Source organism: Capricornis sumatraensis, chromosome 4 (genome assembly GCF_032405125.1).
Source record: "Capricornis sumatraensis isolate serow.1 chromosome 4, serow.2, whole genome shotgun sequence".
Lineage (NCBI taxonomy): Eukaryota > Metazoa > Chordata > Mammalia > Artiodactyla > Bovidae > Capricornis > Capricornis sumatraensis.
The window spans coordinates 72317074-72373569 of record NC_091072.1 but is presented as its reverse complement, the minus strand read 5'-3'; the positions used below and the strand labels follow the sequence as shown (position 1 = coordinate 72373569).

General features: G+C 49.7%; 3 protein-coding genes across 3 annotated transcripts; 1 reads left to right on the top strand and 2 right to left on the bottom strand.

Moving 5' to 3' along the window:
* Positions 1-6570: 6570 nt before the first annotated feature.
* Positions 6571-23814, top strand: LOC138078342 (keratin, type II cuticular Hb5-like). The gene is made up of 9 exons (XM_068971040.1): positions 6571-6993; positions 9589-9797; positions 11476-11536; positions 12444-12539; positions 13449-13613; positions 13844-13969; positions 19678-19898; positions 22938-22969; positions 23663-23814. The coding sequence occupies exons 1-9, from the start codon at positions 6571-6573 to the stop codon at positions 23812-23814; spliced, it is 1485 nt and encodes a 494-aa protein (XP_068827141.1).
* A 6383-nt stretch (positions 23815-30197) lies between these two features.
* On the bottom strand, positions 30198-36913 carry LOC138077948 (keratin, type II microfibrillar, component 5). Its single transcript, XM_068970362.1, has 9 exons — positions 36494-36913; positions 34556-34764; positions 33925-33985; positions 33685-33780; positions 32881-33045; positions 32493-32618; positions 31881-32101; positions 31122-31153; positions 30198-30391 (listed from the first exon to the last, which is right to left on the bottom strand). Exons 1-9 carry the CDS (start codon positions 36911-36913, stop codon positions 30198-30200), a joined length of 1524 nt encoding a protein of 507 aa, XP_068826463.1.
* Positions 36914-48742: 11829 nt separating this feature from the next.
* On the bottom strand, positions 48743-56092 carry KRT84 (keratin 84). The gene is made up of 9 exons (XM_068971418.1): positions 55571-56092; positions 54142-54350; positions 53477-53537; positions 52924-53019; positions 51839-52003; positions 51596-51721; positions 50887-51107; positions 50432-50463; positions 48743-49092 (listed from the first exon to the last, which is right to left on the bottom strand). Exons 1-9 carry the CDS (start codon positions 56090-56092, stop codon positions 48743-48745), a joined length of 1782 nt encoding a protein of 593 aa, XP_068827519.1.
* Positions 56093-56496: the final 404 nt, after the last annotated feature.

Below are 56496 nucleotides of genomic sequence, written 5' to 3'. Positions count from 1 at the left end.
CAAGACTGTGATCCTTCCACCTCAGCTTTCTCCCAGAACATCTCTGGGGCCTATGACCATGAGGAGTAACGGGCAGGTTCAATATGTGGCTCTCTTAGACCTTGGGGACTAACATCCTTTGGTGCTGAGCTTTGGGACTTGGCTGCTATTCTGGGGTCTCTGGAAAAATCTCCTGAATCTCCATTCCTCATGCAAAACCGTAATGGATAACTCAGGTTTTTGTACATCTGAATCATAGTTTTTTAGCAGCTATTTCACCCCAGAAATCAGAACAACCTCTTTCTCCCTCTGGCATCCGATACAGGAGACTCAAAGCTGTTCCCCCAGGTCCGCTCCTGTTTTCCCCAGTGATATGATGTTCTCCTGATAACCCCGCACCTCAGAAATCCTGCTTCTGCCTTCCACCTGCCTAGGGCACAAGCGGGCCTTGCCCTTCTTGTCCTGGCTCCAGGCTCTTATTCCGTGCCCGTCTGCCTGTCATTGCCCCATCTCAGCACATCTCACTTAGCTTGAAAGCCTCTTAGAAATAGGGATCTAATCCGCAGGCAGGAACCTTCTGCTGATCTGGGATTGTGAGGGGAGGAGGTGTTACGCTTAGCAAAACTCTAAATACTTGAGGGTTGACCCAAAGCTTCTGCATGTATGGAAGGATTTCTAAGTCTGTTACATTAAAGTCTGTCTAAGGTGATGTGAGGTTGACCCAGCCCAAGGCCAAGATGGAACTGGAAATGCCAGCCCCCTCCAGGCTGTGAGGTCAGGCCACCTCATTTCACATCGGGCAGCAGGAGTGACTAGTGACTGTATTCCTTGGTGATTAATCCAGCATCCAACACCTACATGTCTCAGCCAGGCGAGAACTACAACACTGATCAGAGCCTGGGTCTCTGAATTCCTGTGTGGATGGCTATACTACTGACCGGTTTATACCCTCAATTGTTCTAAGCGATCAAGGAATCAACTCTTACTGTATTTGAGCCACTTGGTGATGTATGGGGTGGGGTAAAGGATACAATGAGACTGATGTCCCCTGGGTGTAGGCCATAGGGGTGCATTTTTTGGTAAGGATATTAAAAACCAATAGTAAAACTGAGTAAAAATCAGTTTGTTCTTATTATCACCAAGCGCGAGCAATTCTAAACAATGTCAGTGACAAAATACTCTTCCCCACCAGAGTACACTGCTGCCACTCACCGCCCCCCATCCCCCACCTTGGGGACACATCACTGGCATGATTATACACATTTCCCTTCAGCCCCGGAAGCTAACCTTCTTTACAATACAGGAATACAGGAATGCACCCAGTAATCCTGCAAGTTCTGCCTTCCCTGCCCTCAGGTCCTTCTGGGGCTAGAAGGCTCATCTCTGTGTCCTTTGGCTGCAAGATTAACAAGATTAGGTCAGAATTTGTAATTGGGCCAAAGGTATCATATATCAGGGAGCAAGCCAGGCTCCACAAGAAACTCCACCCAAGGGATGCTGCATGTGAGATGCTGATGAATTAGCCTAATCTTCTCTACCTTTGAGAGTAAACGCATGAGGCCCCCTGAGAGAAGGCAGCAGGGACCACTTCTGAGATGCCATCACGCCTGGGTCACCACTTATCCTGAACAGTGGGATGCCTTCTGCTCCAAGTCCCTGCACACCCCGGAGCGACTCGGTGCCACTGCTGATGTGCAGCCTGTCCCCCTCTAATGTCCTCCTAGGAAGCCACCATTGCCCAGACCGCCAGGACACGCATTTTCCTTAAATCCTGAACAAGCACAACAGATACAGATAGATGGAATGTTAACAAAAGGAGATAATTGTGAGTTCACCAATTGTTGGGATGGAATTCAGGACTTAAAGGGCAGTTGACTTTATATGGAAGAAACAGCTTTAATGTAAAGGGACGAAGTCACACTGTGCATAAAGCATTAAAAAACTCCTTGGAGTTAAGGAAGGATGTATTTCAGTGAAAAGGAAAGAGGAGAAGAAGCAAAGCTGGATGGAACCAGCCATTTCCCCAGATGGTGGAGATGATGCTTTAAAAACACAGATGGTAAGACTTGAATATTGTTGAGTGAAGAATTTCATGTGTTGGACACCAGCCAGGTGCATGAACACAGACGCTAAGATCAGAGCGTCTGTGAATTTGGGGTCCTTCCTCAACAGTTCTGTCTCCAGAGGATAGAGGAAACCATAAGGCTTAGTTTTCTTGGTCTGGGAAGCCCTGGTTTGTGTGTGAACAAAGCTAGCAGGAAGAGATCTTGTCCCTTGCCATTCCATGATAGCAATGGAAGGACTTTATTTTTTTTTTAAAAAACACACTCATCATTTAACAAGGCTCTAGAAAAGTATATTGTAAAATTAAATTTCAAGAAATTATTGGTATGAATACATACTCAGAGTCCTAAAAAGGAATAGAAAATGATATTCTGACAATATTGTCACAAATAATGTCAATGAAAAGAGACAGAGCTAGGCATTCAAAGAAATCAGTGTCGCTAAAGAGAGAGGTATTTTAACTCAGATTTTTTCATGTTTGTATTATTTATTTTGTGCATGAGATCAGCTGTTTTTCAAAGAAACACTTTTTATTTTGTATTGAGGTATAGCCGATTAACAAACAATACTGTGATCATTTCAGGTGAAACTTAGAATTTAAAAGATTAACTTCATAAGGGTTTAAGGGCAGGTCACATGGCTTCAGTTCCAAAGACAACAAAGCAGGTTTGCTCTTGTTTCTCCCAAGCAACGCTTGGGACCAGAAGCAGCTCATGTTCACACAGGTAAGGGATGGGACACAGCGAGAAATAGGCCTGTTGGCTGGAGAAGAGAGTTCAGCATCTGTCTATCTATCTGTCTATCATCTACCTATCTCTAAGTATTCATTATCCACCTATTTATCTATCATCTATCCAGTGTACTTAGCACGGGCCCTGTGGAATGATGAACTCTAATGGATTCCCACCAAAACTGAGATCCCATGGCTTCCCTAGGAAATGTGGACGGCCATCCAGTCTGACCCTGGCATGCTCTTGGGAACAGGGGGGACCAGATAGGGTGGGTGACTTGTGCCAGGCTATAGCGTCAGCAGAGCCAGGCTGAGTGTCTGGGGCACTGATCTTGGCATTTTTCTCACTGCTTCACTGCTTTTCTTTGTTGTGGAGACAGGTTTGCGTGCACATGAGCTCAGTCACCTCAGTCGTGTCCGACTCTTTGCGAACCTATAGACTGTAGCCCACCTGGTTCCTCTGTCCTTGGGATTCTCCAGGCAAGAATATAGGAGTGGGATGCCATGCCCTCCTCCACGGGCTCTTCCTGACCGAGGAATCAAATCCATGCCTTCTACCCTGTGGGCGGATTCTTTACTGCTTAGCCACAGGGGAAGACCAGGGACAGGTTTACCCCACCCGAAAACATGGAGACATCCTTGACTCTTCCCTTTCTCTCACATCCTGAATCCAATCTGTCAAGAAATGTGGTTGGCTCTTTCTTCAGATCCCACCGAAAGCTGGCCACTTGCACACCCTCTGGGGCTTCCTCCCTGGCACGAGGCTCTGCTGTCTCCCGGGGTTCCCACTGATCCTTCCCCCTGCTTCCTCCGTTGCCTCCCCCTGCAGTCTGCTTTCCAGGCTGCTGACATGTCATGGAGGTCATCTAACACTTCAACTCATGCCATCGAGCCCCCTGGCCCCACACTGCCCTCAGTGGGAGCCTACCGGCTCCATGATTGGAGCGGAACCCTCCGCTCCCTGTGTCTACTAGACTTGCCCACACTCAGAACTTGCTCCTGCCCCTCAAACCACACTGGCCTCCTTGTTCCTGGAGGGAACCAGCCAGGCCTGTTTGCACCTTGAGCAGCTGCCCTGGCTCTTCCTCTGCCCTCGTGGCTCATCCCCTTACCTCCTCAAAACCCTGGCTCAAAGTCACCTTCTCAGTGCAGCCCACTCAGACCACCCTGCTACGAACAGCTCTATCTTTCTCCCTACTCTCCTGATTCCTCTTGTCTTGTTCTGTTTATTCTTTCCATAAGACTTATCATCATCTAGGGTAGTTATTCAGTCGTGTCCGACTCTGCAACCCTATGAACTGTGCCCCACCAGGCTCCTCTGTTCGTGGAATTCTTCAGGTAAGAATACTGAAGTGGGTTGCTATTCCCTTCTCTGGGGGATCTTTCCGACCCAAGGATTCAGCCTGGGTCTCCCACATTATAGGCAGATTCTTTACCAGCTGAGCCACCAAGTTTATTGTCAATCTCTTTCCACGGAATGGAAACTTTAAAAAAATACACGTTGTTGTGTGCTTTATTCACGGCTGTAACCCAAGTTCAAAGAATGGTGACTGGCACTGGTGCTCAATAAATTCTTGTTGAATGTGAGAAACATACAGAGACCAGCATGAGACCCTTCCAGAGCATCCGTGTTGTATTGCAGTTTCTATTTTGTTTCCCTTAATCAGCGAGTCCACGTGGAGAAGCAGCCTGGCCTTCTGGCCCAGGCAAGTCTCCTCCCACCAGTCAGGGTTGGTGTGGGAACTGTGCCAGCAAGGGGGGATGGGGAGGCAGTCTTGTGACCACAAGAGCGAAAGACTGGAGTCGGTTGTTTCTGTAGGAATTCAGTTTGCAGGGTCTCCTTATCCCCTCACTGACTGGGTTCACCTGGGGACTCTGCACCTTTGCTCCTGGGGCACGAACTGCTTCCTCTGGATAGATCCCTGTGCTCCCCACAAAGAGTAGGACTCTACTTCCTGCTGTGGGCGGCGGGGCGTGTGTGTGTGTGTGTGTGTGTGTGTGTGTGTGTGTGAGAGAGAGAGAGAGAGAGAGAGAGAGGGAGAGAAGGAGAGAAAGAGAGCACAGAGGACTCCCCGCTTATTCTCCTTGTCCTGTTTCTCTTATGCCCCTTCCCCAAGCCTGCTTCCTGCAGAGGGCGTTCTGGAAGGTTAGCCCTTGTTCTCGGCTTTGTGCATAGAGATTCTTGTAATGAGTGCTTTACTCAAGGCCCTGGCGAGCTGAGGGCTTTGGCATCATAGCAGTCAGGGCCGCCGTTGGCACTTGATCCAAGAGGCAGGCACTTCCCCACTGGGTCCATTTCCCCACTGTTCTTCTGGGAGGTGGCATCTTATGAGGTGGGGGCGGGAGGCCAGGGCTGAGGGCCTTGGTTTGTCGAGGGGCCTCAAGTACTGGGCAATTTCTCTGGGTGTCTGGCTTGCCCAGTGCCTCTGCCTGGCACCCCCGCCTCTGTTCTCTCTGCCAAATCTTATTGTCTTCCAGGACCTGCCTTGGCTCCCACCTCCTTTGTGATCCCCCCACCCGACCCCAGCCTACCATAAGTAAATGGTCCTCCTCAGAACGCCAGGAGCACCCCCTTTGCCTGATTGGTCATCTTTCCCTCTCTTGCCATCGGTCTTTCCTGCCTCTGTCTGGTCTTCCCATGGGAACGAGGTTCCTCAAGGCAAACTCTGTCTACTCTCATTTCCCACAGCATCTAGGCCAGGGTCCTGCTCGGGTGGGACATCAGCACTCACCCCCAAGAATGAAGGCACTTCCTCCAGGCTGGCTCCCAGGCGAGGCACACAGTGGAGGGCCAGCCAGTGTCTGTGGACTAGATGGAGGAGCTCTCCACACATGGGCACTTCCCTCTTGTGTCCGGGCTATTCAAGCAGTGCTTCCTGAGGAGCTAGTATGTGCTGGTTGCCATGAGGGCTATAAAAGTGGGTAAGGCATGTTTCTGAATCGAGAGGCCACTGCTAGCGTCAGTAGCCCTACTGTAAGACCGGATGTGCACTGGATGACCTGCATGACCCCGCAGTCGTCTTCCTTGTGCCAATGGAAGGGATTAGTGGCTGGCCAGCCAGCAGCATGTAAGAACAGAGGCCAGCACCTTCATCCATGCCGGCTTCCCTGGTGGCTTAGCTGGTAAAGAATCCACCTGCAATGCAGGAGACCTGAGTTCGATCTTGCTAGGTTGGGAAGATCTGGAGAAGGGAATGGCTACCCACTCCAGTATTCTGGCCTGGAGGATTCCATGCACTGTATAGTCCATGGGGTCACAAAGATTCGGACCTGACTGAGAGACTTTCATTTTCATCCATGCCAGGGAAAAGCTCGAGGATGACCCCTCACCCACGCTCACCCGGAAGGATGCTCCAGGCATCACGTGCTCTGCTGGGAAGGACAGGCCCAGGGACCTTAGTGGGACATGGCACCCTTTGAGTCTCAAGAATGCACTGGTACAGGCCTCCACTAGCCCCATGTGGGATCATGATGTCAGGTCTGATCTCAGGGCTGCAGGGGAATTAGGGGCTTCATGGATGTGTCTAGGCCTGTGGGGCTGAAAAGGCAGGGGCAGGTTTACTGTGATGCAGGGTCTCCTTGATACATCTATTAAGGGAGGCAAGTTTCAGCTTTCCTCTCAGCCTGCCTAGCGGGAGATTCCCACACTCATAAATGATGTTAATGACTTTCTCCTGACTATTACATTGTCTGGAGGCCTGCTGTCCGCCTGATAAAAGGCAGGAGAGCTAGCGGGTCCTGGCATCCTTGGATTCTCCCCACCTCCCCCTCCTGGCTCTGGCCTGGCGAGCAGAGGCATGGCGAGCCATTCCTACCGCAACAGCTCCAGCTCCAGGGTCAGGGACTTCAGCTCCTGCTCAGCCGTTATGCCCAAGCCTGGGGTGCATGGCTTTGCCAACGGCCTGGCCTTCCACGGGGGCAGCCCCAGGGGCCCTGGCTACCGGCGTCTTGGGGGCTTTGGCAGCCGGAGCCTGTGTGCAGTGGGGTCCCCGCGGATCGCAGTGAGTTACGCGTGGCCCCTCCGAGGAGGGGGCAGCTTTGGCTACCGGGTAGGGGGCCTCTGTGGGCCTACCCCACCCTGTATCACCACCGTGTCGGTCAACGAGAGCCTCCTCACGCCCCTCAACCTGGAGATCGACCCCAAGGCGCAGTGCGTGAAGCAAGAGGAGAAGGAGCAGATCAAGTGTCTCAACAACAGGTTCGCTGCCTTCATCGACAAGGTGGGTGTCTGGGTTGTGGGCTGCTGCTTAGGAAGGGAAAGGTACTTGGAACCTGGTGACAGACTGGGTTCAAATACCTGGGGACTGCCCTGTTCCGAATTAGCACATGGCCCTGAGAACATGACTGAATCAGGGTCTCAGTTTTCAAACGTTGCCATGAGACTCCAGTGTAATCATGGATATGAAACCACCAGTCAGAAAAGGATGGTTTATTGCTGCTGCTCAACTTGCCCAGCAGGAGCTGACTGTGTGTCTGCGGTCCCATATTCTGGATCTCAGCCATCAAGGGGGTTGGGTGGGGTGGGCCTCTCTACTGAGGCTGGTGTCTCACCCTCTCCTAGAGGAGATGCTGCCATCCCCCTCATGGACAGGGGAGCTATGACAGAGAGAGAGGCCAGAAGCTCCTGTCCTGCTCCTGTCTGGTGGGCACCTTGTGGGAAGGCTGGGAATTTCTAGGACTGCAGGCCCCTACTCAAAACATACACGGATTAAAGACAGTGAGGAGAGGAACAGGAGATCGATGGGGGCCGGCTTGGGGGATGCAGCACGGTGCTGTTCTGATGTTGCAGTCTCCAAGCCGGCCCTCTGGCTGGGTATATAGCTCTGGTTTCCCGTGTTCCAGTGAAGCTCTCTCTGTGAGTCTGATGGCTCTGGGAAGGACAGCCACCCATGTCCACTGGGGGAAAGCCTCCCTTTCCAGGGTGATTCCTGTGCACATCTGCACCTTGGAGTTTGTAGTAAGGTGCATTCCAAGGGGATGGGGGCGGGAGGGGTGGAAACTTTGTTCTTAGACAAATGCTCTCATCAGGAATAGGCATGCCAGTAAGCAAAAGTGCGGGACACCCCCCCCTCCTTTTTTTTTTTTTTTTACTTTATTTTGCTTTACAACAATGTATTGGTTTTGCCATACATTGACATAAATCGGCCACGGGTGTTCATGAGTTCCCAATCTTGAACCCCCCTCCCACCTCCCTGGACACCCATTCTTAACATGCTGTTGGCTGTCCAAACCATTCTTCCCTCACATCGGCAAAATAAAGGTGACTTTGGATCATGCAGGTCACTCCTTGCTCAAGGCCACCCACCAGGGGTTGGGCGAGGTTGAAATCCAGCTCATACCCAGCATCATCCAAGTTTCAGTCTTGTTAAGGTGAGGGAAAGCCAGATTCTTGACCCAAATCACTTTCTTATTAGATGCTGGCGATGAATCGAATTTTTATAAAACAGTGTGAAGGCCAAATAAAACATGCCTCTGGGCCAGATCGCACCTGGGGGCTGCCAGTATGCCATTGCTGATGTGTTCTCACTGCCTCAGTTTAAAATGAGGCTCAGAGGACTTCCCTGGTGATCCAGTGGTTAAGAACCCGCCTGCCAGTCCTGGGGACAGAGGTTCGATCCCTGGTCCAGGAAAATTTCACATGCCTCGGCACAACTAAGCCCGTGTGCCATAACTACTGAGCTCAGACTGTGGAGCCCACGCTTTGCAACAAGAGAAGCCACCACAAGGAGAAACCCACACACTGCAATTAGAAAGGAGCCTCTGCTCACCACAGCTAGAGAAAGTCCTCAAGTGGCAGCAAAGACTGAAGGCAGCCATAAATAAATAAATAAAAATAAAAAAATAAATTGAGGCTCAGGAAAAATGAGGCACAATGACATGGTGAGTGGCAGAGTTAGGCAATGAGAAATCTTCAAATTCCTGGTCCAGTCCCTCTGGACCCCTTGCCTTGGGGTCAGAGTGAAGGAGAGTCATGGTGGGTGCAATTTTGAATCACTGCCATAAAACTGCCCACAAACTTAGCAGCTTAAAAGAACACAAACCTATTACCTAATGAGGCCAAAATCAAGGGGTCAGCAGGGTTCTACTTCCTCTGGAGGTCCTGGGAAAACTTACTTTCAGGCCATGCAGACGTTGTACAGAATTGAGGTCTGTGACTGGAGGACTGGAGTCCCTGTTCCTTGCTGGCTGACTGCCAGAGGTTGGTCTCAGTGTCTAGGGGCCGCCATATTCCTTGACTCAAGGCCTGATCTCGATCACTATCATCATTCTCGATGATAGTGGTCCAGAGCTTCTCATGGTTCAAATCTCTTCTCTGCTTCCTTCTTTTGAGGGTATCTTTTACTCTTCTGCCTTCTAGTTTAAAAGGCCTGTGTGGCTATCTTGGGGCCACCTGGATAATTCAGGCTAATCTCTTGATCTTCAGTTTCATAACCTTAACTCCACCTGCAAGGTCCTCTTGCACGTAATGTGACCTATTTACAGGTTCTGAGGATTGAGACATAAACATCTTTGAGGGGCCATTTTTGTCTTGCCACATGAGGTCTGGGATATTTTTGCAGGATTAGAAGTTATTTCATTCTGTGCAGAATAAATGTCACAAATAAATTCTGTATTCTTTCTGGAAGGAGGGATGGAGTGAAGGGAAGTTTTTTGGGGAAACAATTGTGTCTTGCATTTTCAGATCATTTGGCCTCTGGGGGAAGGTCATGGGCTGCTGCGGGTCAGGGATCATGCCCAAGGGCAGAGGGAGCTCTAGGGGACCAGTCATCTCCTGGGGCTCCTCCTGAGTCTCTTTCTACCGCTCTGGACGGCAGGTGCGCTTCCTGGAGCAGCAGAACAAGCTGCTGGAGACCAAGCTGCAGTTCTACCAGAACCGCCAGTGCTGCGAGAGCAACCTCGAGCCCCTGTTCAACGGCTACATTGAGACACTGAGGCGGGAGGCCGAGCACGTGGAGGCTGACAGTGGGAGGCTGGCCTCAGAGCTCAGCCACGTGGAGGAAGTTCTGGAGGCCTACAAGAAGAAGTGAGTGTGGCCAGGCTGGGAGTGGTTATAGGTGTGCAGTGGGTCTTGACTGAGCTCATACAACCTTCCCGGAGATGGAGGTGGCTGGAGATTGGGGTCATCCCAGCCTACTTACCAAGATGGTTCTGCTTTATTAGTCTGCTCTGTCTTGTCTCAGCTCTCAACACTTGCAGCCCCATTCTGGGAAAGGGGGAAAGCTTTGCAGGGAAGAAGAGCTCCCAGCCTGGGAGAGGTGGGCACACATCCAGAGCACAGACTGACCCAGAGGTGGAGAAAGTGACAGTGAAAGGGTTAGTCACTCAGTCGTGTCCAATTCTGTGTGACCCCTGGGCTGTAGCCCTCCAGGATTCTCTGTCCATGGAATTCTTCAAGCAAGAATCCTGGACTGCGTAGCCATTCCTTTCTCCAGGGGATCTTCCTGACCCAGGGATTGAACCCTGGCCTTCTGCGCTGCAGACAGATTCCTTACCATCTGAGCCACCAGGGAAGCCCAAGAGAGATGGAGAGTGAGGAAAAAAGGAAGCAGGAGGATGGAGAACAGACACTTGGGAGCAATCAGCACCAGAGTGGAGAAAAGGAGAGGTCTCTGGGGAGTTACCTTGACAATTACTTGGCAGATACCATCCAAGTGTCTGATGAACTAGGATCATTCTTCTATTTACTCAGCAGATAAGTTATCAGGCTCTTGTTCTGCCAGGCTCCACAATTCAAAGGTCCATGTACATCTTTTGTTTTAATTCGATTTATTTAGTCTGGCCATTACCTTGTTTAAACTTACTGGGTCACTGTTAACTTGCTCTTCTTTACTTGGTAGATATGGACAGAGTGATGGGTGATTTTGACATAATCAGTGCTGGTAATTTCACTGGGAAGTAGTAGAAATTCTGGTCTTGGAAGATCAGGCTCTACCATCCAGATGGATCCAGCAATGGGGTTTTAAACTTTGCCTGGGGGGATGCAAAGGCAGACACAATTGTGTTTGCAGGTGTCAGGGTCTGTCTCCCCTCTGGGTGTGAGGGCTGGTAATTATAGGGCTCAGAGTTTATAGCAGTCCCAATTACCCTGTTATTAAAAAGTTGTGAAAACCATGTTCTGGGAACTCTGGTGCTCCTTGTCAGGTTGGGGCAGGACTGCTCCAGTGATAAACCTCACAGGCAAGAGAGAGAGACTAGACCAAGCTGGCAGAGGAAGGCTGTGGAAAAGCTCCCAGCAATCTGGGCACCATAGGTGGCTTCTCTGATTTCAAGGTCTTGGATGTTGGGGGAGAGGGGAGAGAATGGTTTCCTGGGTCGCTACATTTTTTACAGTTTTAGAGTTGAAAGGCCCCCCTGGAGCATCTTTCATTCATTTGAAATGAACAAATAATTACTGAGTACCTGATCACACACCGGGCAATTTAACCCAAGATGCAGAGAGATTCAGTGACTTGCCTGAGGTTTTGCAGCGACTTCAGCTCAAACTTGGACCAGAAATCAGGTATCTGGACTCCATATCCGGTGTCCTTTGGTGGGTTCTTTGTGGCTGAGAAACTGAAGTATAGAGGCCAAGACGCTTCTCCTAAGGCACACAGAAAGTCCAGGGCAGGACCAGGGAGTTTTGATAACCTAGGACACGGCTGGCTAGCCCAAGGCCCTTACCCCTTGGGTGGGGCCTCTCCAACTGTGCTGTCTCTCCTCAGGTATGAAGAAGAGGTGGCTCTCAAGACTACGGCCGAGAATGAGTTTGTGGTGCTGAAGAAGGTGAGTGACTCGTTGCGCGTGGAGAGGAATTAAATATTGGATGCTGCATGCTCGGAGACTGGGCATCTTGCTAATTTCGAGTCAGTCCAGTTGTGGTGGTCAGACCAGGTTCCTTGGCAAACGGAGGCTTGTCGGTGGGTCAGGCTGCCAAAGCTATCTTGGTGCCGTGCAGGAACCCAGTCTGTGCTGATGGAAGCTTCTTAAAAAGAGACCTCATCATGCTGCTGTTTGGCTTTTTGTAAACTTCCCGAAAGCTGAAATGATCGCTTTCAAATCAGTTTCACTCTCCTATGGCCTTTGCTTCCCAGATTGGGAGGTATTAGTTCTCAGCTTGCTAGTGACTATGGGAGCTGTGGATCTTATTCAGTGCAAGTGGAGACGGTGGAAAAACTGGGGGAGAAAACTATTAGTGATTTCTCTTTGATTTCAAATTGGTGAGTTGCAGTGTATGCTAATGCTCTTCATAAATACTGTGCTTACCGTATACACCTCATTTGTTAGCAATCAGGGAATGGAGAGAGGGCTGGTATAAAATCTGCCAGGACAGGTGTGGCCTTGGTTTTCAGATGGAGAGCCAGCTGCTCGGGTGTTGAGTGGTGCCTGGACCACCCCTGGCTCTGTGCTCACCACACGACCATGCTCTATGGACCGGTTTGCCTTGGCGGCTGCAGCCTGGCACGTTGGGTTGCCATCTTAGGCTACCTGCTTCTGCGGGATCCCTAGTTCCGGAGGAAGTGGAAAGAAGGCTCTAGGAGTCTAATTCCTCCCTACTTCTATCCCAGGGGGTCCCACTGATGTTTATGTGATGGGCAAGGGGTGGGCTGGGAGATGGCCTCAGGGCCTCCGCAGAGGCTGAAGGCTCCCCCGGCCCACTCTCCTGTCCCACCCTCCTGTGCGTCTCCACCAGGACACTGACTGTGCCTATCTGCGCAAGGCTGACCTGGAGGCCAACGCGGAGGCCCTGCGGGAGGAGCTGAGCTTCCTGCAGTCCCTGTACGACGAGGTGAGCCTCTTCCCATCTCCAGAAGGGCAAGGGAAGCAGAGGGTGGAGGAGGGCTTTCTAGGTTTTCTGTCGCGGTTCCTCGGTTCTAGGAAAAGTTACGCATTCCTTATTCTTCTAGGGCCTCAACATCCTTTCCTTTTATGACAAGAGATTTTTCTCTTGCTCAGATCTTTCAAAATAGAAATGAGTAATGCCCTTCCTTTTTGGAGTGAACAGGTATACACTACTATATCTAAAATAGATAACCAACAAAGACCTACCATAGAGCGCAGGGAACTAAACTCAACATTTTGTAATAACCTATAAGAAAAAAAAATCTGAAAAAAGATATATGTGTATGTATAACTGAATCAGTTTGCTATACATATGAAGCGATCATAACATTATAGATGAACTATACTGCAATTAAAAAAGATAAGAAGCAAAAAATAATTTGAAAGACTGTGATTCATTGCCTATCTACACAGCATAACATGGAGATTTGACACTGTAAGTTTAGGTATATGAATATAATAATCATATTTTATTAATTCAAATAGTGTGAAAGCCCAGTTAGAAAATTCAGGACTCTGAACCTATTTGTTATCTGGTGGATTAGGTTTGTTCAGTCACAGCTGATCTGGGTAGTTGAGGACCCAAGTGGAGTGACCCAATTTGACTCTATCCACAGAAATCTACCTCTTTGATCCAGGCATTAATGAAATTCCACCTTACTCACTGCCTTGATATTATGATACAAATTCTAGCCTTTTATTCTTAAAGCAGCACTTAAAAATTTCCTGACTTGTCAGAAGTTTTCTAATTAATTTTCTAAAATTTCAGAGTTGGGGTTTGTGTTTTGAATTACCTGCAGAGAGGAGAATTGGAGAGGGCTTTGGAGATGAGGGCACTGGTTGTTGTCTCCTACAGGAAATCTATCTTCTTCAGTCACAAATCTCTGACACCTCGGTGGTGGTCAAGATGGACAACAGCCGGGAGCTCAACATGGACTCGGTTGTGGCTGAGATCAAGGCTCAGTATGATGGCATCGCCAGCCGCAGCCGGGCAGAGGTTGAGTCCTGGTACCAAACCAAGGTGAGCTGGAGGGCAGACTGCCCCACTGGGCAGAGAGGACCACTGGAGCTGCACCTTCCCTGGAAAATGCATCCATCCACTCAGAGGGGCTATGGTGGAGGTCCATGCAGAGCAGGGCAGGAGGTGGGACAATCCAAGAAGAAATGTGGGTTGACTCTGCATGACAACATCTCAGTACCTGCAGCCACCTTGCAGTCATTGGTCCTTTCCTCCTGTCTTCCAACCTGCAGTGCGAGGAGATAAAGGTCATGGTAACACAGCAGGGTGAGAACCTCCGCAGAACCAAGGAGGAGATCAATGAGCTGAACCGCGTGATCCAGAGGCTGACAGCCGAGGTGGAGAATGCCAAGCAGCAGGTCGGTGGGCTGCTGCTGGGGTCTGCTCTCTGCTTTCCTCCCGCTGCTGCTAACTTTGGAGGGGCATAAGCATATATATAGGCTTTCCACATGGCGCTAGTGGTAAAGAACTCACCTGCCCAAGCAGGAGACATAAGGGATATGGGCTCGATCCCTGGGTTGTTAAGATCCCCTGGAGGAGGGCATGGAAACCCACTCCAGTATCCTCGCCTGGAGAGTCCCATGGACAGAGGAGCCTGGCAGGCTATAGTCCATAGGGTCGCAAAAGAGTTGAACTGAAGCAATTTAGCTCACATGCACAAGCATATATATTTCATTTCCATTATGGTTTATTAAAGAATATTGAGTTTCCTGCAGTATATGGTAGGACCTTGGTGTTTATCTATTTTATATATAGTTATTTATATCTGCTAATCCCAAACTCCTAATTTATCCCCTTCTCCATCCTCTTCCTTTTTTGGTGACCATAGTTTGTTCTCTATGTCTGTGACTCTTTTGTAGATAATTTCACTTGTGCTGTATCTTAGATTCCACATGTAAGGGATATCATATGGTATTTGTTTTTGTCTGACTGACTTCACTCAGTACATAGCCTCTAAGTCCATTCATGTTGCTACAGGTATTATTTTACTCTTTTTTATGGCTGAGTACTATTCCTCTCTCTCTCTCTCTCTCTCTCTCTCTCTCTCTCTGTGCCACATCTTTATCCACTCATCTGTCGATGGACATTGAGGTTGCTTCCACGTCTCGGCAATTGTAAATAGTGCTGCAGTGAACACTGGGGTGCATGTATCTTTTCAGATTAGGGTTTTCTCCAGATATATACCCAGGACTGGGATTGCTGGATCGTATGGTAACTCTATGTTTAGTTTTTTAAAGGAATCTGCATACTATTTTGGGCTTCCCTGATGGCTCAGCTGGTAAAGAATCTGCCTGCAATGCAGGGGACCTGGGTTTGATCCCTGGGTTGGGAAGATCCCCTGGAGAAGGGAATGGCTACCCACTCCAGTATTCTGGCCAGGAGGATTCCATGGACTGTTTAGTCCATGGGTTGCAAAGAGTTGGACACAACTGAGCAACTTTCACTTTGCATACTGTTTTCCATAATGGCTGCACCAGTTTATATTCCCACCAACAGTGTAGGAGTGTTCCCTTTTGAAGAGGCTTGTGTTTTAACAACCTGCATCTGAATGACCAAGAGTGCACAAGACATCCAAAGAGAGGATGCTGGGTCTCCCTCCTCCGAATTCTGTTCTCATTGCCCTCTGTATCCCTTCACAGTTCCTCTCCTCGAAACACACCTCAGACAACACAGTCCAGTGCTGTGCTTGTCTCCTGCTTTCTCTCTCTCTCCCCGCTTCTCTTGTTGGACTTGGGGTGCACAGGCCTGAACTAGTGACACACCACTCTGTTCAAACAGAGCACTACCACCCTCTGTGCATTCCTCTCATTTAAACTGTCCATCCTTCATCTTCAGTTCCATTCCCCTTCATCCCAGCACTCACTCTCATGCATTTAAAATAGTTCTTTATAGTCTCTCTTTCATCGATCTATTTCGTATGTATATTAGATTCATTTAAACCTCTTAGTGTTTTAAGTTTACAAAATGTTATTATACCATAAAGCTCATTCAAATTCTGCCCCTTGCCAGTTGGAAGTCTTTGAAATCCATGCTGCTGCTGCTGCTGCTAAGTCGTTTCAGTCGTGTCCGACTCTAAATTGTCTGTTTCATTATTTCTGTCCTATTTATAAACCATGGTTTCCTATCCATTCCCTTATGATGGATGCTTGCTTAGTTTGCCTCCAAGACTTTGCTGTTACAATCAGTTGTATCATGAACATTTAATACATATCTCTACAGGTTTCCATGTGTAACCACATGAGGGATGTTTTGAAGATATAAAGCAAGAAATGGAATTGTTGAGTTGTAAGATATTCACTAATTTACTTTCCATAAGTGCCCTCGGAGCTCTGGGCTAGAGTGTGCTCCCAGCATGGGCAAGCGAAGACTTCTGTTCCAGCATTTGCTGTTACCAGACTTTGGAACTCTTGTGGACCTAATAACGTGTAAATGGCATCTAACTGTTACTATAATTTTCATTTCTGTTGTTAACTAGAATGACTGTCTCTTCATTCACTTACTACTCATTTGCATTTTCCTTTCTGAGAGCTGCCTGTTCAGATCGTCTGCCCATTTTCTGATTGTGATTCTTTTTTTTCTCTGTGACTTCCAGTATTTCCTTGCCCATTCTGTGTAGGCGTTAACCCTTTATATTTATACATCTTGCAGTTAATCTTCTCTCAACCTGTCACTTGTCTGTTTTGCTCTGATTTCCTTCACTGAATAGAAATCTTTAAACTGGATGTAGCCAAATCCATCAATTTTGCTTCAACAGTTAAGACTTACAAAGGTCTGAGGTCATAGAGATCTGCTGTTCCAATTTTGTCTTCTACTGATGTTATACTTTTACCTCCCAGATTTAGGTCTTTAATCCATCTGGCCTTTATTTTTGGTATATACAAGGAGTAGGTTTTTAATTAAATTTCTCTACATATAGTAAGAACATGTTATGTAATCCATTGCTTTACTCACTGATTTGTGATATCACCTCTATCATAATACTGAGTTTCCATATATACCTGGTTTAAAGTCTGTCCTTTCCCCTCGCTTTAGCTGTTCTCAGCCACTGTGTAAGAGGTATCAGAAGTAATTTGTTACTATTAGTAGCCAAATAATGGAATATGAGAATGATTTACTTTCCAGAAGTGAAGTTAGAGAAAGTTAGAAGTTTTCCTCACTTGCATTCTGATATGCTTTGAAAGAAAATTTATTTTAATGTGGTTAGAATAAAAACTTATAGGTTTCCTGAAGGCTCAGATGGTAAAGAATCACCTGAAATGCGGGAGACCCTATCTTGACTCCTGGGTGGGGAAAATGCCCTGGAGAAGGGAATGGCCAGCCGCTCCAGTATTCCTGCCTGGAGAGTTCCATGGACAGAGGAGCCTGGTGAGCTACAGTCCAAGGGGTCGCAAGAATTGGACATGGCTGAGTGACTAACAACGAGAACACTTAACATGAGATATATCCTCTTCGCAACATTTTAAAGTGTATAACACACTATTGTTGATTCTAGGGACAATGTTTTGTAATGGATCTCTAGAGCTTATCTGTCCTGCTTTATGCCCTGCTGCTGCTAAGTCACTTCAGTCGTGTCCGACTCTGTGCGACCCCAAAGACGGCAGCCCACCGGGCTCCCCCATCCCTGGGATTCTCCAGGCAAGAACACTGGAGTGGGTTGCCATTTCCTTCTCCAATGCGTGAAAGTGAAAAGTGAACGTGAAGTCGTTCAGTCGTGTCCGACCCTCAGCGACCCCATGGACTGCAGCCTTCCAGGCTCCTCCGTCCGTGGGATTTTCCAGGCAAGAGTACTGGAGTGGGGTGTGATTGCCTTCTATGCCCACTGATTTGTAACTCCCTGTTTCCTCCTCCTCCTAGCCCCTGGCAACCATCACTCCACTCTCTTTTCTTTTCTTTTTTTTTAATATGTATTTATTTGACTGCTTCAGGCCTTAGTTGCCACATGTGGAATCTCCGTTGCCTCATTCAGCGTCTTTACTTGCGCTGCATGGACTCTCTAGTGTGTTTTGCAGGCTTAGTTGCTCGAGACAGCTGGGATCTTAGTTCCCCGCCGAGGGATTGGACTCGCTCCCCTTGCATTATAAGGCGGATTCTTAACCCCTAGACCACCAGGGAAATCCCCACTCCACTCTAATTCTATGATTTTGACTATTTTAGATACGTCATATAAGCTGAATTGTGCAGTGTTTGTCTTTCTGTGTCTGGCTTATTCAGTTTAGTTCAGTTCAGTCACTCAGTTGCATCCGACTCTTTGTGACCCCATGAACCGCAGCACACCAGGCCTCCCTGTCCATCACCAACTCCCAGAGTCCATCCAAACTCATGTCCATTGAGTCAGTGATACCATCCAGCCATCTCATCCTCTATCGTCCCTTTCTCCTCCTGCCTTCAATCTTTCCCAGCATCAGGGTCTTTGCAAATGAGTTAGTTCTTCGCATCAGGTGGCCAAAGTATTGGAGTTTCAGCCTCAACATCAGTCCTTCCAATGAACACCCAGGACTGATCTCCTTTAGGATGGACTGGTTGGATCTCCTTGCAGTCCAAGGGACTCTCAAGAGTCTTCTCCACAGTTCAAAAGCATCAATTCTTCGGGGCTCATTACACTTAGCATAATGTCCTCAGGGTTCATCCACATTGTCACACATTGGAGAATTTCCTTCTTTTAAAAGGCTCAAAAATATCCCATTGTATGTATATACCGTGATTTCTTTATCCATTCACCTGTTGATGGACATTACACTGTTTTCATTCTTGGCTATTGTGAATAATACAAACATGGGAGAGCTAATATCTTTTTGAGATTCTGCTTTAGATTCTTTGGGATAAAATACCCAGAAGCGCAATTGCTGGATCATATGATAATCCTAGTTTTTAAAGTTTTTGAGAAACCTTTAAACTGTTTTCCAGAGCAGCTACACTATTTTGCATTCCCACCTAAAGTGTACCAGAGGTTCGATTTCTCCGCATCCTCATTAACACTTGTCTTGCTTTTCTGATAATAGCCAAACTGACAGGTGTGAGGTGATTCTCACTATGGAGTGGTTTGCATTTCCTTAATGATGGGTGATGTTGAATGTCTTTTTCATGTATCTATTAGTTATTTATTAGTCTTGTCTGGAGAGATGTCTCTTTATGTCCTTAGCCCATTTAAAAAATTGGACTAATTTTGTTTTCTGCTGTTGAGTTGTAGAAGTTCCTTATACCTTCTCAAGCTGGACAAAAGGAAGGTGCTATAGTTAGTGGACAAAAGCACTGGAACAGGAGCTTCTTCCAGCATGCTGATCTCAGGGCACCAAAGAATGAGATATCCACACAGCAGCCTCTGAAAATCTGGGCTGCTGCTTCAGTTGTGTCCAACTCTGTGCAACCCCAAAGACGGCAGCCCACCAGGCTCCGCCATCCCTGGGATTCTCCGGGCAAGAACACTGGAGTGGGTTGCCATTTCCTTCTCCAATGCGTGAAAGTGAAAAGTGAAAGGGAAGTCGCTCAGTCGTGTCCCACTCGTAGCGACCCCATGAACTGCAGCCCAGCAGGCTCCTCCGTCCATGGGATTTTCTAGGCAAGAGTACCGGAGTGGGTTGCCATTGCATTCTCCGGAAAATCTGGGCTTGGCCCTCACTAATTGGGTAGCTCAGAGCAAGTCACAGCCTCTCCAACTGAGGTTCAATGTCTTCATCTGAATAATGGAAATAACCACACCTGTTCTGACAAGCTCAGGAGTAACTTCAAGGTCAAATTAGATACCATCTGTGAAAGTGACTTGTGAACTAACAGCAGTATAAAAATGTGAGATAATTATCTAATATTAGCATTAGTCTGATTCTAGTGCTAACATTTCCTTCCCCCAGCAGCTCACCATGGACTTGAGTCTTACAAGTTAGTTTTAAAAAACGAAGGGAGAAAGCTCCAAATGGCTGTGATTTCCCTGCCTAGTTAATTTAAAAATTGACCATTTTGAATGGAGGTAAACTAGGATGACCAAGGCCATGTGAGACCTTAGTCCCCACAGAGACCCAGAGTCCCCACAGCCTGCACTCTTCTTAGCCCCTTTCCTCCTTTCCTCCCCCAGCGCTGCAAGCTGGAGGCCGCCCTGGCCGAGGCGGAGCAGCAGGGCGAGGCGGCCCAGAACGACGCCAAGTGCAAGCTGGCGGGGCTGGAGGAGGCCCTGCAGAAGGCCAAGCAGGACATGGCCTGCCTGCTCAAGGAGTACCAGGAGGTGATGAACTCCAAGCTGGGCCTGGACGTGGAGATTGCCACTTATCGCAAACTGCTGGAGGGCGAGGAGAGCCGGTGAGGACGGGCCCAGGGCCACTTCATATCCCCACGTCAGGCTAGAAGAGTGTCTCACTGACTCACCTCCAGGCAGAGAGCGTTCAAACTGGCCAAGTCTCTAGAGACCTAGAGAGGCCAGCCATTGCCCTATTCCCAGATAGGGAAACTGAAGCTCAGAGAGGAGAATGGCTTGTCCAAGACCACAGTTTGTTGTTGTTGAGTTTCTCAGTCGTGTCTGACTCTTTGTGACCCCATGGACTGCAGTACACCAGGCTTCCCTGTCCTTTACCATCTCCCGGAGTTTGCTCAGACTCATGTCCATTGAGTCGGTGACGTCATCCAACCGTCTCATCCTCCATCATCCCCTCTCCTCCTGCCTTCAATCTTTCCCAGCATCAGGGTTTTCTCTAATGACTCGGCTCTTTGCATCAAGTGACCAAAGTATTGGAGCTTCAGCTTCAGCATCAGATTGCAGCTAGTTAATGGCTAAGCTAGAACTACACCAGCCTCCTGGCTAGCACTTCCAGTGACCTCCCTCCCTTCCTGTGCTCTCCCTCCAGGGCACCTGCAGCTCGTTCCCGGGCAACTACTTTACCCTGTTGTCTGAAGCATGTTTTTGCAGTCATATCTCTGCTGCTGCTGCTGCTGCTAAGTCGCTTCAGTCGTGTCCGACTCTGTGCGACCCCATAGATGGCAGCCCACCAGGCTCCTCTGTCCCTGGGATTCTCCAGGCAAGAATACTGGAGCAGGTTGCCATTCCCTTCTCCAAGTCATATATCAGTGGGTTGTGAAAGCTGGAATCATTCAGAAGCTTTGTTAAAGGCCATTCCATTCAATTTGGGATTCACAGGATGCAAGGAATTCTCTTAGCCCAGAGAGTCTGGTGTTTAGAACAGCGTATAGACAGAAGCAGCACTGTATCCTTGCCCAGCAGAGAAGACAAGCGCAGGCATGGATCCACCCATCCTCTAGGTGACCGGGCTGAGTGTCCTGGGAAGACTGTCACAGGCTTCTCAGGGGAGGAGGCAGAGGAGCCGAGGGGGGCGGGAAAAGGATAGGTCACCTCAGGCAGTGCTGACAGTTTGAGCCAAGAATTGAGGCCAGGGGATGTCAACATGGGAGAAAGCAATGCAGGTTTACTTCTCGGGTGGTACAAGGGTCTCTAGCTTTAAGATGGCCACCATTGCCTCTGAGCGGGGTCCCATCGTGGGGAGCAGGCCAGACTGGGGAATAGAGTGTAGAGATTACGATAGGCTGTGAGCCAGTTCACCCGGGTTTGGATCCCAGCACTACACGCACTAGCTTCAAAGTAATGTCCTAACCTGTAAAACAGATAATCATAAAATCCACTGCTTCAGGCTATTGCAAAGATTCAACAGGTAATGGAATGTAGTAAGTTTGTGCAGGAAGAAGTTATTATCAGAATTAGAATAACTCTATGGTGGGGTGGCCCGACAGGGCTGCACCCACGGAGAGACTCCATATTAACACTGCTAGTGTTAGAAATCTGACAAGAGTGGCACCCAAGGCATCTGGCCATGCCTGACCAAAGCTGGTAAATTTCCTGTCCATTTCTCAGGCCTTTGGGTGAAGCCAAATGTGCTATCACCTCCTGCAGTCCCTAGCCCACTTGCTAGCACTCAACGTGCAATGTGAAACTTACTTTCATTATGGTAACCATCAACCATCATTAGTGTGTTGATAACTCAGTCATAATAAATGATGCACTTTTCCCTACAAGTGAGCTTTTAAAAGGTTGTTTAGTGTATTTGCATATGGTGGCCATTGCCCTTTTGATAGACTTTCTTCCCTTACATATGGGGCTGCCTTGATAGCTCAGATGGTAAAGAATCCGCCTGCAACGTGAGAGGCCCGGGTTCAATCCCTGGGTTGGAAAGATCCTCTGGAGAAGGGAATGGCAACCCATTCCAGTATTCTTGCCTGGAGAATTCCCAGGACAGAAGGGCCTGATGAGGTACAGTTCATGGGGTTGCAAAGAGTTAGACATGACTGACCGACTAGCACTTTCACTTTCCTCTTACATATAACATATGTAATTAGATTATATGCTCATTTATTGTAGAAAGCACAGAAAATAAGAAAATAAAAGCAGGCCTAATTACTCAACTTGGAGATAGCTGCTGATGGGCACTGGCTAGAATCTTCTGGAAGGGCACAATTTTGAGACTATAGCAAAGCCAGGTTCATGTAGCAGGAAGGTGAGCTGGAAGCATATATCCCCTGAGAAGACGAGGAGTCAGGCAGAATGAATCAGAGTAGAACATTCCTGGAGAAAAAGTTTTGAAGTTGGGAGTTTAAAAAAAGTGAGGGAGACACAGAACAGAAAGTACAGGTGTTTATGAAGCATGCAAGGTCCTGGTATAATGACTCATCATAACGAGTTGTTTATAGTGTTCAGCAAAGGGTACCGAAAACCCTTACCTCAGGTTTACTATGTGCCAGGCTCTGTCTGCAGACACTTTACACACAGAACTTATAGCAGTCTTGTTAGAGCTGAGGAAACAGGCTTGGAAAGGGGAGGTGACTTGCCCAAGGTCATCCAGCTAGTAGCTGGTTCAGCCGGCTCTAGGGTCCAGGCTCTTAACTACATACCCTCCAGCCTCTCTCTGAGTTTGTCAAGTCAGGTGCGTGTCTGGGGTAGCTTTTAAGAGTGTGAGATGAAAGTGGGTCCATCCGGATGCTAGGCAAGCTTTTTCCCACCCAGAGGTGTCCAGTTAGGCAGTAGCTGCTCCCATCACCTATTTTTTGGCTTTGCTGGAATTTTAGCACAGGGACAAGAAGGGTCACCCCACCCCTACTTTTCAGTATCCCAAGTTTCCATAGCCTAGAAGCAAACAGGGAATAAAAGTGGCCTTTTGGATCCTGCAAAGTAACCTCCCCCTGTCCTTTCGGGAACCCAGGGAACAGTGCTAGCACGGATGCCTCTGCAGAAGGCCCCGCCCCTCATCTCTCCTCCCTACCTTCAGGATGGAGAGCAGGCATGCCGCAAGAGCAGAGCAACCAGGTTCTAACTGCCTCCTCTCCTCTCCCCTGCAGGTTGTGTGAAGGTGTGGGCTCCATCAACATCTGTGAGTTTGAGGGTATGGGTGGGCATGCTTCTTTGGGTATCTATGGTCTTCATGGATTGCTTCGTAGGTTGCTTGTGATGGGGGACTGAGCCTCTGTCCATTGTACACTGAGTGAGAGGGAGATAGGAGCTGAGAGACATGGATAGCCCCAGACAGCCGACCACCACCCAAACATGGACCCGTCTGGAGCATCCACAAAGCTGAAGCTTACGCCTGTGGCAGATTCGGACCTGCTAATTGGTTCTTTAAAAATCACCCAAGTCTTTCAGCCACACAGAATACTCCTCAGGTGGTACAATGTTTTATGAGAAAACAAACCAACCAACCATGGGATTACTGAAAACATCTCTTAAATCTGCATCTTTAACAATTCGACGTGTATGCCGCCTCTAGCCTAGGTGTCATCCGTTCCCCTCACCTTTCCAGCAGCATTATTTCTAGATGACTCTGTGCTCAATCAGTTTTTGCCTAAAGATTTCAACATTGCAATGTAGTCAAGTAGAGTTCGGTGTCCAACTTACTAACCATACTCCTTCAGGAAGATGGCAATGGGTTTAGATTTTCCTGTAGTTTAAAAGGATTCATGTCACTAGTCCCTCAGTGTTTAAAGAGAGTTAATCATTGGTTCTAGAAAAATTCTGGGTCATGCCATGTCTGAGATGGAGAGAATTCTGAGTTGGTATCTCCTTACAGGTGTGAGCCGTTCCCAGGGTGGCGTGATCTGCGGGGACCTTGGTTCCACCGTCCCTCGTGGCCTGGGTGGCCTGGCCATCAGCAACGGTGCTCTTTGCTCCCCCTCGGTAGGGGGATTCTGTTCCAGTGTGAGATCTGTGAGGTTTGCGTAGTGGGGGTTAGGACTCTGGACAGATGGTGTCTGAGGGGGCCCGGGTAGAAAGTGGGGTACAGGGAAAGCTTTTCTGTCTCAGGCCCCAATGTCAGTTTAGTGATTGTCCCTTCCTGGGGAGCCAGAACTAACTCTCCAGATTCCTTCTCACTGGAGTTATGGTTTACTCTCTGAGTGTCAACCCTGGGTTTGGCATTCTTGCCACCTCCATTGATTCTCCCCCCTCCCTGTGGTCCAAGAAAAGATGTAAAGACTTTTTGATATAAACTGTTTAGTCATTTTCTTCCCTAATTTCAGGTTAGAGAACTGACCATGTGCCAGGCCCTCTGGGCAGGGGCCCAGGTAGCAGGTGGCAGGGCATGGATGTACCCTTGTGGTTTCTTTGCCCTTGGACAATGGACTGTTCATGGCCCATCAGCACTGAGGGGGCAGCAGAGGGAGTGGGGCTGGGGCTCTGGGAGTCCCCTCACTTGATCTGAGAGACTGTATGTTCCCAGAGCATCCCTCAACCATGTAGCGGTCAGGATGGAAAGACTGAGGCTAATCCCCCCAGGTTTTTATTATTGGTGGTTTGTAATTTTATTGTATTGGGGGATCCCTGTAAGGCTTCTTCTCTCTTTTGGTGGGCATGATTCAATGTCATGGTAAACGTTTTCTCCTGTAACCAAGTCAATGCCTGTACCCTTCCTTGTTTCCCCGATTGTTTCACTGGTTCTCCAAGTGTGGACCACGGACCACCATCTACATCACGATCCCTGAGGAGCGGGGGATGAGGGGATTGTTAAATATGCAGATGTTGGGCTCCATCCAGAACCACTGAATCAAAAGTTCTGGAGGTGAGTCCAGGAATCTGAATTTAAGCAAGCTCCCAGGTGATTCCCATAAGAATTCAAGATCAAGAGTCACTGGTTTGTGTGGGTGGCTCAGATCATTCTGGCCGTGGAGGTGACTTTCCCTCTGATTTTCACAGGATCAGATTCAACTCTTTGCCTTTCTCCTCTGACTTTGTCAAAAGATCAGAGCCCGTCTGGGCCACCCGTGGTGGGGGTGGGGGTGGGGGCAAAGGTAGAAAAGAGGAGGAGAGGGGAACCTGTGTTGATGAGCACTGGTTAGATGTCTGGAACATCATATATGTATTTCATTTATTGCTTACAGCAACAGTATTATACTGATATGGAAATTAAGGCCGCGAGACGTTGAGTAACTTCTCATACAGCTAGTCCAGGATCCAAACTGAGGGCTGTGTATGTTAGTCACTCAGTTGTGCCCGACTCTTCGAGAGCCCATGGTCTGTCCATGGAATTCTCTAAGCAAGAAAACTAGAGTGGGTTGCCATTCCCTTCTCCAGGAGATCTTCCAAACCCAGGGTTCCAACTGGGGTCTCTGGCATTAAAGGCAGATTCTTTACCATCTGAGCCACAAGAGAAGCCCCAATAGGGAATGTCAATGCTCATATACTTTCTGCTCCCTTGCCTCTGTTTTTCCTGAAGAATAAAATCATGGCCCGTGCCGTTCTAACTGATCCTACCTTACTGACAGTCCAGAGAAAAAGAAGGAAGGTGACATAAACGAGCCTCCTGGAAGTGTTTGTAGGAACATCTCCTCACAGCTTCTGCTCTCGAAGAATCTGGGACAGACCTTAGTATGGGGCAGTTAACACAGGCCTCTTGGGTGGGGATCCAGAATGAAAACTCAGACCTCTGCTCACAGGACATCTGCTCTGAGGACATCTGCCCCGATGGCCTGGACAGGGGCAGTGGGCTCTGTGGGGACCCCTGGTGTTGCTGTTGTTTAGTCACCAAGTCATGTCTGACTCTTTGTGACCTCATGGACTGTAGCCCGCCAGGCTCCTCTGTCCATGGGGTTCTCCAGGCAAGAACACTGGAGTGAGTTGCCATCTCCTTCTCCAGGGGATCTTCCCAACTGGGGATTGAACCCATGTCTCCTGCATTGGCAAGGTGATTCTGTATTGCTGAGCCACCTGGGACTCTCTCCCCCCGCTATTCCTGCACTGACAATCCCCAAGAAGTGCCTCCAGGGAAGTCGGTTCAGAGTCCCCTCAGATGCGAGGGTGTCCTCCCTGGATGTGATGTGATGGAGAGAGGGGTTTTAGTGGACGACTTTCTTTTGCTTGTTTTACAGGAAGAACACTTATTTCTCCCACCTTACGTTATTTGGGATTTTTTAAAAAAAAGGATTTAAAAGAAAGACCCAGTTGGGTGAAAGATATCTTGCCCCAAGAATACATATTTGATCTCAACACATACAGAAACCTTTGAGTCGTTCTCCCTGGCAGTGCCCTCCTGATGCCTTTCAGAATGTGCCCCCACGAGACTCACTGGTCCCTGGGAAACCCGGGAGGAACCAGATCTTTTTTAGTGTGGTGGCCCCCTGGTCTCTCCTCCTGGGCTTAAAGGGTCTTTCAGGGGCTTCATCCTGGGCACTTCCTTGGTCTAGATTCCACCAAGTCTGAGCAGGGGAGAAAATTGGGCTCAGGGAGCCACTAGATTGCCTCTGTGAAGGGAAAGAAGTAGTACCAGGCCCCTTCTGCCCCAGAATGGGGTGGTGGGGGGAAGGTGGCAGAAATGGGGGAAGGTCTGCCTTTCCTTTCTGATGGTGATGCGGGAGGGTGTGTATATGCAGATTTGTGCCTCCAGAGTTTCCTTCATTTTCAGTGCAAAGCTCATCCTCTGAGTGCTGCCTTGACCCGCTCCTCTCCCTGGCAACTGACCTCTCACCACTTCTGTCCACTGCCCACTACGGGAATGAGAGCGGGGCATCCAGACAAGGGGTGATTTCCAGAAATGGTCATTTCTAATGTCCATGTCCATTCCAGACGGGGTTAGACCTTGTGATTTCCTTGGTCATGTGGTTAATCTGCTTTTCTCACCATGCTTGGCTTCAGTTTCTGTTTCCCAAGATCCCAAGGACTGAGGCAGAGAGCAGCTGGTGACACTGGGCTGGGAGGAGTGGCTTGGGCATGGGTGTTTGTGGGGATGGCCCAAAGCAGAGAGGATTTGCGACTTGGTGAAGGAGCGCTTGTGGCCTCCAGAAGGGACAGAGAAGACCCCGAAGTCTAAGCATACCTGGTTTTTTTGAAAGCACTAAAACCTATGCATCCTCATCCTTTGGAGAGCCTGTGTACTTGAGGCAAGGGCATTGAATGTTTGAATAAGAGTAGAAAATGGACAGAAGGTCTGATTTTCTCTTGATGGAGCTCTTAGCTTTTGTGGAGTTTAAAAAAACAGGGGGGGAGATTTCAGGAAAGCCTTGGAACCAGCCACATGGGCCTGCTTTATTGTCTGGGCCCCTTGCTCTTCTGGCTTTTTCTTAATCAAGAGATTTAGATCACTTGACTTTTCCTTAAATTTTTTTTTGTAATGAAACTTTAATCCTCAGTTACTCTTGGAGTGTATCCTTGACTTTCTGCAAGGAATAGCTCCTTTCCTTTGAAAAGAGAAGAAATGGCTCTGCATTTTTGCTGTTGAACGCAAGGGCGGGGGAGGGGAAGTTTCATCCTCATAAGCTGATGGCACCTCGGGCTGCTATGCACAGAACATGGAAACTTATTAAATAGCTGCTAACTCTCAGCTTCTGGTTGTTTGACTTTTCAATGCATGATGTTATATTTTTGTTTATCAGATTTAACTTTTTAGTTATACTTGGCCCAGACCCATGGTACCATCAAAGCGTTTTCCCTAAAGCACAGGCTACTGCAGAGACCCAGAACCACAGGAAGTGTCAAGGCTGGAAAATGCTTATCTCACCCACCCCCAAGCTGATGCCCAGAGCATGGAGGCCACTTCTTGCACAGCATCTTACTGAGACATGGCAGAGCTGATGCTCAAATTTTGACCTCCTGACGTTTCAGCCCTGGTGACTTAACCTTTCTTGTAGATGAATGGTGTGCCCTAAACTGAATGTTGGCTACTGTGACTACGACCATGCCCTTGAGACCCACCGAGGTGGGAGGAAGAAGGGGAGGGGGCCAGAAACTTGGAGGAGGCTTGTCTGGTATCAGCTGGCAAACCGTAAACAGCAGCCGCCTTGGCACTCAGGAAGGGCCAGCAGTCTCCCTGGAGTTGCAGCCCTTTGGGCCTGAAGTGAGGATTAATTAGAATGCAGGGGACCTTAACTTTCCTTCCAGGGACAGGCTAGGGGATGGGGCAGCAGAGGAGGCCAGCAGGTGGAATAGTGATGGCTAATCTGTTCTCTAATGGAGAGATGGAGATGAGTCCAAGAGGGCTGATGTCTACACCTCTGCTCGACCAGCCTGAGTTAACCCAAACATACCAGGCCTGACATGTTCTGGAGTCCCATCTGGAACTTAGTTGGGGGCAAAGCCAGGAAGAGAAATTTCCTGGAACTTCTTCCAGAAACTTCCAGCTTGATCTAGTGTCCAGACACACCCAGTGATATCCATGGTCTGAGCCACAAAGAAAGAGTCTGAAGTCCTCAGGGTTTGAGATACTGTTGGGCAGGAAAGGGAGACGTGTGTGGTGTGTGTGTGTGTGTGTGTGTGTGTGTGTGTGTGTATGAAGCAGGAAGGAAGGTGGGCAGAGGGAGCACTGGGCAAAGGCAAATAGGAAGAAGGGTGTGGAGTAGCCAATATGTCCAGGTGGGATGGTCCCTGGAGGCCTCAGAGAGCAGACTCCACGAAGTAGAGCCTGCATCTGAGAAATGGAGCATCCGGGTGGAGGGGTTGTACAGGACTGAGGAGCAAGTGTGGGAAGATGAGCTGGAGGAGACTGTGTCCGGCCTAAGGAGCACAGGCATATGCTGGGAAATTGTTTGAGCCAGGTGGTAGGGGATAAGAGCCACGAGTTTGGGATTCCGGCTGCTGGGGGCGGGGGGGCGCTGTGTGTGAGGAATGGGGAGAAAGTGGTCATGTGGGAATCTGGAGCTGTGGTCCAGGACTGAGGGGTCTGAGCTGGAATCAAGCTATGGAAGTGGAGAGGAAGAGGCAGAACCACTGGGGGGCTGGGGCTGGAAAGGACTGGTCAGCTAGAGATGGAGCAAGTGGGAGCTGAGTGTCAGACATGTTGGAGAGTTGGATGTAATGGGAATTCCTAATAATGTGCTTTCCCAACCTTGAGAAATTTCACAGAAATAGCACCTGGAAAAACAGCATATGTTACGAAAATGTGTTATGATTTTTCTTCACGCTTCTCTTAGAATAATAGCCTTGTTACAAACCCCAAAGCCAGACCCAGCAGGGAGTATGACTGGGATCATGAAAGCATGGACTTTGGAACACCAGGCCGGTGTCAGGTATGAACACTGCCTATGCACTTGCTGACTGTTCCTGAGACTTTCCTAGAAGGGAATGGCCTGGGGTAAGAACAAGATCTGGAATATGTCAGGGTAGTGTCTTGGGGAAGAAAGATCAAAGAAAGTTTTGTAATCTGCCACTAGAAATAAAAGCTGGACTCAGAGTGGACTCTGCCCCTCAGTCCAACAGAGGCTGCAGGTCCCCTGACCCATTGCACCAGATTTTGTGTTCTGTCTTCATTCTTGTTGCTCACTCCCGGGCCATTAGGGCAACAGTCAGAGACATTGCCATTCACAAGATCCCATGTCTTTGCATCGCAGCAGCATTTATTGAAACAGATTGAGACAACCCAGAAGGCACGGCACCCACAGACAGTCATAATAAGAGGGAGACCCAGAAAGTGGCCTCCCCTTCTCCCGCCCACCTGCTCTGGATTGGACAGAGTCCCCCTGCTCAGGCAGGGGGCGATCTGGAGCAACCATGGCGTTTTCTTTGAAATCTGTTAAGGTGTATTGAATAGCAAGACCTGTCCAAAGTCAAAAGAATTCCCCTCACAATAGGCCTCTCAACTGGGAGGTCACAGGAGGAGTTTGGCTGGAACAGGTGAACCCAGAAGAAGGCAATCAGTTAGAGAGACAAGCAAAACACAAACTCAAATGACCAAGGGGCAATTCCTGCAGGGAACTTCCCAGCCAGGACAAGGGACCTGCTGGAGTGCGGGCGGCTTCCTCTGATTCTAAGGTTGAGGGAGACCTGACTGGATGGTTAGGCTTATTCCTTGTGCCAGAGGAAGGCTGAGTTTTCATTATGCCCAGCTGCCCTGGGTGATTGGTAGCGTCCCAGAGAGCTTGGTGAATAACACAAATTGGCCGCGGGAATTTAGCAGTCAAATCGGAGTTGAGTGAAAGGGCTGGGAATGACTCTTTCTAACTGAAGCCTGTTGGAGAACCAGGAAAACAACTCCCTAAAAGGAGAAGGTGGCGCGGGGAGCGGCGGAGGGTCCTTCCCTTGTAGGAACACATGGAAGATTATGGAAGCAAGCACACAATTTTTTTTTTTTTTCCATTCACACACCCTTCCATGCTGGGGGGATGCAGGCGGGGCCTCTGACTCTACGCAAAACGGACAGACCGGCTGCTCCCGCAGCTGAAGCTGGAGGCGCGGGGCTGACAGGGGACGCAGGAGTCGGGCGCCAGAACCGTGATGCTGCCCCCGGTGGCCACAGGGCCCGAGGCGATCTGGCGGCCTGCGGTGCTGCTATATGTGAGGCCCCCACAGGTGACTCCACCGCGGGAGCTGCTGACACCTGGGGGAAGAGAGGGCACAGGGAGGGCTGAATGGACCGCAGTGATGTCACCAACCCCAGGACAGACCCAAAGGGCTTCTGCGTGCATGAGCTTCCTCCTCCCCGATGAGTTTAGTGGTTCATAACTCAGACCCTGTTCTCAGCACCTCAGCCTTCTCGGGCCCCAGGCGAGAAGGAAGCGAGGACCCCCAGACTCAGTGGCAAAGCTGAAGTGAAGTGAAGTCGCTCAGTCGTGTCCGACTCTTTGTGACCCCATGGGCTCTAGCCTGCCAGGCTCCTCTGTCCATGGGATTTTCCAGGCAAGGGTACTGGAGTGGGTTGTCATTTCCTTCTCCAGGGGATCTTCCCAACCCAGGGATCGAACCGGGGTCTCCCGCATTGGAGGCAGATGCTTTGCCATCTGAGCCACCAGGGCAACCCAGAGGCAAAGCTGCTGCACCCTTATTTCCCGGGCATGCAGTTCACACATCCACCAGTGGAGGGCCCCCACTAAGCTCCCTTTGCTTAGTGCCTCAAGGGGGAAGTGGTGGTGGGGGGTGGGAGGTTGGGGGTGGGGGGTGGTGGTGGTGGCGGCGGCGGCGGCGGGGCATAGCCGGGGAGGAAGCAGGGGGCATGAAAGGTTCCCCCTCCCAGGTCTGGAACTTTCCAGGTCCAGTAGGTTAGGCTGTCCGGCTCAAATCTGCCCATCAATAGAGCCAGTTTTCAAGGGGGGTTTCAAGCAGGTACTTACAGACATTCACAGAGCCCACTCCTTCACACAGCCTACGGGAAAGAAAAGTCTGTTTAATTCCAAGCACTGAGCTGGATTCCTTGAGGCAGCTTCCTTGAAACTTAGGCACAGAGAGGGCCCTGCTGTGTACAGATCCAATTCCCCGGAGGCAGGAAGTGCTCCCTTGAGTTTGCCTTAAATGCTCACGCTCCTTTAACTATTCACTGACCACAGAGACAAGGCCTCCTGCTTTTCAGCAGAGGTGAGTGAAGCTATGAAATCCACGTGCTGCTTCCAATAGGAATGACTTGGCCCACCCTGGATAGTGCCAATCAGGCTCACAGAAAGCATGTGAAAGGGCCTGGCACCAATGAAGAGCTACAGCATAGACTGCATCAACCTTATAATGCCCTGTTCTAGGGCAGGCCAGGGGGCAGCCTCCCGTAGGAAGCTACTGGAAGAGAGTGGGTTTCAGAGCCACAAGTCTTGAATGAGGGTCCTGGCTCTTCTGCTTATCAACTGTGTGGCCCCGAGAAGGTCACTGAGCGCTGGGCCTTATTTCCTTATCTTTGGATGGGAAAAATGATACCTGGATTGGGAGGATTAAAATGAGCACGGAGCACAGGCCTAATAAAGCATTCAGAAGTTATTATTACTACTGAAGCCTGAGCTGTGCTAGCAGTGGGCAAAGATGCAGTTCCCACTTGGGTTCAGGGAAGTTCACCTGCAGAGGACCAGGGCCGCCTCCTTCTAGACTCCCAAGGTTTTCCTCAGACTCACCTCTGCTCCTCGCCCTCCAGCAGGCGCCTGTAGGTGGCGATCTCGATGTCCAGGCCCAGCTTGGAGTTCATCACCTCCTGGTACTCCTTGAGCAGGCAGGCCATGTCCTGCTTGGCCTTCTGCAGGGCCTCCTCCAGCCCAGCCAGCTTGCTGCGGGCATCGTTAAGGGCTGCCTCGCCCTGCTGCTCAGCCTCAGCCACTGCGGCTTCCAGCTTGGTCCGCTGTGGGGAAGGAGATGTGAGGATGGGAAGGTGCAGCTAGGCTCATCTGAGCCAAGGGAGCTGGGGCAAGGGTCCCAGAGAAAAGTTAGGTTAACCTCCTATGAGCAGGTAGTTAATGGGACTGTGAACACAAGGGAGGTGATGGACCCTTTTCATCATTTCTTCTTAATGGTGCTGCAGAGTGGCCAGAAGGGGGGCATCAGTGACCTGGCTCATCTCAGTTCCTGTGCTGTGTGACGTGCCAGGGCCCCAACCTCCTCTCTGGGCCCCTGCTTCCTCATGGGCACAGTCTGAGGCCTGATTAGGGCTAGACCTTTGCTCTTCCACAGGCAAAGGGCCTGGTGCTACAGTTTTCCTGTGCTGGGTATTCAAGCCCTCCCAGAACCCATACCTGGCACTTGGCATTTTCAATCTCAGCTGTCAGCCTCTGGATAACACGGTTCAGCTCATTGATCTCCTCCTTGGTGCGGCGTAGGGTCTCCCCATGCCGGATCACTGTGGCCTTCATCTCCTCACACTGGGAGGAAGCAGAGAGACTCCTGAGGCTCAGGATGGGACATCTCATCCATTCAGGACAGCTTGGATAATTGTGCAGGTTGCACAGTGTTCAGCCTGTGCAATCATACATGGCCACCTTGCCCTGACACCCAAATTGAGATCTGTCTCTTTCTCGCCATCCCTAAAGATCAAAGTCCCCAGACAGAAGAAGCCTTTTCTAGTACACACTTCATATCCTTTTCAGTGCCATGTCTAGGAGGCAGGTGTTCTGGACCACTCACCTTGCTGCGGTACCAGGACTCAGCCTCAGCCCGGCTGCGACTGGCAATGTCGTCGTACTGAGCCTTGATCTCGGCGACGACACAGTCCATGTTCAGGTCCCGGCTGTTGTCCATCTTCACGATGACCGAGGTGTCTGAGATGTGGGCGTTGAGGATCTGGATCTCCTGGGGGGTGCCAAAAGCCAATGCATTTGTTTCTGGTGTCTGGTCTGGGTCACATGCTGTACCCCTGGGGGCTGTCCACTCCCTGGAGGAGAGTGACTCCCACTCGCCTTCATTCACACACAGGTACATCATCAGTGAGGCTGGAAGGGGCTCTAGAGGTCAGCTGGGGACAGCCTGTGGCTTAACAAATAGGGAAACTGAATCCCAGTGTGTGAAAAAGGCCTGACTCAAAGTCATTCAGCAGGGAAGCTGGGGTATGAATGCCAGGACTAGTGATCTGTCCAAGAATTAAGACCCCTCTCTCACGGGAAACCCACCCTACCCACCTCCTGCTCTCTCCTCCCTATGTATGCACTTTCATAGCCATGTAGAGACCTACATGCACGCAGACCAGCCACAGGCACACACAGTGCAACACACAGAGACCACAGCACAGAAAGTCCAAGCACACACGTGCTTCACGGGCCTCGGTGCTCATGTGCGTGTGTCTGTGACAGCCTCACAATATGCCCCTTTGCATGTGTGTGTGTGTTCCTTACATGCGCTCACCCCTCAGGGGGTGAATGTGCACACAGCCTCTGCTCTGGGTCCCCACACCTTCCCTCCTCGCTTCCAGGCTGGTTGGCAGGGGCCCCTCACCTCATCATAGAGGCGCTTCAGGAAATTAGACTCCTCCACCAGCGCCTCCACGTTGGCCTCCAGGTCTGACTTTCGCAGGTAGGCACAGTCCACATCCTGGTGGTGGGGTGGAGAGGAGGGGGGCGAGCGTGTGGGAGGAGGCCCCGGGAAGGTGCTCTGGGTGGGTGTGGCGACCCATCCCACTGGAGGTTGTGCGCACAGAGGTGTCGCTCCCTCCCTCCCGGAGCCCAGTCCCTTTACCTTCTTTAGAACCACGAACTCATTCTCTGCTGTGGCCCTCAAAGCCACCTCCTCTTCATACCTGGGTGTGAGAGAGACAGAGGCTGGAGCTGAGGAGTCAGGGTTTGGCAGCCATCCTGGGCAAGCTCTTCTGGGGGTCATTTGGGGTGAACTCTGCAAATGTCATCCCATTCTCTCCCCACTCTATTTTGTGCATTGTTTGTGGGCTAGCCCTGCCCCAGCCTGGCTTATTCCTCCTGAGTCCTGCTGCCTCTGGGATGAGATCAGAGAATGCGTGCTCCATGCCCAAGTTTACAATCATCTTTCCATGCTAGATCCAAAGAGAGCTGGTGCCACGGGCAGAGAGGATATGGAGCCCAGGTCAGGAAGGGGAGCAGGAGGAGCAAGAAAGCCATGGAACCCCACGGGGCTTCCTTACTCCTCTGAAACCATCTCTAAGACCCATGGGCCTCCAAGGAGTTGAGCTGGAGCCAAAGAATCTGAAGAAACCTAGGCTCCTACTGCCCATCCTCTTGGGTAGCGGGCAGCCCCTCTTGGCAGACAGGCAGGAATCTTAATGAAACTGCTTCAAGAGGGTTGTGGGCAGAGCCTTCCCCCTTAACCCTGTTATCCCAGCTGGTGCCACACTCACTTCTTCTTGTAGCCCTCCAGCACCTCCTGCACGTGGTTGAGCTCTGAGGCCAGCCTCCCGCTGTCGGCCTCCACGTGCTCAGCCTCCCGCCTCAGCGTCTCGATGTAGCCATTGAACAGGGGCTCCAGGTTGCTCTCGCAGCAGCGCTGGTTCTGGTAGAATTGCCACTTGGTCTCCAGCAGCTTGTTCTGCTGCTCCAGGAAGCGCACCTGCCACCCAGAGTGGGAGAAAGAGACTCAGGAGGAGCCCCGGGAGGTGTCTGGTTCCCCAGAGCTCTTTCTTCCCCTGCCCTGGTGCCTGCTGAACAGCCGGCGCCAGGCGGGGGTTGAGCCGTGGAATCCCTGCGACTCAGGGGGCCCTGCTCCCAGCCCCCAGGGAGGCACTGTGGGTGGAAGTGCCCCGGGCTGGAAGCCAAAGGTCAGATTCACATCCCAGGTCTGCCACTGTAACAGTAGCTTTCTCACCTCTGGGTGCTTGGTTTTCTCATTCCAAAACAGAGATGATAATAGTACCTTCATTAAAGTTGTAAAGATTGAACAAGTTGCTACATGTAAACTGCTTAGAAGAGTTTCTGACACACAGGTAGTGCTCAACCAATTTAACTATGACTTTAATTACAAGTTATTCATTTATTCATGTATGCAACAAACATTTATTGAATATTTACTGTGTGGTCCCAGGGCTTGTGCTAAGATACACACACACACACACACACACACACACACACACACATATCTTAATCTATGACTGTACCTACCAATCAATTTTATTCAATTCTCACAACCCTATGGGGGGAGATCTTATTTCCCCTATAGTACAGGAGAGGAAAAGGAGACCCCAAGGTATGAAATGACTAACTTATCGTCTCATAATTAGTCAGGAGTCAGGATCCTACGTTCCTTGAGTCTCCTTCACCTGCCTGTCACCACGATCTATCTAGTTCAGTTCAGTTGCTCAGTTGTGAGAACCCTATGAATAGTCTGTCTAAGCAGCTTCCTAAGCTCTCAGCTTCAATTTGTTATTTAAAAAATAGAGATGATAATGTCTACTCCAGTGAGTCATTTCAAGGATTAACTGAGATCACTAAAGAAAGTGATAGTAAGAAGGTCCCCCCTACTGTCCCGTCACCCCGGGTCCCAGACCTGAGTCTGGTCCTATCTCGTCTGCTGGAGTAAGGCCCCGTGGACAGAGGAGGAGCCTACACGAAGGGAGGTGCAGCGGTGACCTTTCTGGGAGGCAGCCAGAGGACAGCTGGGGATTTCCCACCCTCTGCACCGGTGGGTCTCTTCTTGCCAGTCTAGTGGCCTCCCCTCCTCCATTCCCAGCTCTGCACCCATGAAGCAGCCTGGCAAGCCTGGTTGGTTGCCTATCACATCTCCTCGTCCACTACTGTCCTTGGAAGAATCTAACAGCTAACATTTATCATCTACTTTCTATGTGCCAGCACTGATTGCACAGGAGCCCAGTTAATCTTCAAAGCGAACATATGAAGCTGGTTCTATTAAGGGGACAAGCAACAGGCCTGAGGATTCACACTGCGAGCAGAGGTGGGGAGATGGGGAGGTGGCAGGACTCTGAGCAGAGCTCCACCTGCTTCCCAAGCTGCCCCACCACAGGCCTTCTTTTCTCCCCACTGCCCCTCTGCTCTTCCAGCACCCAGTGCCCAGTGTTTTGCGGCAGCTCGGATATTCCCATGTTGTCTTGTCTCCGGAAGCGCAAACCCTTTACAGCACAAACTCAATTTCTAGACCATGCTGGGCTGCGGATATAGATACACTTTGCTGGAATTACAAGAGAAAAATAAATCCTTCTGCGAAGATCGGCCTGCATTTCTCTGCGGTGGCTGGCAGCCATACGCTGGCTCCCCTAAAGACTGGGACCTTCCCGAGGGGAAGGCAGGGCGGGGGCCATCTCTGGACCATCCCAGGCCTCACTGACCTTGTCGATGAAGGCAGCGAACCTGCTGTTGAGGTTCTTGATCTGCTCCTTCTCCTCGTGCTTCACGCACTGCGCGTTGGGGTCGATCTCCAGGTTGAGGGGCGTGAGGAGGCTCTCATTGACGGACACGGTGGTGATGCAGGGAGGGCTGAGGCCGCCCACGCCGCCGGAGCGGTACCCGAAGCTGCGGCCGCAGGAGCCGGCACGGAAGCCGCTCACCGCTATGCGGGGCCCACAGGAGCCCAGGGCCGAGACGCTGCGGCTGCCGAAGCCCGTCAGTCCCCGGTAGCAGGACACCCCTCGGTAAGGGGCGGCGGAGATGCAGCAGCGGCTGCCTGTTTTGGGGGCCACAGCCGAGCAGGAGCTGAAGGTCCTGGTGACGGAGTATCCTGGACTGATCCTGTAGGAACGGCACGACATGGTGTGGGTCTGAGTGGATGGAGGTTTGAGCAAGGGAGTGTTGAGGGTGGCGGGTGCGCTACGTAGGATGCTTCTGGACCCACTGATCCTCCTCGGTCCTTTTATTGGTGGAGAGAGCTGGGGTTGGCTACATGAAAGAAGTGGAAAGTCATTTTATGTTGTTTATTGGCTTGGGGAGTTTGCCAACAACTCTCCAAGGACTCGTCTTAAAGGTGAGCTCAGCAGTGACTCCCGGCTTCCGTAAAAGTATTGAAGATGTTATTACGGACACTGTGCGTTTGCACTTTTCATCTTCAAAGCTCGTTTACATACATTAGGGTAATTAATTTTCCCGCAGTCTGCATGGCCTCAACCCACACCTGGAGACGGGTTTGAACACAACAGTCTGGAGTGGCTGAGTGTGGGGTAAGGACTGGGGCCACCATCTCCAGGAAGAAGTTCTAGGGCTCCAGGTTGGAGGAGACCACCAGAGGTCATCGCCTCTGTCCTAGGGCTCCATACAGGATACGTTCTTGGGTATATCGTTGTGTTTCAGGGGCAGATAGATCAAGAGAGCCCTCACCCACTCAGGCAGCATGGCTTGGAGGTGGTTCAGGTCCAGAGAAGCCTTTTTGATCATGCTGCCTGAAGGGCAGAAGGTTGAGCCCATGGTCTTCTAGAACCTTCTGGATTCCAGCCTGAAAGGTTCTGTTCCAGGGCCTTCATTTCTCACCTACAAAACTACAAACCACTTAACTCTCGTGGCCACAATAATGACCTCTTGTGGATAATGGGAAGCCTCCCTTTAGACACTTTCTCCCACTTGACTGAAAGGATGGGAAAACCCAGTTCGGGGGAGCCCTGATGCTTCAAACTTGCTCTGGACACTATCTCTTGGCTCTTTAAGAAGAAACAGGTCCTGTGAGTCCCAGTTCCTTCCAAGACCACCAGCCAGGGGAGGGGCTCACCCTGTTTGCCAGCCCTGGAATTGTCACTCCTAGAAGAACATTCAGAGACTGCTCTGCACAGAGACAGGGGAGGAAGGTGGCTTTTCTTATTTGAGGACACTGTGATTTCTGGCTCCCGTGGGCTCTGGAATCTTGGTTCTTTCCAAAGTCCCCGTTTCCCTATGTGTCCTGGGGTCACTTATTAACATAATGATGGTTATTCTTTAATGTTCATTGAGTATAGACCTGGGGATGTCGTCTGTACACCCAGGGAGGCTCGCCAGGCCCCTGAAGGGTTAGGAACTTCAGGAAGAAGGGCAGAGGAACTTCCTCTGAGGGTGACAACTCCTGCAGGGAGCCTGCCAGAGCCGAATGCTGCCCCTGTGCTGCTGTTCCTGAATCCTCCCTAGACGCCCCACGTTCCATCTGGGGTCTGCCCTTGTCTTCACTGACCCACTGCAGGTCTTTGCCCAGCACCAGGCTAGCTGGTTTCTATCTCCACATCCCACACCTGTCCTTCCTAGTAGGGCAGAGGCCTTGGGAAAGTGAGGAGCAGGTGGCCTCAGCTGGCACCAAATAATCTTCAGATCATAGTCACCCATGGTGAGGCAACAGGTATTTAGCAACCTGGGCAAGGGAGTCCAAATCGGAAGACCTGGTTTAAGTGCCAACTTGGACACTTTCTAGCTGTGTGGCTCTGGGAACGTTCTTAACTTCTCTGAGCTTCTGTTTCCTTGGCTGTAATGTGGGATTCATTCTTATAATCCAGGGTTGTTGGGAGGATTAAATGGATAATACGCAAGACTGTACTTTGGGGACCAAAAGGATCTGTGTAAGGGAAAGGGACTCTTGTTTCCTACCAGAAATGCCCCTGCTGGCCCGCCCCCGCACCCTCTCACTCAGCAGACAGTGGGCCTGCTCCTTGCCCCACCCACCAGCTTCACTTCCTGTGCACGTTTATGATTTCAAAACCCTTTCAAGTCTGCTTTTCATGCTTTCTTTAACCTGATTTCACTAGTGTAAAAATTTGAGGTGGAGTCTGGGGTGGATAGAGGAGGCTATACTGGGGCTCAAGGAGGGGATGGTTTCCCAGCCGCCACCCCTTAAGTGGGGGTCCTGCTGGCCTGGATCCAGGGGTGTATTCTTGTGCCTTGGCCAGATGGTGGTGTAGACCTGGAGTGGCGTGGTGGGGCCAAGAGGGTTTTGGGCCCTTTGAAGGGGAGGAGGGTCGGAGCCGAGCATGGGAGATGGAGGATGGGTGAGTCCTCTGCTCTGTCAGCCCGGAAAGCCCATTAAACCTCACCTGCTTCTCACCTCCTGTAAGCTCAGCTCTCCTTCAGCTTATTGAAGAGGATGGAAGACCTACTTCTGCCTCTTGGCAGCAGGAGGGAGTGGAAGCTTTGGTCCAGAGGGAGATGTCTATGTCAGCGGTATCCCATACCCCCAGCACACACACACACACACACACACACACACTCACACGCCTCCCCCTCAAACTGGGCCTGGGCACTGAGGATGGGAAAGGGGAGCCAGGGACTCAGGAGACCTGGCAATGCCACACTGCTTTCAGAAATAAGAGCCCCATTCAGGACCAGCAGGACCACTCGGAACAAGGATGAGAGTCCCTGGGCGGGTGTGCTGGGAGTGAGGGCAGGCCCTGCCAGGTACAGGGCTGCACCTGTGGGCGCTGGGTGAAGTCTGCATTACGGCAGGTGGCAGCGGAGCCCAGAGCTGGTGGGGTCTGCTGAGGAAGTCCATCCACATGGTGCTTTAGATTGAAGGGACTGGGCTGGAGGGGGAGGCTGAGTCCTTATGGGACTGTTTCAGGGTCATCCCAGGCAAGTGAGAAACTCACAGATCAGGTCAGTCTGGCACAACACCTTGGGGAGTTTGTGTAGACCCATGGGGAAACAATGGAAACAGTGGCAGACTTTCTTTCTGGGGGCTCCAAAATCACTGCAGATGGTGATTGCAGCCATGAAATTAAAAGATGCTTGCTCCTTGGAAGAAAAGCTATGACCAACCTAGATGGCATGTAAAGCAGAGACATTACTTTGCCAACAAAGGTCCGTCTAGTCAAGGCTATGGTTTTTCCTGTGGTCATGTATGGATGTGAGAGCTGGACTATAAAGAAAGCTGAGCACTGAAGAATTGATGCTTTTGAACTGTGGTATTGGAGAAGACTCTTGTGAGTCCCTTGGACAGCAAGGAGATCCAACCAGTCCATCCTAAAGGAGATCAGTCATGGGTGTTCATTGGAAGGACTGATGTTGAAGCTGAAGCTCCAATACTTTGGCCACCTGATGTGAGGAGCTGACTCACTGGAAAAGACCCTGATGCTGGGAAAGACTGAAGGTGGGAAGAGAAGGGGAGGGCAGAGAATGAGATGGTTGGATGGTATCACCAACTCGATGGAGATGAGTTTGGGTAACTCTGGGAGTTGGTGATGGACAAGGAGGCCTGGAGTACTGCAGTCCATGGGGTTGCAAAGAGTCGGACACAACTGAGCTACTGAACTGAACTGATTGGACCTGGGCCTTTGCCATCTGGTTCTATCCCAGGGAGAGCAAAGAATCCATAGACCCACACCCATCTCTACCCGTCCCCCAAGCAGTTGGCTTAGTGAGACCAGATCCTTGTCTGGGTGCTGGGGTGGGAGCCAGACCTCCTTTGACTGGTCTTCTCCTGCCTTACTGCCCACATGTGCCCTTTGGTTTTCCCCACCCCTTTCCCTATCTCCAAGCCTTCTCCCCTGTCACACCTTTGCCTGAAATGTCCCAGAACAACTGGCCACTTCCTCCAGGAAGCCTTTGGGGACTAGTTGGAGGGAGGTTGTGATTTCTCCTCCTCTGTCTCAACAGCAGTGCACCAATACCCTTCCTGGGACTCCCCAGGTAACTGCAGTTACTCTCTTTCACACCCTTTTGTCCTGGGTGCTGGCTTTCATCAGCCCTTCAGTTCTGTCCCCTCCTGCACTCACACCCAATATCAGGAATGTCCATTTGAGAACCCATGGCCCACCCATAATTTAAAATGCTCCTGAGAGGCCACTTCTTCCAGGAAGTCTTCAAGGGCTAATTGGGTGAGAGGTTTTCTACTCCACCCGGGAGTCCTTGGCAGCTTCCTCAACTCTTGAAGTCTGTCTCCTGGGCTTTCTGCAGAGGCATCACTCTCAAACTCACACCCACCACAGATGCTCCATCTTCCTCCCACGTATTATCTAAGCTTGGATGCTTGCTGGGGGACACATGTGCTGTTCTCCATACCAGGAGTCACGATGTCCCTTCCCGTCTGCTCTCTTTCCTGTGCTTACAATTCCCTTGCTGCTAGGAGGGCTTCCTGACTTATCCAAAGATAGAGGAGTGCTGATACCTTCTCATCTTACCCTGTTTGTCCTAGAGCTGCCTGTTGACACTTAGAGTTTCATATATGTATCTGCCGGGGTTCTCAGAGACCATCTCACTGTTCTTGGATAGTGGGATTCTCTGGGCTTGATCCTGATGGCTGTGATGAGCAAGGCCTTGGTAGTTTCCCACTCAGATAATCCACCTTGGGCATTGCCCATCATCTCTGCTGGTCTTCTCCACACTTTTATTATGTGTCCAGATCTATGCCACCTCCTGGTGGTGGGACACAGTTCTGGGAGGGTCTTTTAGCCCTAGGACAGTTTCTCTGGCTTTTGCAAGATCTGGGTGTCACTCAGACACCCTCTGTGAGAGGAGTGAGGCCAGAGCAACGGGGAGACATTGGATGGATGCCGGACCCTCCCCAGTACATCCGGGGCTGGGTCCTTCATCCAGCTGGCAAAGCTGCTCCTTGCACCTCCCCATCTTTCCTCTGATGGGCTTCCCTGCTAGGAACTCTAGACTTTTCTCCCAAATCCTGTCCACATGCCTTCCTGCAGGCAGCTTTCTCTGGTGGCTTTACTGTTTCCTGATGGCTCAGTAAACACAGAGCCTCGAATTTCAAAACTGGGCCATATTAATGGTTTTGAAGTTTCCTTCTCTTCCGCCCTGTCCTCTTCTACCTCCCCCCCATCCCTTTCCCCTCTTCTTCTCTTCCTTGTCCTCCTTCTCCTCTCCTTCTTCAGCAGTAGAATCATTTCTCTAAATCTTAGGAGGAAAGCAGCTATATAAATCTCTCTATTTGTCTATCTGGTTATAAAAACAGGTAAGATGGACATACTGGTCTCTTTGCTTGCTTTGGCCCCCTCTACTTCAGTGATCCCCTTAAGACATTGAGCTGTGTCACTCCTCTGCTCAAATGCCCAGATAATTCTCCATTTCACTCAAAGTAAAAAGAAAAAGAAAAATCTAATGCTGCACTGCTTGTCCTTGTTATTACAGTTCTCAACTCATCCCCTTGTTCTGGGCACCCACTCTGGCCTCCCTCTGCTCCTCACACACACACTCTGCCTGACCCAGAGCCTTTGCACTGACTGGCCCTTCTTCCCCGAATGCTCTTCCTGCTGCCACATGGCTTGCCCTGTTGCCACCTGCATTGCGGGTCTTTGCTCAGATACAGCCTCTCAAAGAAGTTTCTCTGGCATTTCTTTTAAAAATGGCAGCCTGCCTTTCCCTCTAGAGCATTCTCCACCCAGCTTATCTGGCTCTAATTTCTTTTTTCTGTAGCACTTAACACCTTGTCAGTTCAGTTCAGTTCAGTCGCTCAGTCGTGTCCGACTCTTTGCAACCCCATGAATCGCAGCACGCCAGGCCTCCCTGTCCATCACCAACTCCCAGAGTTCACTCAGACTCACGGCCATTGAGTCAGTGATGCCATCCAGCCATCTCATTCTCTGTCGTCCCCTTCTCCTCCTGCCCCCAATCCCTCCCAGCATCAGAGTCTTTTCCAATGAGTCAACTCTGCATGAGGTGGCCAAAGTACTGGAGTTTCAGCTTTAGCATCATTCCTTCCAAGGAAATCCCAGGGCTGGTCTCCTTCAGGATGGACTGGCTGGATCTCCTTGTAACATACTGTAATTGACTTGTTTATTCTATTTCTTGATGATTGTCAGTTTCCTCTCACTCCAAAATAAACTCTATGGAAGCAGGAATTTTCACTCTTTTTGTTCACTGAGGGTTCCCAAGCACTTAGAACAGTGTTGGGAATACAGTAAGTCCACAATGAATATTTGTGGACTGAGTGACTATGCAAATGAATAGATGTTTTGGATACTTTAAATATTTTGTACTTGGCAGAAAATGCCACAGATGTGAAGGTCTGGTCCTTGAGCCCCAAGGAACATACTTGGTATGAAAACCATGGAACTGAGAATGTTCTATGGCTCTTTTCTGCTTCAGGGTTGTGGTTTTCTGAGCATCTGTGAGAACCAAGACCAACAGAGACACAGAATGGTGAAAAGAGCGCTGTGGTGGGCTGGTGAATGAGGGCTGGATTCCTTTCCTTAAAGTTGCTATTCAGTGTTGCAGTGCTTGTGTCCTAAACACAATTTTGGAGGAAAAAATTTGTTTTTAAAAGACTTCCCTCTCATAACACAGGGAACTACACTCAACATTTAGATGGGGAAACAATGGAAACAGTGAGAGACTTTATTTTCTTGGGCTCCAAAATCACTGCAGATGGTGACTGCAGCCATGAAGTTAAAAGACGCTTACGCCTTGGAAGAAAAGCTATGACCAACCTAGACAGCATATTAAAAAGCAGAGACATTACTTTGCCGATGAAGGTCAGTATAGTCAATGCTATGGTTTTCCCAGCAATCATGGATGGATGTGAGAGTGGACCATAAAGAAAGCTGAGCGCTGAAGAATTGATGCTTTTGAACTTTGGTGTTGGAGAAGACAGACTCTTGAGAGTCCCCGAACTTCAAGGAAATCAAACCAATCAATCCTAAAGGAAATCAATACTGAATATCCAGTGGAAGGACTGATGCTGAAGCTGAAGCTCCAATACTCTGTCTACCTGATGTGAAAAACTGACTCATTGGAAAAGACCCTGATGCTGGGGAGGATTGAAAGCAAGAGGAGAAGAGGATGACAGAGGATGAGATAGATGGCATCACTGACTTGATGAGCATGAGTTTGAGCAAGCTCTGGGAGTTGGTGATGGACAGGGAAGCCTGATGTGCTGCAGTCCATGGGGTTGCAAAGAGTTAGACATGACTGACCGACTGAACTGAACTGAATTGATAAGGGAAAAGACTCTGAAAAAGAATCTACCTATCTGTCTATCTATATTATGTGGTGTGTGTGTGTGTGTGTGAACGCTTAGTTGTGTCTGAATCTGCAGCCCCATAGACTTGTAGCCTACCAGGCTCTTCTGTCCATGGAATTCTGCAGGCAAGAATACTGGAGTGGGTTTCCATTCCCTTCTCCAGAGGATTTTCCTGACCCAGGAATTGAATCCGGGTCTCCTGTATTGCAGGCAGATTCTTTACCAACTGAGCTGCCTGGGAAGCCATATATATGTATATATATATACATACACACACACACACATAAACAAATTGCTGTGCCGTATACCTGAAACCATTGGAGAAGGAAATGGCAACCCACTCCAGTGTTCTCGCCTGGAGAATCCTAGGGACAGAGGAGCCTGGTAGGCTGCTGTCTATGTGGTCGCACAGAGTCGGACAAGACTGAAGCGACTTAGCAGCAGCAGCAGCAGCATACCTGAAACCAAGACGATATTGTAAACCAACTATGCTTTAATTTAAAAAATAAGTGTAAGGAAATTAATAACAAAAAGAAAAAGAAGGCTTCCTTCTCTCTCTCCACAATACTCTGCCGTGGGAATGCTTTGAAAAGGCCCTGTGCAGTGCCGCCAGGGAAGTTGGTAGCCAGCAGAGGGCAGCAACACCCCACAGGTAGCCAGGCAGAAGCCCAGTCCAGGTTGCAGGAGCAGGAAAGGCTGGGGAGCGGCACGCCTGCCTGCAGCTCAGGGCTGAGGGCTTTGCGTGCAAACACTGGCAACAGTCTGCTGACCCTTGGGCATCCACCCGTGTTTGGTAATGGGGTGACTGAGCTGCTGAACACAGCTCTTCTCCATTAGCAGTAAAACTAGACCTACCACCACCATCACCATCAAAACAATAGCAACCATTTATTGTGCACCACCGTGTACCAGGCTATGTGCTAAGCACTGTAGTTATGCCATTGTGTGTAATCTCCACAACAACTTTTTGATATAGAAGCTATTTTCCTATTTTATAGATGAGGCAAGAGACAGAATAAATGACAGATTGAACAGCATGGTGGTGATGAGTGTGGGTTCTGCACTCAGAATGCCTTTGCTTTGACCACTGGGCCTTGATTTTGTCATCTGTCTAAAGTGCAGTTATTAAGGTGCCTACTGGATAAGATTGTTGAAAGAATCAAATAAGTTAAAACACAAAACACACTAGAAACCCTGCTCAATTCAATCTATATTAAGTATCATTCTTGCCTGTTATTACTTTTGGCCACACAGCTATTAAGTAGAGAATCTGGGATCTGAACTGGGCTTTGCACAAACCAGAGTTCACAAGTTTGATTGAACCTTGTGTCATCTTTGTGGGAGAATCAATGTCTTAACAATATTGAGTCATGATTCAGGCACATAGGATATAGCTCCATTTACTTGTCTTCTCTGATTTCTTTCATTATAGTTTTATAGTTTTTAGCATATTGATCCTTTTTAAAGCTGTATGCTTAGGTATTTCTCTGTTTGGGTGCTATTATAAGTGATACTTAAAATGTTTCTGTTTTTGCTAGACTATAGAAATGCAATTAGTTTTTGTATATTGACCTCACATCCCTTAATCTTACTAAACTCACTTATTAGTTCTAGCAGGTTTTTAAAAAAGAGAAATTCCTTGGAATTCTCTATGCAGAAAATAGTGTCTTCCAAAAATAGGAAGAGTTTTATTTCTTCCTACCCAAACCATTTGACTCCCCCCCCTTTTTTATATGACTTTTATTTCTTCTTCTTGCCTTAGTTCATAGGCTAGGCCAGCTTGTGTCATACTGACTAAATATGATGTGAGCAGATACCCTTATCTTTTCCCAGTCTTCGGGAAGACATCATTCAGACTTTCACCACTAAGTAAATTGTTAGCTATGGGATGTTACTTTGTTGATGAATTAATTTAGTAGATGTTATTTAGATTACTGAAGTTCTCATCTATTCCTAGTTTACTGTGAGTTTTTTTTTTTAATTGTGACTAGATGTTGAATTTTGTCAAATTCTTTTGTGCGTCTATTAGGGTAATCATGGTTCTTCTTTTCAGTCTGTTTTTTTCTTGGCTGCACGGGGTGTTTGTTGCTGTGTTTCTTCCTTTTCAGTCTGTTTTCTTTTTGCTGCGCCGGGTCTTTGCTGCTGTGCAGGCTTTCTCTAGCTGCGGCGGGCATGGGCTACTGTCTAGCAGCAGCGTGTGGGCTTCTCGTTTCAGGGGTTTCTCTTGTTGCAGAGCATGGTCTCTTGTGTGCAGGCTTCAGTAGTTGCAGCTCATGGGCTTGGTTGCCCTGTGGCATGTGGGGTCCTGGTTCCTGGGCCAAGGATTGAAGCCACGTCCCCTGCACTGGCAGAAGGAACCCTAATCACTAGAGCGCCAGGAAAGTCCCACTTTGCAGTCTGTTGATATCATAAATTACATTAATTACATTAGGCTTTTGAAAGTTGAACCAGCCTTACATTCTTAGGATAAACTCTACTTGTCATGATGTGTTATCCTTTTCTTTGTTGCTGTATTCAATTTACTAATATTTTATTTTTTACATGAAGTTTCATAACATGTATTGATTTGTAGTTTTTTTTTTTCTTATGTCTTTGGCTGATTTTGGTATTAGGGTAATGCTGGTCTCATGAAAGGAATTGGGAAAATTTCCCTCCTGTTATGTTTTCTGGAAGATTCTGAATTTTTCCTTAAATGTTTGGTAAAATGCACCAGTGAAGGTATTTGGGCATGAACTTTTCTTTGTAGGAAGATTTAAAAATGCACATTCAATTCCCTTAGTAGAAATAGAGCTATTCAGGTAGGACTGGCTATGCAGTTTATGGGGCTTAATGTAAAATAAAAATGCAGAACCCCTTGTTAAAACTAATGATGATGAGAATAGTCATTAAACCAAGTGTGGGGACTTACTAAGGTGTGGGATCCTCTGCTGTTGCACAAGACACACACTAAGAGTTCTAGTCACAGTTCCAATGTGTATGCATGTGTGTACACACACACACATGCACATGGGGTTTCTTGTACCAATAAGCAGCTGGGTGTCCCACAATTCAACTCAATTCTGACACGTCTACCTGGAGACAGCATCAGATTCCACAGGTCAAGGGTTCAGTCCTACAAGACTGTCCACCCCAACTCTGCTTTAGATCCTAGTTGCAAACCCAGGTTACCGCCCAGACTTCTGACCAACTGGCTATAGACTGAAAGTTTAAAAACCTCTCCTTGGGTTTGATTACTTTGCTAGAGTGGCTCACAGAGCTCAGAGAAACATTTTACTTAATAGATTGCCAGTATATTATGGAAGGATAAAACTCAAGAACAGTCAGATGGGAGAGATGTATAGGGCAAGGTGTGCGGAAAGGGCCTGGGGGCTTCCATGTTCTCACCAGGCACACACTGCCCACCCCCCATATCTCCACATGTTCACCAACCTGGAAACTCTTGGAACCCTCAGTCCTTTTGGAGTTTTTATGGAGGCTTCATTACATAAATCATGATTGATTGATTCAACCTCCAACCCCGCTCCCTTTCCTGGAGGTCAGGGAGGGTGGATTGAAAGTTTCAACCCTCTAACAACATAGCTGGGTCTCTTGGCCCCTACAATGATCCCAGAGGAACTGGGGATGGGGTGGGACCTAGGGAACAAATGGAAGGGTTTGTCTTGGTGGGAGGAGGGTGGAGGGCAACACATGGAGGGAAATGGGCTGCTTGGCATTCTTTTTCAGAGCTTTTGCAGTATGTCTCATCTCCCTTGCTGAACTATGTGCCCCTCCAGGGAGGGGCCTGAGGGCTCTTTTCTTAGTACGTCCTCTGTCCCAGGACACAGCCTCTTAGCAAGTCCCCAGGGGAGTGAGCTTGTGGAATCTAGGAGGCAAGATCCCCCACCCCCAGCATGACTGGTAAAGAGAGGCCAGAGTCCTAGACATGTTAGCTTGCAAGTTTATTGAAATTCCAGCAACACAAAGAGCAGTACAAACAGGCACCCACCCCAGCCCAGGCCTCCTTGGAGCTTTCAGACATAAACCCTCTTGCAGTGGAAGGCTGGACTTCCCTCACACCACCAGCAGGGGCATGGAGTGTTGCAGGGCCCGCCTCTCCACCAGCACCCATCCACCTCGTGGACTCGCATGCCGGGGTTAAACCAACACCCCAGGAAGAGAAGCAGCCAGGACCGATGCCACTTGGAGAAGAACCATCTCTGGGGACTCAGGGATCCCTTGGGCCACTGAAGATCGTGGCTCCTTCTGGGTTAGAAAGAGGAGGAAAGAACCTTCTGCCAGGGAAAGTTAGGAGAGGGAAGCAGAGGCTGGAGGGCTGAGGACCCCTGCTCTGTGGACAGCCAGCTCTCCATTCTTGAAGTTAATCCAAAGTTAGGATGGTGATGGTGCCCAGGCACATCCTTTCTGGCATTGAACTGGTCCATTTCTCCCCCAACATATTGGTTTTTGTACTTTCTTTAGGCTGTTGGTCTGGGTGGTGAGGAGTGACCCAAAGTTAGGAAACTGGGAGTCAGGGAGAAAGCCAGTCCTTTGGGGCCTGTGGATGGAGTGACTAAGAGATGTAAAAAAAAGTCCCCCCAAAGGACAGAGACCAGACAGAGCAGCCCATGGCTTCCCAGCAGGAGGGGTACCTAGAGCGCCCTCCAGCCTGACTCAGGGCACCTTGGGGACAGAAGCAGAAGGCGTGGAGATGGTTCTTCTGAGAGCGGTGGCTGGCCAGAGCTTGCTCTCAGCACTTGGTCCGGTGGGAGGTGGTGGTGGACACGAAGCGGACGGTGGAGCTGCGGCTGCTGCGGCCGCCGCTGCAGCTGCTGAAGCCGCCCTCGGTGGGCAGCGGGCAGGGGACGCTGGGAGCGCAGGCTTCGCCCACCAGCACTGAGCCCCCTCGGCAGCCGGCGCCCAGCAGGTCCCCGCCGCCCACGACCCGGGCCCCGCCCACGCTGGAGCTGCAGAAGCCGCTGGACCGGATGTTGCTGCTGCTGCTGATTCCGGAGATGGTGACCCCGCCACGGCAGAGGCTGGAGCTGCTGAACAGGGACTCGGGCCCACACACCAGGCCACCCCGGGAGCTACTCACCGCTGCAGGAGGAAGAAACCCTCAGCGAGGCTGCCTCACCCTCCACGCTGCCTTTGCGGGAGGGGAGAGGACAGGCAGAAGTGGCCTGGGTCCCAGGGGTTCCTACTGTCTACGTAGTCAATACCCACTTTTCCGTCCTTTTGCCTGGGTGACTCAAAGGTTGTGACTTGACTAAAGTCCAAATGGACTTTGACTTTAGTGGAGTCACTAAAGTGACTAGAATGAAACGCCTGGTCTAAAATGAAAGAGTTCAGCCAGTTTCCCAGGTGTTGGCATACAGCTAAGTCCACTGTTATTTATATACGGCCAAAGTCTGGTTGGGTTGTGTGAGGGTCCTGGTGAGCTGAATTATCCAGTAGCCTCCACAGTAAAGCCACAGGGCTTCTTCCAGTTACATCTTGCCACTTGGCAATCCCCACATTGCCCACCCCTAAAGAGGGCCCGTTTTCAGTTCCTCCTGACGCACTAAATGGCTGTGCTCTCTAGCTCTCTAGTCTCCACTGGACACACCTCCATGACCCAGGTCTCTAGTCTGATTAAGCTTACTTAACTCAACCCCCATTGGTGGAGGGCCCCCCTTTCTGCCTTCTCTTCTCACCAGAATCCTTCCTGCCATCAGCGACCCACCCAGTTTAGCATATACAGCTGTGTATATTTGCACTCTTGGATCAGAAGTCTTGGTTTGAATTCCGGCTGTGCCCCTGACTCTCTTTGTGACTGCTGGCAAGTCACATATTTTTTTCTTTTTGAGTAAAAGGGAGTTGCCCAGGCCGTTCTCCCCCTGGGGCTTTGAGGATTAGGTTGACAGTGGATAGGACTCATCTCAAGAATATTATAAATCTGGAGCGCTGGGTCTGGGTCTTGTCTTCTTTGTGTCCCTCCCTGCAGTGTCCAGCACAGGTCCTGTGTACTTTGGGCACAACCAGTGCTTTGGCAGCAGCTGCAAGGGGACTTGCATTCAGCCTTGTCCCATTCCCTGGCATCAGCAGAGGAGGGAACTTCCTGGCACAAGCCTTTCCATTCCTTCCTTGGTCTTTGCCCTTGAAGGACAAGGTCACTGATGGCAAAAAGGCTGACTTCTTGAGCCCTCTCCCACCTAGCAGGTTCTGCAAACCTTGGTGACTTATTGCTTAGCTCTGGGGAGGCAGGCTTTGGGGATGCCTTAAGACCCAGGTCAGCTAAGGATGTTCTCAGTCCAAGGGCCGGATGATCCCTGCTCCCCTGGCTGTCATGGCCAGTCCAGCCATGGGCTCCTGACCTCAATGTGGGCTTGAGTTGAAAGGAAATTTGAAGGGTCCTAGGAGAGACACGTATGAAGAAGAAGAGACTGAAGGGTCTTACCTATGTCTACTGGTCCAACACCTTCACAGATCCTGAAAAGAGAAAGAAGCAAGTCAGTTCACAACCATGTTGTTCTCCGAAAACCTCCCTGCTATGAAAGGGCTTTTTTGGCTGTGTGGACAGTGGTTCTCACCCATGTCTGCATAAGCATCTGGGGAGTTTTCAAAACTTAATGTCCCTAAACCCTCCAAAACTATTGAAGCAAAATATTTGAGAGAATGTCTTCTTTTTCTTTTTTTAAACAAGCTAACCAATCAAGCAGAACTCTCTATGATTTGATGCAGTCTGTCTACAAGCTTGCACTTAGAGGCACAAGAACTAGAGCCATCTTCTAAACCCCTGCCAAGGGCAATCCAACGAGGTTTGTAGGAAAAATTGTTCCTGGTTCCTTCCCCAACTTAGACTTTCTAGAAGCCAGAAGTCTGACCTCCAATTGCTGCACTGAGAGCACTTACCGGATCTCCTCGCCTTCGAGCAGGCGCCTGTAGGTAGCGATCTCGATGTCCAGGGCCAGCTTGACATTCATGAGCTCCTGGTACTCCTTCAGCTGCCGCGCCATATCCTGCTTGGCTTGCTGCAGCGCACCCTCCAGCTCCGCCAGCTTGCATTTGGCATCATTGAGGGCAGCTTCTCCCTGCTGCTCAGCCTCAGCCACGGCGGCCTCCAGCTTGCAGCGCTGTGGGGAGGGCAGTTTGCAGATGAGCTCTGGCAGGGACTAGGGGATCCTCAGGTTGGGCTAGAAACACTGCCCCCTGTCTGTGGGGACACAGCCTGGTTCCAAGCCAGGAATGGCTTGTCATCCTGTCGTTTGATGTTGCCAGGGAGTGGAACATTGCTTTTCTTCCATTTTCATCCTCACTGATTTTGCACTTACTGATTTCTGTTGCTTTTAAGACCCAGGGGGTCCAGAGAATAAAGCCATTCTTTTTGCCTTGCTTGCCCCTTTAAGTGAGCCCAAGAGCTTTCCTTCTATGTTTTCAGAGATTAAGAGAGTCTCTCCTTTCCTTCCACATTTTCCTCCTCCAGGAAGTCTTCCTGGACTAATTCTTCCCATCCCTCTGTTTCTGGGTCCCAGTTGCCTCCCTCACATTATCCACCTTGGGCTCCCCAAAGCTTGGGGCTCTGCCTGTCTTCCTTATGGGGCTTTCTTTTTCCTTTGCCCACCTGAGCCTTGGCATGCTCGATTTCTGCCTTCAGCCTCTGGATCAGCCGGTTCAGCTCATTGATCTCATCCCGAGTGTTGCGCAGGTTGTCACAGTGCTGGCCAGCTGTCACTCTCATCTCCTCATACTAGGGGTTGGTGGAAGAAAGGGATGCTTCGAAGATTGGGTCAAGATCACAACCCACTTTGTCATCTTTGTCATCCCAGGGCTGCCTGCACCCCTTTCCCAGCACCCTCCTGCCCACCTTGGTCTGGTACCAGGCCTCCGCATCAGCCCGACTGCGTCTGGCGATTTCTTCATACTGGGCTTTGATATCGGCGATGATCCCATCAACATTCAGGTCCCGGCTGTTGTCCATCTTCACAATGACTGATGTCTCTGAGATGTGTGACTGTAGTAACTGGATTTCCTGTGTTGGACGATAAGTGAGACAGATGGACTGACTCCCATCAGTGGGTCCCATCAGTGGCAGGGGCTTTGTCCCAGGGTCCCTAGGACTCGGAGTCAGGAGACAGAGCATTGCTTATTTCTTCAGGGCAAAGCAACAGAGCAGATCATGCAAATTGAGGGCAAAGCAGAGGAGGTGACTCCAAACCGCTTCAGCTTGACTTTAAACCCTTGTCGTATACGAGGAGGCATCCCTTCAACACCCTAACTTGTTTAAGTGACTAGTAAAACTGTGGGGGGCCTAGGGATTTGTGGAGGGGAGTAAGAACCATGATAAAGCTTGAACTTTTCTTTGGTTTAGCCACACAGTGACTGTGCCAGTCGTGGATCTTTGAGAGCTGACAACATTTTAGAATGATGATCTAGGAGTTCCTACACCTCAAGTCTCAGGAGACTTGGCAGTGGGGATGGGAGAGGGCTGAGAACTGGTCTGCTAGGCTATGGCCTCAAAGGGAGATTTCTTCAGCCTTTCTGCTCAGAGCCAGACATTCAGTTCTGAAATTAGATCTATCCCAGACCAAAAAGACCTTATGAAGCAAAAGATAGCTAGTTCATTTGACTAATTAGGTAACACATGTTACATCTCCCAGCAAGTCAGTTTTCCAGACTCTTCTCATCAGAAGATAGGAAGTGACATGCCTAGACCCAAAACTTTCCTGGCCATCAGTAGATTGGCCAACAAGGAGTTGATTCATAGACCTGAGTCAGGCTCCCCTTACCTTCTCCACTTGTCTATTTATCAGCATTTAGGGAATATAGATTCGATGGGAAGAAAGATGCATGATACCGAATATTAGCAAATACACTAGTCCAGTGAATCCCCCAGGGAGTCCAGGCCACACAGTGATCTCCTTGGATGGCTCAGAGGGGATGAGCCCTTACCGCCGTGTACAGCATTTTCAGGAAGTCGATTTCCTGAGTTAGGGCGTCCACATTGGCCTCTAGATCGGCCTTGCTTAAGAACGCTGTATCCACATCCTGCACCAAAGAGAGAAGAAGAAAATGCTCATTGTCTGTGTACTGTTTAGCCTCCCCACCTTGGCAGATGGGTGGGAAGATCAGACCAATCTCCACAGGGGCAGGCCAAGTGGGACAGGTGGGAGAGTCATGGGGTGGAAATACAGCTTAATGACTCTTGTTCTCCCTTGGACAACGTAAAACCCCCAGGGATGCTGGACCTTTCTCGATGCTCATTTAGAGGCAAGAAGAATCTGGATAATCCAAGACTCCTAAAATGTCATCTCTTCAAACCTCTCCTCTCATGAAGACCCTAAGTCATTGGAGACCAAATCAGAACTTCGAAGGGAAGCAGTAGTGACCTTAGGGGGTCCACTGTGTGTGAGTATTCACAGGGCTGCCCTGGCAGCGTCCTGGGATGTGGAAAACATTTGCATGTCTGGAGGGGAAGTCTGCCTGGGCCTGTTGTTCTCCTTACCTTCTTCAGAGCCACGAACTCGTTCTCAGCACTGGCCCGAAGACCCACTTCCTCTTCATACCTGAGTGATAAAGATGAAAAGGATGCGTTCTCTCCCTGAACTGAGAGCTGATTACTCCCAGCTCACCAGCTATCACCTTTTATGACCTCTCTTGCCCCAGCCAGGAGCCTGGCTCCCTCTTGCCATCCTCATGTTCTCCACTCTGCCCCATCTTTAAGACCTTTTAGACCCTTGGTTTCTCCAAATCCCTTTTACTTTCTCAAATTGGGTGCAGGGCTTGAAAATCTGAACCTTGGCTGTGGTTCTCTGCTGGAAATGCCTTAGGGTCACTGCACTTGACCTTAGAAGAAGTAGCATCCTGCTTGTGGCTGGACCTGGGCATTGTTTACAGAACCAAGGGTTTCCTTTTTTCTGCGGTCAACTCACCCATGTGCACAGGCAGGATTAGGGACAGATTATGCCCAATCCCAGGTCTCTATTCCTCAGGACCTGCAGGGGGCCTCACCCTCCTGTACATATCACTGCCCTGCCCCTGTCTCCACGCTGGGAACTGAAACCAGCATTCAACTCTGATCCTTCCAGGGGTTCCCATCTGAGCTTGGCTGCTGCACTGGGGACCAGCCCTATGCCCGTCCTTGGTCCATATGGTCCAGATGCCACTCACTTCTTCTTGAAACCCTCAAGGACATCCTGCATGTTGTTCCTCTCAGCCTCCAACCGGGCCCGATCACTGCTCACTACATCCAGCTGCCTGCGTAGGTTGGTGATGTAGTTCTCGAAGAGGGGCTCCAGGTTGCTCTTGGCACATTTCTGCTCTTGGAGGAAGTTCCACTTCGTCTCTAGGAGCTTATTCTGCTGTTCTAGGAACCGCACCTAAATCCACAGAGGCAAATACAAGGCAATTGAGTGCTCAATATGATCACCCGTGTGTGGACTAGTTGCTCAGATGGTCAGAGGTGACAACCTCGTGGTGACCACTGTTCCCTTTTTTGTTTGACTTTCAGTCCTGCTAACTCAGAAGAATCTGGCAGAGCAGGTCTGGGACTCTTCCTCACACTCAGCCAGGCTGAGCTACAAACAGAAGCTTTGAAACCAAAATCTTCAACCATTTCCCCTTTTACACTCTGAGAGAGGGGAGGGCCAACTCACCGGGAATGCAGAAATCGATTCCACCTGAGCCGAGTTGGCCTACATCTGAAAACCAATGTCAGTTATCTCTGGCAGGGAATGAAGAACAGAGTAAAGTACGTTTGGGCTGGGATGTGGCTTTAGGAGGTGGGAACTCTCAGGTCGTAGGTCATACTCATCACCCCAGATATTCCATCAACTGAGACTTACAGAGCTGGAGGAGAATGTAGAGACCATTTGCTCCAACCCCTCATTTCACATGAAATGAAGCTCACAGAGGTGAGTTTACAGTCTCAGGCACAATCAGAGAATCCCCACTTCATGGAGACATGAATCCCCGCTTCTGGGATGTCAGTTCCACCTCTTTGTTCCTCTTATCAACCTGAAGATCAGTGACCACCAGTGATCATTCCCTACTGTTTCCCTCAATCTAGGCGACTTGGCTGAATCTGGATATCCCCCTTGCGGGGAGGGGTATGAATTCCTGTTTTGTATAAATTTTGTACAAATTACTCAACTCCATTCTCCATTTCTTTAAGCCTGAACAGGTGTGACCACTCATCCTCAGAAACCATGAAAACTTCAAAGAGAGCATGAGGATATCAAAGGACAAAATCTTTTAAACCTGTCCTAGCCAACACCTGGTGGAGGTGTTCGTGTTTCTAACCTGTTTGGAAGATATTTCTAAATGACTAGGTTGTTCAGATCCCTTTAGGCATCCAGTCAGTGGCTGGATATTCCACCACCACTGTCAATCTCTCCCTCCATGTAGTGCTTCCTCAGGCTCATCCTTGCTCTGCAGAAGAGCGACCCAGAAATCATACTGCATGCCTTTGGTTGATCCCAAAGGATGTGGGGTCAAGATCTGTGTCCTGGGTCTAGATCAGTTCTTCCTGAGTGAAAGTACACCCCAGTGCATTTAGCTCTCATCGTCCCAGACCCAGAGGCTGAGCTATCTCAAGTACCTTGTCGATGAAGGAGGCAAATTTGTTGTTGAGGGTCTTGATTTGCTCTTTTTCATCCCTCTTCACTCTCTGGGCATTGGGATCAATCTCCAGGTTGAGCGGGGTCAGCAGGCTCTGGTTAACAGTCACTGCTGTGATGGATGGGGCTGCTGGTCCTCCAATTCCTCCAACTCGGTAGCCAAAGCCAGGGCTGCAGAAGCCATAGCCGAGACCACTTCTGGCTCTAAACCCCAGGCCAACACAACTGCCAGCCCCAAACCCTAGACCAGCACCACTCCCATCACCGAAGCCAACTCCATAGTAGGTGGGTCGAGGGCACACAGCTGCTATCCGGGGTGAGCACGATCCAAAGCTGATGACGCTCTGACTGCCAAAGCTGCTAAGACCCCGGAAGCTGGGCCCGCTCCTGCAGGAGACAGAGCTGACCCGGAAGCGGTTCAGGTTCTGAGGGGTCACTGCTGAGCAAGAGCTGAAGTTGCCCACACAGCGACCAGAGCTGACTCTGTAGGAGCGGCAAGACATGATGATGTCCTGGGCAAGAGCAGAGTGGCGACTGCAGAGCGGGGAGAGCTGGGGCTGGGAGTCCTCTGGGGCTAGTGGATCCCTCTCACCCCTTTTATGTGTGTGGGGATCTGAGGATTGGTCCCATAAAAGTGAAAAAAGCCACTTGGAAGCATTTATGAGCTTGGGTAGTTAGCAGAAACTCTCCATGCCTGTAACCTTCACAGTGAACTAATCTCAGACACACCTATTCCCCTCAGAATCAGGGCCATAACATCAAACCTATAAACATTAAAAACACATAAACACATAAACATTATTGTCCTATTTTTCCCACAGGTCCACCATAATTGCCATTATGGGGACATTAATTTTCTTTGGTCTTAAATCCAATAGACTTTCCATTGCAAGTGTGGCTAACCACC

Bases quoted from the DNA above. Each gene is read 5' to 3' on its own strand.
- LOC138078342 (XM_068971040.1), top strand. From the start codon at position 6,571: ATGGCGAGCCATTCCTACCGCAACAGCTCCAGCTCCAGGGTCAGGGAC. The intron at 6,994-9,588 runs GTGGGTGTCTGG...TCTGGACGGCAG, and splicing joins TCGCTGCCTTCATCGACAAG to GTGCGCTTCCTGGAGCAGCA. The intron at 22,970-23,662 runs GTGAGTTTGAGG...ATCTCCTTACAG, and splicing joins TGTGGGCTCCATCAACATCT to GTGTGAGCCGTTCCCAGGGT.
- LOC138077948 (XM_068970362.1), bottom strand. From the start codon at position 36,913: ATGTCGTGCCGTTCCTACAGGATCAGTCCAGGATACTCCGTCACCAGG. The intron at 31,154-31,880 runs GTGAGTCTGAGG...TCTTTCCCGTAG, and splicing joins CTGGAGGGCGAGGAGCAGAG to GCTGTGTGAAGGAGTGGGCT. The intron at 30,392-31,121 runs GTAAGTACCTGC...CTCTTCCCCCAG, and splicing joins AGTGGGCTCTGTGAATGTCT to GTGTCAGCAGCTCCCGCGGT.
- KRT84 (XM_068971418.1), bottom strand. From the start codon at position 56,092: ATGTCTTGCCGCTCCTACAGAGTCAGCTCTGGTCGCTGTGTGGGCAAC. The intron at 53,020-53,476 runs GTAAGGAGAACA...TCTTTGGTGCAG, and splicing joins AGTTCGTGGCTCTGAAGAAG to GATGTGGATACAGCGTTCTT. The intron at 49,093-50,431 runs GTAAGACCCTTC...TTCCTCCTGCAG, and splicing joins TGTTGGACCAGTAGACATAG to CGGTGAGTAGCTCCCGGGGT.